Source organism: Scatophagus argus, chromosome 20 (genome assembly GCF_020382885.2).
Source record: "Scatophagus argus isolate fScaArg1 chromosome 20, fScaArg1.pri, whole genome shotgun sequence".
Lineage (NCBI taxonomy): Eukaryota > Metazoa > Chordata > Actinopteri > Scatophagidae > Scatophagus > Scatophagus argus.
In genome coordinates this window covers 4,354,374-4,421,395 of record NC_058512.1, presented here as the reverse complement: position 1 = coordinate 4,421,395, position 67,022 = coordinate 4,354,374, and the positions used below count along the sequence as shown (strand labels likewise).

Genomic DNA, 67,022 nt, shown 5'->3' with positions numbered 1-67,022 from the left:
GGAGGTAGCCTATGAGGATGGAGTTAATATTATAAATAGGTGCCTTTTTGTTTAGCAAAACATTACAAAAAGGTTTTTAGGACAAAAGAAAAAAGGGGTTCATGTTCAGTTGCTGTGTAGGCTTAATAAAAACATGATAATCATTCATATGTCCGTCCAGACGGTCTGGACTGTAGGGCCTGTAGTGGAATAAAATGGACCATAAATAAAAAACGTGAAGCTCACACATTTGTTCGCTGATTCCTTTTTTATTTGTTATGTTTGGCGGTTCGTACCTTACAGTCTCTGTTAGATTGCTGAGAGAAGTAGGTGATGTTTTATTTTGATTTTATTCTGAACGACCTTCTCGCTACCGTCCAGCTTTGACTTTAAGTGTGACTGTAAGGCCGAAATAATTTTGCTACCATTTTTTATTGCCAGGGAAAACCTCGACAAAAATTCCTCGACATTTTAACAAAATCAGTAGAAAGAAAGCAAACGCGTTTACCAAAGCATCACAACTCTAATCAAAACAATAAAGAAAAGAACAACTTCCGCAAACTTATGTGTATTTTAGGCCTCATTTTTCAGTTCCAAAAACACAGAAATTAATCCAGCCAGCTTCCAGAATTGCAGTTGGCTCAAAGAGACATAACGTAACCTTCTGATAAAAATCTCTACGTACGGCGGCTCGTCCTGACTGTGTGTGAAGCTGACAGATGTATTCAGGCAGTATGTGACCCCTGCAGTAACTTTTCAAAGGTTCCTTCTTGGCCAGCGCCATCTAGCGGTGAACTTGCTGCACAATTAAAACACTTTGACCCATAACAGATAAAAACTCTTGCAGCTCCGGGTGGCCTGTTACAGACAGGAATTTAGCACTAACTTCACTTGAACTAACAGTTCGTATAGCGTCAAGTTTAGTGTGAAGTGCAGTTTATCCGACTCATCCTGTCATCCCTGAATAAAGCTTCAAACTGCAGGCTACTGGCCTCCGCAAATAATGATGCATTCTCAGACATAAGAAACATCACTGGGCTATCGTAAAATTAATAAGGAACTTCTGGGAGAAAAAAATATGCTCACAATTGTGGTTTTGATTTTTAAAAACGACAGAGAAAGTTAGACACGGACTCGCTCCTCGCACTTTATATGAATTAATTAGTTTTTGATGAGCTATTTAAAATAAAGCGAATGAATCCATCCGTGTTGTTGACACGCAGCAGTAAGACTCCTTTTTAATCGAATCAGATGTCCTGGATTATTGGCCCCACCGTCTTTGAATCCCAATAATCAATAAGCAGTTTGTGTGTATTGTATCGCAACAGCAATGAAAGAAGGCTAAAACACTCGATTTATTTACTCATCAAATAAAAATCAGTGAAAAGAAGATGTGGAAAGGACATGTGCACGTTAGCCAAGTCAGCATCAAACATTTCGTTTTAAAACATCATGTTTGTCTGTGTGTGTTTTGACACGATTGAGTTAATTTAATTCTCGATTGAGTTGCTGCAGGTTACATTTAGAGAATCTGAAGAAATAGAAAATATACACAGAAATTAAGATTGTAATAAGTGAAGAATCCACAGTCAAAAAAGATGAAATTCAAACAGGAGCTCTGAGTGAAACTTAGGTGAATGCACAGACACGTTCAGATTAAAGAAACATTTAAATGAATGAAGACCGCACGACACTTACCGCAGCAGCAGCCCACGCATGTGTGGCAAACCACCTCTAAAGTGTTCCTGCGCGATCCGAGGGTCTTTCCGTGCCACGGGGTACCAAGAAAGCACTTAGCTTTTTGAACGCAATCCCCCGCCTACATGCCTGCTTCTTGCTCTGACAAAACCCCCCCGGAGTGTCACCAAAACGGCCCGTCTGAGAGGCTGTGAGGGCCATGTGATTAATGTGCATCACATGCAGTGCCAGCAAAGACACCGTGCGTGCTGCGCGCAGGAGAGAACAAACAAACAGGCGGGTATTTACGTGACCAGTGGCTATCACGTTCATCCGGATTGAATTAGGAATTTATACAAAAAAGTTTAATTAACGATTAAAATATGTTTCTATTGCTATTAAATGTCGGCGGGGAAATCAAAACGTGTACATTTGAGGGGCACAAAACGACTTTTGGTTACTTTGTGACAGTGATCTGGTCTCTTAGTGTCTCCTAAATACGGTTTGAAAAGCTTTTCGACTTGTCCAAATGTTTCCCGTCACATCTAGTGTTTAATAAAGTCCTCAATCTATCGGTAGTCGTAAACTCGTTCCTAAAATATCGACTTATTCTCAGGATACGTTTCAGTGTCTGGTCGTGGATGTTATCAGGGGCTGCAAATATTTGCTTCATATTCAAGTTTGTGATAAACATTTATTATGTTATTATTAATAATATAATTATATATGTTATTTGTTAATGTTATTTTTAATTTTTATTGTGAGCAGAATACCTGTAGGAAAACAATGCAGGCTGCGTGAACCTCATGTGTCACTTTAATTAGTCAAACAGCTGCATGTTAAGTTGTTAAGCATGTTAAGTGATAAAAGATTTTAGTGACAGTCCATCAGAATCAAAGAGAAAATGCTTCATTCTAGACCTCTCCTTCTCCTTCTCCTTCTCCTTCTCCTTCTCCTTCTCCATCTCCTCCTCCTTCTTCTTTGCTATCATGTTAAACTTCATACAGAAAGAAACCTTAACTCTGACCTGAAATAGACCAGAAAGCAACGCAGTGACGAGACAAGTTCTGAGGAGTCTAAAGAGTCCAAGTCTTGCATTTTCACAACTCAGTACCATGAAACCATGAGACTGAGAGACAGACTGGGTGGTTGAGATTTAGTGCTCACTCACTGTCTCTCTCACACAGACACATGAACTAAACGACATTAGATCATCTCAACATAACTCCCGGAGTGCACTGAAACTTCACAGAAGGCTGATCTACCAGATTAAAATTGTTGGGGGGGAAAGAGAGAAGAGTTTCCCAAGACAGTGCGCAAACTGATATCATAGCTGCATGCTGTTTAACCCTAAGGACTGCACACACTTACTTCCTTTTCACCTGAAACGTTTCACTTTCTCCATAGCAAACAGATGAGCTTAGGCTGAATGATAAGAGAGCGAGAGACAAGTTTTGACGCCTTTGTCATCATGAAACATCATATAGGATGAAGTTACTGTCATGAAACAAGTTGAAGAGCTATTTGGAGAGAGAGGATACATAAAAGACATCTCATTTTTTCATATTAAAGGTCAGGAAGAAGTGATGAATATACAACTCATCATGAGACACTGTTGCTGTTGTTATTAATGTGACAAGCAACACGTTGTCGCTGCACTGTAAAATGCAAATTTACCTTGTGCCAAGCTGTGCCCTTTCAGGACCCTTTCAGAGTACTGGTCTGTGGTGAAATGTCTTGTGCTGTGTCCACAGGTGCCCGTCCTCTGCCGTGCTATCAGTGCAGAGGACTCACCTACTTCTACCAAGCAACACAAAGAAAGAAGGTATAGCAGAAACATTTCTGAGTAGCTAGACTTTAAATTGCCCTCTCTTTGAGGCCAGATCCGAGGGAAGTTAAACAAAAACAGGTGGGGTTTATTTCAGAAAAGGTTTTTATACCAGATTTAATAGCATTATCAGATTATAATCAAAAGATTCTAGATAAAACGGCGATCCTCTGATAACCACCCCACCAGCTGACTTGCGACCCACTTTGAGGTATTTCTCCTTAAAAACCCCTCCTGTTTGAGATTGTACAGCTGGCAATTAATCTTAATAAGAGAAGTGGGGCTCTTGTTGATCTAAATTCCTCATCTCTGTCTGTTTATTGCAATGACTTAACAAAAGAGTAGCCTACTGATTATACCTGAATACAAGACTTACATGACTTGACTTACTTAGCTCAACAAGCCATCAGTTCACTGTCCAGGCTAAAATGTCCTTGCACATCAGGCATCCGCCTTTGGTTCCTAGTAAGAGCCACCCGCTCTTGGAGAATCGGACAAAGGCAACGTCTTGAATAAGAGGGTATCATTGGAAGTGCAGCAGCTGAATGAAAATGACATTAACAGTATACAAGCGTGTCTGAAGAAGCCAGATAGGCTTGGTGCTTGGTAAATGTCAAATCAGTTTGATTGACACCTTTTGGCATAAAAAAGATCCATAATGGCGATTTTTAAAAATATGTATGTTCTTCAAATGTTGCATATCTTCCCAGCCTAATACAGCCAAAACAATAAGCTATCCTAACTCTGAACCATTACATTTCATTCATAAATCCTGTTTAGATTAGTAAAAGTGCTTCCTGCGAAGCTAAACTCAGGACACTAAAAACCCACAATGAAATTGCGCTTTTGGTCGTACGTCACTTCCTCCCTCCTCTCTCGCTTCCATCTTGCTCCCCGCATGTGTCTGCTGTTAGTTTACAGGTCAGTGAGGAGCTTTAAATACCTTCTTCCCTGCACTGTTTTCCCCCGATCCGACGGCAAGAGGTAAACGAAAGCCTTTTCTGACTAGGTGGCTGAAATCTGCCCGGGTTTGACGCTAACGTTACTGACGGTTACGTGTGGCTGTGTGAGAGGCTGAGTGACAGGCCGTCCACGGCTAGCTAAGAAGCTAACCAAAGTTAGCCGAGCTACAGGTTCTCACACTAATGCTAAACCACACCTTGTTTCAGTAGAGTGGTTGGCTGAATTAGCACTAAGCGTTAGCTTAAGTTTACCTGGCGTTACCTGTGGAGCGCTTGGCTTATTTTGCATGACTCATAATAGTCTCTTATTATTTGTCTGTTGTTCCCTGTTGTCCACAGTACATGTAGCAGCTGAACCTCTGGGTTTCGGTAGCTAATTAGCCGAACTGCTCTGGTAGTGACAGCTTCTTACTCTTCTATAAAAGTATTCTTATCGTCCTCCAAACGGTCTTATCGTCGACCACCACACCCACAACAAAGTGTCTGCTCCCCGCTAGGGTGTGTTTACATGTGTGTATCGATGAAGTAGCGTTTTTCTACCTCAACACTTACACCATTTACATAATTAGAATGCATTGTTGCCCGTTTTCACGGTACACAGTAAGCTCAAATGAGTTATTAGCCAAGACTAGAATTACAAGGGAAATGATGCCCATGTGCAGGAGAAGTAAAACATTTCAAAGGGGAAGGTAACATTTCTATGTAGTGAAGGAGTGATGAAGAGAGCACCACAGGCTGTCCTGATGGCATTTAATTATTTAAATACCCAAGTAGCTGGCTGCTGAGTTTGTGATTAGTCACATAGGCAGGGCAATGAAGAATCTATAGGAGTTCACAATTACACAATTGTCAGCATGTCACATTGCAGGAATGCCAAGTGTGTTTGTGTTCCCAACATTCGTGTTGTAGAAGGGGTGAGGTCAAATACACAGCCCTTCAGTCGTGATAAAGCCCCTGGTGTCTGTCACCGTGCCGCCATCCCTTTTCTCTTTTTGTTATCCTCCATACTGCGTAAGTGTTTGTCTTGTGGGTCAGATTTTCCAACAACAGATTGTGATTGCAGTGTTCAGTAAGATCAGAGCCTCCAGCCAGCACCTGGATGAACCAGATGAACCAAGTCATTTATTGCTCTATCCTCAAGTGAGGCGAGTACTTATGAGTTTATTTGTAAACAGCAGGTTACTGAAGAAGCTGCAAAGGTATCAGACACTATTGGACATAACATTAGTTTCCGTGTTCAGCTGCTGAACTAGTTTCTGGTAGGTCTACACTGTCTTGGTAGAGTTGATCACACTGACTGTGGATAAATGTCCAAAAAACACAAGATATAATCATAGAACTCTGAGACTTCATCACGTTCATCCAGAATGTCAAGACAAAATAATGTGACTGATTAGTAATGTAACAATAATAATGTTGAATTGAATTAGTGTAAGGAAAGAAACACAAGCTTTTCTTTAGTTTCTTCTGTACTGAAGTTCTCTCTTTGCATGGTATGTTTTATGGCTTTTTTCCTGCTTCATGCTGCATTTTTAGCAACCTGTTACAGCAAGACATTTTGTAAACTACCCCTAACATGTTTTCCTGTCTTGACTGTGTAATTTTTTAATCCATGTTGTCACAAGTCTGCAACATGTGAGATATACAATATTGGTGCATTACATTTGTTAATTGATATACGGCCAAAAAAGATTATTTATCCTTGAGGTTGTTTTTATAAAGATCAGCTGTGCTGGTGACACTAACAAAATCTTATGTAGTGTACTTTCTTTTTTCAGATGAAAGAAACAATTATGAATCAAGAAAAACTTGCTAAACTGCAGGCACAAGTCCGCATCGGCGGAAAGGTAAGAGACAAAATAAATGCATTATTACAGGGTACATGAAATGTTTTTTCTGCAAAGTACTTATCCTTCCCTGCTACTTCTTATTGTGTCATTACAAGCTTAGTTTTCAAGGTTTGGCACCAGGTTGTCTAAGCTATTACAGATGGGGCCGTTTCAACTGCCCTGGCAAATGAAGTGAAACTGGTTGCTACATGATTTACTTCATAGAGAAAAGAAATGCTGAATGACAAGAGAATACTTGATACTGTTTGGCTAGATGATATTTAGATTTAGAGCAGCCACACACATCTTGAGCTCTGTACACATTTTTAAAGGTAGTTGCTATGACAACGACAATTTCACCTGAAAGTAAACTATAAATAAACAGACAAAAAAACAACAAACAACATCAGCTTTTGGGCCAACACAGCCCCACACATATCCTGCAAATTCAGCTGGATAGAGATGAAATGTTTGTCTGAATGTCCCCACAGGGCAGTGCTCGCAGAAAGAAGAAGGTTGTACACAGAACGGCAACCGCAGATGATAAGAAGCTCCAGTTCTCCTTAAAGAAACTTGGTGTCAACAATATCTCTGGTATCGAAGAGGTAGGCGTAACCTTTCATCTCAGTTTTGTGTCACTGTGATTTATGGTGAAGACAGTCAGTGCTGTCTGTTATTTTGTTGTTCACAGTGTACAACTTTGGTTTGTTTCAGGTTAATATGTTTACAAATCAAGGAACAGTCATCCATTTCAACAACCCCAAAGTGCAGGCCTCACTCGCAGCCAACACCTTCACCATCACTGGCCACGCTGAGACCAAGCAGCTCACCGAGATGCTCCCAGGCATCCTGAACCAGCTGGGAGCCGACAGCCTGACGAGCCTCAGGAGACTTGCAGAGGCTCTGCCCAAACAGGGTCGGTAACCTATAGAACTAAAAACTGTTGAAAAAAATCATAGTATAGCATATATCACTCTGATGTATAGATTCAGAAAATATATACAGATTCATAGCTGTATTTGTATAAGCTTCTCATGGATCTTTTCTGTTCTCACAGCTGCAGATGGAAAAGCGCCCATTGCAACAGTAGATGAAGAAGATGACGATGTTCCAGGTGAGCGCTTGAATGTCTCATTTTACTGTAAACTCAACCGCCCGTTCGCAGTAGTCTGTCCCACCGTTCAGAATACTTTAACATGTCTTAAGTAAAATGTATTCATCTTGGCGTCAAACTCCTTTGTAGTCTTATTTGGAAGTTGTTCATTATCTTTTTTTTCTTTCTTTCTCTTAGTTCAGTAATCATGGCAGATTTGTTTTCTTTTGGCTTGTGAAAGGGGTCATGTGAAGGGGATTCATCAATGACTTAACATGATGGTGCAATGCAGAGTTTTGTGTTTGGGTCTTGTGTTCATTGTTTATAAGATCTTAAGGTTTTAGTTTGCTTTTCTTTGCAAGCAAAATGGACCAAACACATGAGGTTGCCATTACAACAATCTCAGCTTTTCCCAGGACTTCTCTCCCTTAGTTCTCACTAATGTAACAAACGATTCACACATGGACCCAGCCATAGGAGCAGTTGAAGCCCAATGGCACAGGGTTAACAGCCACTGCCATCATGTTGTTATTGGAGTTAAGTTTCCTTTTTGTTCTCCCACTGAAGGAACATGTTTATTCAGACCTTTTGGATTGTCTCCAATTTAACCCTCGACCCCTGGAGCCAAAAATTTGGAAAGGCAGATTTCTCACATTTCGTGCAGTAATTGATGCCAACTTTTTGATGCTTTACGCCATAATTTTTACAGCTGCCTTCAGTAGTTGTGAGGGCCTCATATGTCGAGCACATTGCAGTCTGTACAGGAGTGGGGGGGCAAAGAATCGGCGTTGTGTTACACCTGTTATCATGTTTCAGATAAACACACTTTTCCTCAATTGTGCTCTGGCACCTCTGAGAGTCATTTGCACAGATGGATATGCCTTTCCCACTCAGAGTACATTGGTTTACCGGCGAATCTTTTGTTGTTTCAGATCTGGTGGAGAATTTTGATGAAGCATCAAAGGATGAGGCTAACTAGAGGAAAAGGGACTCCATGGAGCGTCAGAACTTCACAGGACCATGTGGGGCACAAGTTGTTTTTCTGTCTGTTTCGAGAGGTGAAAGTTAATAGTTTGAGTACCTGAGAATATGGATAATCTGTAAACTTTTGGCTGTGAGCATTCTGTGAAGTGTGCAACACCTGAACAAAGTACTTGCATACTCTTTAAGTGAATTATTTTTGAGTAATTTTCTAGAATAGTACTCTTAAGTATTAAGAACCAGAGAGTAGCAGTATTTAAGCGTAAGGTATTTTTAGTACTCATTCCACCTCTTCTTTTCCACCAAATGTTTGTTGTGCTCTGTGGTCTTTATGTCCAGTTAGCGTGAGATTGTGTATAAAATGTGGCGTTTAAGGCTCCTGCTGTACATCCGTTTCCTCCATGTTACCGAACCTTAATTCATTATGGCCTCGCTCGAACCACAATATCTGGAATAAACCTTTGCTACTGTCAATAAATGGCCAGGTTTTCTGTTTGTTTCTCAAGTACTATTTAAACAGCTGCAACATAGCTGTAGTTGCCCTTCTTTAACTAAAATTTGGCACAGATATGAGAGAGGGAGAGCTGTGGCTTAACTTTGGTGATCATCTGACCATTAATCTGTCATCATCTAGTCTAAAATTCAGTTTGACCAATACTTCTGTTTATAGCCAAATAACTGCAAAATGTGGCAAATGTTTGCATGTTAATGAAGATGATGAACATGAGAAATATCACACTGCAGGATTGAATATGTGCATAATGACCAAAAATTTTAAAAATATTTCTGTCCTGCTCTACAGTACTCAACAGCTACTTAATTATAGATTTTCACCATAACTATGACTCTGTTCAATGCAGTTTGAAAAGATCTTTTAATTAAATAACGTCATTTGCATGTCTATAAACAGTGGTTTGACCTTTGTGATCTGCAATCGGATAAATATTTGTACAGAATGATGTCTGATACTGCGGTCAATCCAGGTTATTTCTTTATACACAGCTTTACAGTGTGACTGGTGTAACACATGAGCACCTTCATACAGTGGCAAACAGCACCACAACAACTGCTGTGGGACATTAAAATTAGGTGTGAGGTCACAACACATAACAATCCAGGGAAATGAAACAGACTTACATCAACATGAGAATTTTATCACATTACAGCACAAAATATTCAAATAAATAAAATCAGTACAACCAACACAAAAAATCATCAGGATCAACAAACAGCTTGGCAGCTTCATAAAGCACACAGGCTGTACTGCGTGCATCCCAATCTGTAACAACAGATTTTCAATCCACTCACTGTGGTTTTCGAAAAAAGCCTCAGAAATGACCTAATTATCGAGACCAGAGAGTATAAACACTTTCAACATATCAACAATTCAACATATTACATCAATATTTTTAAACTCTTAAAACTGTATTATTATGATTTAAAAAACACTTGCCATGACGAGGGAAAGTTGGAACAGTAAATGATGGCATTTTATAATTTACAATATTAAAAACACTTCAAACAAAACCTCTATGTCTGAAACAAAATCAGCCCTGTACTGCACTGCACATTTGGCAGCATCTTACAGAGGGAGAGCAGTGCATGCTGGGTTGAAGTGAAGAACTCAGCTTTATATTTCTCTTCTTTAAAAGTCAGTGTGTCTAGGTCAGGTTTGCCACTCCACATTCAATGTGAAGAGTAAAACAGTTAACAGAACAGGGTTAAAATTGATAATTCACACAGCATCTTGCCAACAAAATAATGCTGACACGATGTGTCACTTCACTTGATAGAATAAAGTATTCCCATTGGCCAATAGCCTGGGCGTGTTACATGATTGTCCAGAGCCTGGCGTTTATTTGTTTTTCCTCAAGTGTCACAGTTCATTCTCTGATTCCCATCAGTAACTTCAGTAAGTGTGCCTCCATCACCTGTTGAACTAAACAGAGAAATATACAGCATTTTATTAAAAGTGAACACTAATCAAAACATTTACTTTCCCAGGTGGTCATCCTTCACTCCCCCCAAGGGATACAAACGGGGATTTGTCAGGGGAAGTGACTGTTGGTCTGAGTGGACTCTTTTGGAAGGAGCAGCTTTGTCAACAGTTCATTTCCTGCCCAGATCAAATTAATTGTGACAGGACAAATTCTGTACATTTAGAGGAAATCCAATTTGCTTCCTCCAGCGGTCACTTCTGGGTTCATTAGTAGGATGAAGGGTCTTTTTGGGCAGGACTAGGAAATTATTGAGAAGAAAATAAAATGCATGCTATACTTTCCCAATTTCAATAATGTCTTATATTACTTTGTTTCTATGATACAGTGATGATAGGATTATACAAGTCACCACTCTCCACTTCTACCTATAGTGGGATGAGTGTCATACGCCAACATGACTTTGTTTCAAGGGATCATGAGACAGTCTGATGACCTTCATGATTTTTAGTTGGCTCAAGTGTGTGTTTGATTTACACGTACCATTCCGGTGTCCCATAGCCACAGCCATGTCCATTGCATTGAATCCAGAATCTGACTCAATGGTAGGATCGGCACCACTCTCTGGAAGTCATACAAACTTTTATTATTGCGTAGGTTTATGACAGACACAGCCAATGTGCAATGACTTCTGAATCCACAGTTTGATTCAACTCTCCCTTTTCTTGTTTGTTTTGTTTGGAAGGATGGGGGTGAATAAAATATTTTTGACCACAGGTGTTTCTTTTAGTAAAAGGTTTGTTCTCACCTAACAAGATTTCCACACAGCGCACATGGTTCCCGTGAACAGCGTACAGCAGAGGGGCTCCTCCATTCTGAAACCCACAGAAGGAACATCACAACAGGCCACACAGACTGACGCATCCCAGTGGCTTCATTTGACAGCAACAACATCATTAACTCCCCTCCTTAAGATTTCCCTTAAATAATTTTTTGTCCGTGTTTGTTGTGTTAAAATCTCAGGAGTCTCACCCAATCATATTCATTGACATCAACACCACAGTCAATGAGCATCTTCACAATATCAGTGTATCCTTTACTGCATGCCAAGGACAATGCACTTTCCCTCCCTTTGGCCAGGAGGTTGGGGTCAGCACCCTACAGTGAAGAATAATACAGAATGACAACCGGTGAGTAAAATAACAGGTCAAGCTCTAATATAGAGATGAATAATACATCCGGTTCATTTTTCCATACGTTTTGGAGCAGAAACTCGACGACAGCGATTTGTCCATGTGCAGCCGCCCACATCAGGGGGGTAAAGCCTTCCTCATCTTGGAGATTGATCACAGTCTCTATTAAAATGATACAGAAAAAATGTAAGCAACGGCAGGCTAATCTATGATAAAAATAAATGGAAGTTACCGGTCTAATGTCACCGCTGCCCGACTGAGATGAATTCTACCCCTTTGACGATCCAGATGGGTTGCCTACCTTGTTCGATCCTGCTGGCCAGAAACACCATTTCACCTTGGGCCGCAAGTTGATGAATGGACAAAGCTGAGAGGAAAAACATGTACGTATTAATATTTCCGCTTGATTCTTGTTAGAATCATTTAAAAAATGACTTAAAAACAACTGTGGTACTTGCATTAACTTACAGTGCACCAAAAGGGGCGTGGAAGAAACCTCATTGCCACGGTGTTTATTGGTGAGTGTGGTGGACTGTTTGATGGGGGAAAAGTGTTTGGTGGTGGACGGCGTGTAAACATGGCGCACTTGTATACCCGGGGAAGGTGAGGTCTGGATATTGCACTCAGCTGAGAGAGAAGGAAAACATTTAGTGTCGAGTAGGCTCCCATTTGTTACGCTGTCACAACGTAACTGAATTAAAATATGAGCACCATATCAAATTACAGTGAATACTCATAAACATTGTTTTTACCTTTGAATAGAACGGAAGCCACCTCCAGATCAGAGTTGACCTGGTCCTGGATGTTCTTGCTGTCCTCCTCGTTAAGCGACTTGACAAATCTTGAGCAAACATTCATGTCAAAGCGGTTGGGCAGGATGAACTTGATGCCCATGGCCACATTTTGGGTGCTCGGATCATCTGCCGTCGATTGCTCGGTCTTGATGGCACCCAAATCCGGCATTACACAGATCCCCTCCATGTCGTCAGAAACCAGAGGACATTCTGATATCCCCTCTGAAGCTGACACGGTAACGTTGTCCATCTTCTACTCACACACTAAACTGTCACACTGAGATTAAACTGAAGTCACTGCACGCCTGGAATACAGAGACAGTTTGTGTTGACACCAACCTAAACTGCGGTAACGTCACTTTGCTTTAGCTGACGAAAGTAATCTAAATGTTAAATACCCAGCAACTGTCTGTTAGCACTCGGTTAGCATGCTAACTATTGTTGTCGTAACCTTCCGGTACTCACACTCACCAACTGTGGTAAATACATTTGAACACGGGAACACACTAAGCGTAGACATCAAATGGCCATTTAAGAAATAAACACATTTCTTACTTTATAGGACATTGTTTTACTTGAATATCCTCAAACGGTCACCACTCTTCTGTCGGTGTTTTGATAGATGTACGCATGCGCAACTTGCGTCAACATCGGTGTGCATCCACAATTAACCTCCGTCCTCTTCGCCGGAACCTTTAGGAAAACAGATGTATTTGCTTTATTAACTTTGATGAAATACAAATGCCTCATTCACCCAGTTGCCAAATACATAATCTCGGTTGTACTGTAGGTTTGTACACACACAGAAAACACAGCGAGTGGCAGCAACTCAGTTGGTGCTGCCAGGACACTGCAGTTTACACCATATTCACCTAGAACACAGCTGAAATATCAGAAATATAACCTTGTTAATACAGTGGGATAGCACCTTTTAGCCTATATGAGGTTTTACGAGTTTAATTTACAAGCTTTTGATTCCACAGAGGGCAAGCTAATATGAAGAAAAACCTGCCAAATGACGCAGTAAAATAGCTGTCATCTGAACTGATTACCAGGGAAATCTGATCCAGTAGCCTGAGATTTTATGGCAATAAGCTATCTGATTGTTGAATCAAAAGTCATTTTCTTATGGCACAGTTTAGCTCCCTACATTCATATTCAATCGATTGGTTTTCCCTGAATCTTCAAGTCAAATATGCAATCAGTTTATGTTTATATGGACACTTCTTCAGGGTAAAGACACTTATTTCTTTATCTAACAAGAGAATGAATAAATTATGCTTATTCTTAACTTAGCTTTTGTGTCTGAGAACACAACTCCTGTAGCCAACCTGAATGCTGTATGTGAAATAGCAGATGTTGCTTAAAGTTGACAAGGACTAAACAGACACAAATGACAGGGAATAGATACATTAACGAAATAAAGTTTCAAGCAGAACTAATTTGGAAATTTCAACAAGTATTTCATAAAGTCACTGATATCATTAGCTTACTTCATTACGGCATCTAATTTTTGACTCTTCTCTGGCATATCCCGCTGCTTAATGGCTCTGTAAACATGATTACTGACCTGACATCACTCATGAGCAGATGTTCCAAATAATGATAATGTCTTATCTTTGAGAAAGAACTTTAATGTAAATAAGAAAAGTTCAACAAGGCAGAAAGATTTTGAACCTGTTTAATATTCTTTTAGATCACTTTACCACGGTAATGACAGAGAATTACCAATTCGTTCCAGCAGTAGTTATTATCTTTGCTCAAAGTTCCAACACTTTAATCTGATTTAAAGGTTAGGGCAAGTATTTCCTCAGACTCTGTCAAATCCCTACACTGAAAGGCCTAAACATAGCATTAGTCGTCTTTTTTTATTGCTGTGAATTCAGAGGTGAGGAGGTGAGTGTTTAACTTGTGCTCTCTACAGTAATAATGAGACTCATAGGGCCTGAAAAGCTGACAGTAATGGCAAAACACCAAAGTTAGTTTAGATTTTAAAAAAGACATAAGGAAAAGAAAGAAAAAAGAAAACAAAATAAATAAAAGCAATATGCCCACAGACCTAACTAAATAGATACAAAGAAATCATTAAGTTGTAAACAACGAAGAAATGTAGCAACGTATAATAAATCAGTTGTTAGGTCAGTGAAGAACAAGGAGAATTTCAAACATTGCTTTGACTGTGAGGTGTGTGTTGCAAACTTCAAATCCTTTAATCTCAATTTGAGGACTGAATATTTATGATTAGGTTGAGAGGTCAAGAGGAGCTTTCGAGGCTCTGTTTGTTCAAGTAAAACTTACCACATACTGACTCATAAGCTGTTATTCTTGGACTCTGTGTGAAATGTCTTTTCAGCACGAGCAGTTGATTAAAACAGTCTTATGGTGGTTGTGCAACAAGAGACAAAGATGTTTGTCCTGAGGCCTGTTTGTTTGCCGTCATTGGTGCTGTTTACTCGTTTGTTTGAGTCTCAGATGCTAGGTAGATAGATAGACAGACAGATACTTCATTGATCCTGAGGGAAATTCAGTAGAATTGGGAAGATTAGGGATGATAGCCCACCCATGCGATGACACCAGGGATTAAGAAGCTTCATCTGTACTGAGGTAAGATTAAATTCACATGTAACTCTGGTTTTGGTTGCCTCATGAGTCTCAGTGTGGCTGTTGATCTCCACGGTGTGCTGCTCCCGCCATCTGCTGGAAGCCTGGATCACACGCCATGTTATACCTGATACTTTGCTGGTGTGGATGGATTAAAAACAAAGAAAGAAAGAAAAAGTGTGAGATTAAAGGGCCATGTGTGTGACATGTTATCTGGGAAACCTCCACATGATGGCAGTATCATTAAGTTCATTCACCACTTACTGATAAATCTTTACCAACAGATGGCTCCACAGTCTCATAGGTCACAAGTTGCAGGGCTGCAAATCTATTCATCTCCGAAATGGTCCATAATCTTCTCATCTCCCAAGTTAAGTGAGACAACGCTGCATGAGGGAAACTGAAAATTAACTCAGCCTGTGGACTGTGTTAAAAGTAAGGCTGCATTGTTACAGACTGTCAGCTGTGGCCTCATTTCAGACTTTTAATCTGTGGCTCATTATCAGTTGGTGGAATAAATGTGGGAGCAGGAAGGGTGGGAAAGTCTTCCTCTCGCTTCCTGTTACTGACATACGTCTGTGTCTTTTGTGCGTGTTTATGGTTACAATCCAAATGAGATATTAGGAGGAATTTTATGCAAATTGAAGTGACCCCCTCAATGCACCAGCCATTTGTACCTGATTGACTTCTTTGCTTGGATTAAAAACTGTCACCTGGAACTTACTTAGAGAGTAAACAGACACAAAATATAATATATATAATTTAACAAGTATACTATACTTATATAACACTTATAATTCAGTCATGATAACTAATGTCTTGAGAGTTACCTTTATGGAAGTGCAGTGCTAAATTGCTGGAGTACCCCTTTGGCACATAAACACCTCTGACACAAGCAGATATTACTATCCTGTAGCAGTAGTAGTATCTGTTTAAGGTGACAAATACACAGGATAACTACACATGATAATAACAGCTACATAATTATATAGTAGTACATAACTCAGAATGTACATAAAACTCGCTTCTGCAGTTGACTACGTTTCATACTATTATTATCCCTGAGTCAGACGATTCCTCTGCCACGAATGGCGGAAAAACTGCTCACTTAAGTAAAAGTAGTTACATCACAGTCCTGCATTTTGTGTGTTAGCTCGTAACAAAAACTGTAAAATAAATGTAGCAGAGAAAAAAGTAGGCCTACAATAATTCTGGACAAATCATATTAAACGGTATAAAATGTAAGCCCTTGCACTTTGGAACAGCACTTGAGTGAATGTAGGTACTGTGCCTGGTGTGCAAGCAGAGCCAACGTACAGTAAAACTTAATGTAAGTGAAAGTGACATCACTGCAACTCGCCTCTGATTGGACGAAAAGGAAATTCTAACTGACCCCCTGTCTATACAACACCGCCACAGTAAACAAAACGCCTGCAAAGCATCATATAAAGCATGAAAAATCACTTAAAAATCCCTCTCCCCGGGTGACAGATATCAAACTCATTTGGATAATTCAAGCTTTATTTTTATTTATTTTTTTTTGAAAAATGCTCCTGAATGCCCCGTGAGGTTTCAGGTTGCAGCCCGGTGCGTGCAGATGGGGGGCTGGACCAGAGCAGCAGACTACTGCAGACAGGAGAAACCGCTCCGGCGACACCTGCACACAAACCGACGATCTGCGCCGGGACGAGCACGCGGATGAAGAAACCGAAGCTCGGACAAAACCCGGTAATGCGGAACAAGAGTCCGAAACGAGTTACTGCTCACTGAGCGGCGACGCAAGCAGCAGAGAAACTTTTTTTTGTTTTGTTTTTTCATGTGACGAGTCGTGCGATTTGCATCGGCGACAGATCGCAGCGAGTGCGGAGCGGAGAGAGACGACAGCAGGTAAAGGCAAGCTGCTTCATCTTCAGCTGAGCAAAACCTGAAAGTAAGAAAACAACCCTGTGCAGTGATATCACCGCGATTGTGTTCACTTGTACTTTTCTTTAGGTTTCATGTCGTTTTGTTGAATAAAACAGACTATAAATGCTGATGCGTTCACAGGTAAACCGTAAAACAACGCGGCGAGTTCGGTTGTTACTGATTCAAACTCTTGTCATGCTTTATGCCACCTTTACGGTCTTCTTGCTCCGATTTACTGATTGTGTTTGATGGTAGGAGTTTCGCTGTAACGAGGTCATTTATTGTTCCCGGATCATAGGTTTGAGTTTTGATGGTGTCCATAATAATTTTAATCCTGTTTTCACTTCTTTGTGTATCAACCAGTCCATCCAGTGGCTTAGCGGCGATAGTTTCCATTTTATTGTGTCCTGCTTGTAAAGGGCATAGAAAAGGTGACTGTGGGTGATTATTTACACCCTGAGTTCGTGACATACTTTAGTTTTATACAATATTTCTATACTTGGATTAGCATCATTGTAATCAGCAGTCTGAAATAAAATGTTTACACCTTTTTATCACATTGAGTCACAGTCACAATTTCCAAATTTATCTCAATTTATGAACAGATAACCACATTAAATTACAATAACCAAAGAGGTGGAAAGTAGGAAAGGGTGGCCTTGTCGTTCAGCCTGAACTGACTGCAGCCTGTCTTGTGAGAAGAATTTGATCGTTCAATCATGCATCACCTTCAAAAATGTTCAGGACAACAGGATCAACTTGCTCGCGTCTGAAAATATTTACATCACCTAGTGTGCACACAGATGTCAACCTGACTTTCCCAAATGTTTTTTGACAGCATGCATTCTCTTCTTATGTGTAATCCCTTTTCTCACGCTCTGTTCTTTGGGTGCGTGGCCACCAGCCAGGTCAGGTTTCCCATTCACACTGAACATGTCAGAGGCTGAAGTCAGACTGAGGACCGTGACTGGTGAAATCCTGTGCAGACTACATTAACTGGACTCTGATTTAAATCCATCCCTTTAAGTGCTCATTCGTCTCATTCAGGTTGTCCTGAGTATTTTTGCTCATAGACGAGACAAAAGTTGTTTCTGACCTTTTGATCTCGAGACGGATCTTGATCCTTTCTACGTGTGGGTTCAGATTATGTCTTTAAACCTTGTGTAAACACAAACATACCAGAATATTAACGTTTGTTGTTGTAATAGGGCGCAACCTGTCAGTCTGAGATGATGTTTACTCTACAATGTGACACCTGAATCTACTCCAGTTTCACTTTACAATAGTCTTGCTCCATTGATATGAGTAATGTTCGAAACAGAGACGGACGCCCAGGCCTGTGGCATTTCACTCCTCTGTTAATAAGATGTCCTTTGGACACAATATTACAGTATTACAGTATTACAGCACGCAAACACGATAGTGATATTATTGTTAAAACACCCAAAGTGCACCTGTTAGTGTATTACAGTGTGATGTGACTGAACCTGCTGCACTGACGCTTGATCCTGGCCTTAGTGCTGATCAACTGTGTCACTTCTCTTGTTTAATTTTCATGAAATGACGTCAAGTTGGCCTAATCTTGGGTTTAACCCAGATTCAGAGGATACAGCGTACACGATTTAAAAGTCACTGACTTTACATGAATATTAAGTTTACGGTTAAGTGTCAACATTAAAGCCACTGGATGTTTTCTCTTGTTTGTAGAAAAACTGGTTACACTGACATTGTTGCAGTTGGAGCTGAATGATTAGTTGATTAAACAAATGGGTACAAGTATTTTCTTCAGGCAGAAAGGCCAAACATTCTCTGATTCTCCAGCTTTTTCAGTTCAAGCAGAGATGAGCTTTTTCTGCTTTTCTCTCCGGAAGATCATTTTGATTGTAACATACTTTGGGTTGTACACTGTTGATAAAAAACACGTTTTGCTTTACGCCGAAAGAATTTGTGATGAGCACCAAATGATTAATCAATCAATAGAGAAAACTCGTCAGATTATCTGACATTCAAACAGCTTGTCATTTGGGACCTAAATGGGACCTGAAAGCGGAAAGACAGGCTGCCTCCCTCGCCACAGAATGAAGAGTTCCAGCTCATCTGGGTGGCTCCAGCTCATGCAAATACATGTCTAGACACAAGAGCAGCCTGCAGAGCTGACACCGCTGTGCAGCTTTGAAGTCATGCACTATTCACAGCTGAGAGTGAAGTCACAGCGGATCAGGTGTGTGCTGATGATACAGTTACTGTTTCCTCCGCTGCTGCATCCTGCCTGAAGCGTCGGAAGCTGCGCTGTAGTTATCGCAGCTTTGTTCATACAGGTGGTTGTCTCATGTCACCTAAAAGGATGCGAGCAGAGCAACATACAGGAGTGTTTACATCTTATTTCACCCTAAAATAACCTCAGGTTACTCAATTATCACTCGAGCATCTCAGTTGACTGGCTGCAGCATAAGTTCATTTGTTTCTGGTTACGGGAACCAACAGTCTTTTTCATACCAAACTGCTCTAGACTTTAAGTATCAAAGAAATCAGATAAAGGTTGAAAGGTTTCGGTTGTTATCATCCTGACATTGTAGTAACGTGACTGTTTCTTCCCCAGGCGTCTGGCTGGTGGATGGAGAGAAAATGGAGGTGAACAGAAGAGAGGTGCCTCTATATGTAAGTGCCTATAAGTCTTTCTCCAGGCTGTGAATGTGGATTTGTTGGTGGTCGAGCAGAAGGGTCTGCTTGGATTTTATTTTTTTTTGGGGAGGTTGCGGTCTGGCGAATACATGAAATCTGAGGAGCGATTTCCCACTTTTTGACCCAATTCAGTTTTTTCCCCTCACCAGAATTCGAGCACTCTTTCTCATCTTTCCCTCCAGACATCCCTTTGCTCTCTTTCTCTCTCTCTCTGTGGAGTGGCTGACTGGCAAGCCTTGTGTTGCAGGTGAAACCCAAGCCTGCAGGGTTTCAGTCTCTGGGGAAGCCAGGCCTTACACAGCCTGCTCACTGAATGACAAGGCCCTGTGAAAGCATAGCTTCCATAGAGAACATGTGAACCAGAGTGAGAGAACATACACATTTGTTTCTCATACTGCATGAAAGCACATCAGAATAAAAATACATTTTTCATGTTTGAGCATGTTTGAGTGCAGGGTGTGCAGGTGTGTCTGAGTTATAGTTTTGCTTTTTTTTTGACATAGTAGAACTTCATTTCTTCCATCTGTGTTCCTTTCCCTCCCTTTCATTCCTCCATATCCGCCATATCTCTCTCACTCTCTGTCTTTCTTTCACTCCTATTCTCCCGTGTGTGTGGAAGTCTGGGTGGGCCAGTCACTGAAGCGTTGCCAGATTTCTGGTAAGCAGAGTGTCTGCTTGTTTTGCTGTGTCACCAGTTTCAGAGTTGAGTGGGGGCGGGGGGGATCCAGAACCTTTGCCTCCGTTCACAGAGGCTGATTGAGGCCCGGTCTGAAACCCAGGCATGTGTGCTAATTATGGGCTCTACCACTTACACACACACACACACACACACTTCTCCATTAAGCGGAAGTGGCGTCTCCACCCTCTAAGGTCACAGCTCAACAGGGGCAACTCTCGCTGCTGAATGAGATCCAGATTTCAATGCTGGGCTTTGTGTGGGCAAGCCAAGGCACACTGCTGTCACATAAAGGCTGTTATTGTAACACCGTCAGGAAGGTGTTACAGTGCACCTCCACACATACAACATAGTGTCAGGCCTTTTACAGGTAGGGTTCAGGCCAGATCAATGGACAAATGGTGGCATTGAATTGCGGGCAGAAAGTGTGGAAGTTCCTGTGTTTGAGGAGGTTTTATTGAGCTCCGGTGCAGGACTTCACAGCAAAGTGATCTTGTTCAGCCAGGTGCGTATGCGTGAGTAAAACTGATCCTCCTGCAAAGACACCATGTGTACATGTTGGGAGCTGAAATGTGAGACTTCCAAATCTGCTGCAAGAGGGAAATATAGAAAAAGCAAACATGTTTCTCAGTTTTTAAGCCATCCCTGGTGGCAGTGTTCTTGTGATGGCCTTGTTGGCCTGTCAGCCTCTTACTCAGTCCTCCACTTTGGTTCAGACTGGAATTATGGATATATGATTTTGACTTTAGACTTTCTCCTCGACTTTCTCCTTTAGAGCTGCCAAAAGATTTAAATTTTCAGTTGTTAGCAAAAACCTCAGCAACTATTGAATGGTTGGACATTTCGTCCAAAAATTTAGGATCATTTGATTTAGAGTCATCAGCAGGACAACATTTGCTTTCATACCAAAAGAAAATGTTGATGGAAAGACATGAAATTTTGTACAGACATGCAAGTTGATGAATTGCAGTACCTTTGCTGATTGCCTGAGTTTTCATCTGGCACCATCATCAGGTCTAAAGTTTGCCCCCACCTAGCTGGACTCCACTGTACAGCTGTTTAGTGCTAAATAGCAAATGTAAGCATGCTAAACAGGTGATGATCATTTTAAAAATTACACCTGCGTGTTAACATGACTTTAGCACTTCACCTCAGTCACCACAGTGTCTCAAAGCAGTCTTATGGATCGTGGCTGTAGACTCTTACCCTTGTTTCTTTATGGCAGCTATTACCTCAACACAGCACAACATCATGTTCACGAATGGAGATAGACTGGCTATATCCTGGTTGTAGCATGTTTGTTCTTTTGCCTGTACAGTGTGATAGTGACGGTTATCACAGTGCTTTTCGAGCTATGAGGTATCTCTGTGTTATAGTTTACGATTTTTTTTCCTTTTTAAGTGCTGTGGCGATTGTGTTTGCCATCACTTTCACATGTCAGACCAACAGAAAGTCTCACCCTGCCAGTCATTTATTGACATTTGATAAGCCAGTCATAAAAGAAGAAAAGGCCTTTTGGTCGAACAAATAGTCATGTCCCCTTATTACAATGACTTTGTCAAATATTGCATAGCCACAACACATATTTTAGTCTTAATAGTGATTCATTTCAGTAAACATTTTTGCAGGCACTTCTTGATATTATTAAGTAACAATGTGTCTATGCTTGGCAACCCAGGCCTTTGAAATGCGATGTTTTGGCACCTTTCCGGCTTTACTGACAGCATTTTCTGACATGCAGACCAGTTATTAGTATTTCATTTGCACAGCAGATTAAATCAGAGGTATGTGTCTCAACTGGGTATGAGAAAAGGGCCTACAGCGCAGTTCCAGCCGTCAACCACAAGACTCCAGTGAGATTCTGCTCCACTGCGTTTCTTTTAGCGTTGATATACGTGCCGTAAGAGTCAGTGAGGCGCTGTTTGACTTAGAAATATTCAAAGTATTCACACCTTGAAATATTGTTTGAAAAGGGCTTTTCGTGATGTATTACCTCGTTTAAATGTTTATGAAATCGATTGAGCATGCGGAAGGTGGAATAATGATCCAAGCATGTGCCTTTTCTCAGTGCTCTGCTGGTTTCTGATCAAAGCCAGAGCATCAATGTACGATTTATAGTGACAATAACAGATGTCTTTGTTTTGTAATTTTATATGAGCATTTCAACATGCTTCAGTAACTTTTCTTAGTGAGACAATATGCCATTTGTTTCTTAATATTTAAAACAAAAAATATTCTGTCCCTGCTGACGTCAGGTTGTATTTTCACTGAGGGAACTGACTGTTATTGGAGCTGTTTTTGTTGTTGCAGTGGCGATGATCTTACTCCCCTGACGTCACCCATGTGTTGCACTCAGGAGATCATAGCAAAGAGCTCTAAAGCTGATGACTGCTGGTTTCCTGGAGACCACATGCACCAGATCTGATGTTGTTTTTCCTTTCTGAATGGACAACAACATGAGGAGATTATAAAATCATGTCGCTGGTGTGATTTTGTGTCTTAATGAAAGCAAATATTAATACCCACCGGCTATTAAGTCCCGTTAAGGTAACCGACACAGCACTGCTGCCTTTTGTAGATTTGTACCGAGCTCCTGCTGCATATGCGACAATCCTCTTTATGCTTATGTTCCATCATTAACATATGATGCCTGACCTGAAACCTGCCCATATGGGAGGCATGAGCTAAAACCACACAGTGTTGAATATTTTATTGTTACTGGATCGGGTTGTGTCATGATAAAGCTCTGGAGGAAAGGCCACAGATCACGTCGGTCTGATGTCTTATCTCCTGCCAGCCTTCTCCTTCCTCTTCCCTAAGGCTCGAGAGACACAGTTAGGATCGAGAAAAATTCTGTCTGATCAAATTGTACCTGTGTAAACCAATATCATCTGAGGTTGGGACAATTAAGTGGGAAGCACAGCCTCCTTGGAGGAGAGAAAACAGAATCAGAAGATATTAAAAAATGAGCGCTCACGTCTGTTTCTGTATTTTTAAAAGACATTTAAATCTAATAGTTGAGGGACAATCTCAAAAGAATGAAACATCAAAGACAAGGAAAAGGTAAAGCTCCATGAACAATGGATTTGATCTGAAAACTTAGTCAGTAAGTGAAAATAACTGTTGATGTTGTGTGTTCAGCTAGCTGGGTAGGAAATCAGGAAGGCTGCACAAACCACAGGCTGACAGCATATCTTTTTGTTAGGTGGAAAAACAATCAGTGATAACATTAATGGTGTTAAGTGTGCACTAAGTGGTGCTGCAGTCGCCACTTAGTGTACACAGCCCTAAAGCTGAGAAACTGCAGCCTGAGTCAGACCTCTGTTATCAGTCCGAGCCAACTGCCAGCTAACACAAGAGGTCAGTTGCATTTCTACCTCTGAACTATTGTGGACTTGACTCAAGTAGCAACTTTTGAAAGATAATAGAGTCTAGGAGCAAAGCAGACAAAAGGGAGACCGATGGTGATTTAGTCAGGTTGTGGATTTTATTCTGGCTCCGTTGATTTGTTAGCCAAAGGCATGCAAGAGGGTCTCTCAGTCTCTCTTCTATAGAGAAATCTTTCACCTGAAACCACATTAACAGAGTGCATTTTCACAGTAACATCATGTAGCTCTTATCCGTGCCCTTTTGCAAGCAACTGGTTATCTCACTGCACCCCTAAATGTGCTTCAGGGGCCAAATTGCCAATTTTAATTTGTCCAATTTAGTTTATGGTCAAGTACCTCAAAAACTAATGACATTCCCATCAACCCCAGCTTTACTTTATGTGTAACATGTGTAGTGCTGATGAGCAAATCCGAATGTGACAAACATTATACTTGCTAAAAATCAGCGTGGGAACATTGTCATTGTGAACTTTTCATCATGCTTCCATTAGCTTTTAGCTGAAAGCACTGCTGTGCCTAAGTGCTTCCTCACAGCTTCTGGTGTGGATGTAGACTCTTAGTCTTGTTTAGAGATAATGATGCAGATTTTATTTAATCCATACACAGCCTAACATGTAATTATAAACTGTGTATGCTTCAGTTCCTGGTATTTGGCTGCTCTCCTGCTAAAATGTGATTAAGACTTACTAGTGTGTTGAGAAGCCACAAAATGTGGTATTGAGAAAAAGTGACTACATTCTTCATATGTTAAGTTTAACTGGTGCTGGCACTAAAAACATATTTTAGCATGATGGACGCCTTAGCCTCAAGTATTGGCAATGAGGATAAATTAAGGATGACCCAGTAAGTCACAAGATAAAAACCTAAGCGGAGCACATGAAAACAGAAGATAAGGATATTGCACAAGCATGGAACTCCAAGTATGTGATCCATCTTGAACATGAAAGATACACTTTGAGCTAACCCTCTTGTAAAGGTCAGTCTGTGGAGGAAAATAATTCTGGGTAGGGGAAGTAAATCTTGTGGTTGCTGTGTTTGGTAATCTATATTGACAATAAGGAGAAAAACATTTACTTTGTTCTGTCAGTGGCTTAGAGGCACTGCTTCCACTCTTCCAGCTTGTTGTATTGGTAACCGAATGCTTTGACATGCCTCGCATCAACGGTTTCATTCTGCAGAGACGTGTTGGACGCAGTGAATTGCAGTTAGAGTTTGTGTACACACAACATGAGCTTTTGCTCAATGAAATCTTTCTGATTCTCTTGGCCTCGAAGTCTTCAGTTAGGGTCAACACTCATGAGAGGTGAGGATAACTTTGGGGTGATGCAGGAACAAGCAAAGTTTAGATCAGGTTGAGCAAAAAATAAATAAAAACAATAAACAAGGTCAGTGATATAACAGAAATAATGAATGTGATTATTAAGGTAGATCATGAAGTAGATACTCAGCAGGGTGCAGCTCACTCCCATTGTGAGAAAAGGCCTGGCGTATTTCCTCTTTTTTCCCTGCTGCCCCCATTTTTTGAACGTGTCAGCAGGGTGATAGGAAAAGACATTTTCCTTTCAGAGAAAACTGTATACTCAAGGCCTTTGAATTAATGTTCACTTTACATTGGAGCTATTATGTAATAATTCAGGGCATGATAATGTGTATTATACACTGGTTGTGATTAACTTTATACTTTCTCATGTTGTAGATGCAGTTAAATGGATGGATTTTCTTCTTATTTCAGGGTCAGGTGGAGGCCCACGTGAGGTTACAAGCTAACGTTCCTGAAGACGCAGAGTTTTATGTTCTTGTTCAAGGCTCTGGACTTACACATGTGACTGCAGCAAAAAGAGGAGATGATGGGCTTAGCCTCAGCTTCACAGTTCCTGGTATGTCAACCTCTAACAACAGCCAGATTTCCCTCTTAGCCTGTCACTGTCTCACTTCCTGATATAATGATTTGTTTTATCTCTCACAGGCCATGCCCTTGTGGAAAGTGTCACTGTCACATCCTACTTTTACTCAGAGGACCAAGTCAAGCCTTGTGAAGGTGAGGCCTCTCTTGAATACCTCAGGGATGTTGCCCAGGAGGCTGCGGAGTACCTGAGTGCAAACAGGGACCAGCTTGGCCCGCAGAGCTACCTAGAAGTCCTGAAGAGGTTTTCCATGCGGTTGTGGACAGCTGATGAGGAGCTCTCTGTAGGGGAGGTAGACTGCAGTGAGGAGGATGTGCGGCTCAGACAGAGTTCAAGTAATGAAGCTGGTCTCAGGCAGCTGGATGAGAAGATCACCCAGGCTATGGCCAACATGGATTATCCTCAGCAGTGGAAAAATACTGACAGTCAGCCCAGAGAAGGTAATGAAAAAGGAAGTGAGAGTGTAACTCACCACAGTGGTCTTGTAGGTTTTTTATTTACCTGAGGTAATTTTAAGCCACTTCATCCCTTGCCTGCTCCTAAAGCACACTCACTGCCTGTTTGTCCTCTGCTACTTCCTTGATCGCAGGGAAATCATACAAGTCAAATATCAAGGATTCCTCTCTTCTCAGCAGATATGAGGAAAACTCATGGAGCAGCTCTGGTGTCACACATTTGGTTTAAATTGCTCACATTCTGAGATACCCATCTTGTTTTATAATGATTATTTCTTCAGTAGAAATGTGCTAACTAATTGTATTGAGTCCTGCAGATTATCCAGCTTAAAGGGGACAGCGTTTCTGTCAATTAGTGATACTAGTTTTTCAGAGGTAAAAAAACAAAAACAGACAAAAATGCAACTACTGTATACTGCATAGGAAATCTCATGGCTTTGGATATCTCAACAGCTGGGCCAATTAAATGCAAAATTCATAGCCTGACAGCAGTAGATTTTTTGTAATTGATCCTTTAAAGGTCCAGTGTATAGGATTTACTGGCATCTAGCCACGAGGTTGCAGATTGCAACCAACTGAACACCCCTCGTCTCACATGGAGAAACAAGAAAGGCCCTCACTATAGAAAGTTATTTGTCCATTGTGGGTTTCTGTAGAAACATGACAGTACAACATGGTGGAGTCTGTGGAAGAGAACCCACTTCCTCTGTAGACATAAAAGGCTCATTCTAAGTTAACAAAAACACAGCATTTCTTAGTTTCAGCTGAACTAGTGAAAACATAATTCTGAATATTATATTCCATTTCTGCCCCCAAATCCCACACAGTGGACCCTTAACAAACACAAAATATTAGTCCTTGGAGGCAAATATCAGTGCAGCGGTGTTTGGTGCTCAGTTGCTTTCAAACCCGACATGAGATCTGACTTCACAGCCCAACTCTTTCATCACATGATGTGCAGGACCAGCCAGCCAGTCGGGCAGAGGCCGGTGTGCTAAAAAGAAAGAGCAATTACTGCCATTATTCCTCCTCAGTCAGATTAGAGTTGTCTTGCAGACCTCGGTGTCTATTAAATCAACTCCCACAATCCTCCTCTGCGCTGCTCTCGCAGTCCTTCACACCACAGCTGTGTCAGAATTGTTTCTGGCATCTGGCCTCAGATTTTGTTATTTATGATGTTTCATTATTTCAAAGCAGTGAAGTCTCTCCTTATTATTAAGAATTGAGGGTGAACTACTCACAGCATGCCAAGGTATTACTGTGTATTGAAAAAAGTAAATTTTCAGTGAGATTTAAAAGATTAAATGCCCGAGTATGGGAGTGTACTGAGCTAAGAGTTGGTGCGGATAGTTTTTGCCTCCTTATAGCTGCACACTGTTTTTTTATTTAGCATGAGAAGATAAAAGAATGAGACCAAAGATGGATGATGTCCCACAACAAATCCACGGGTCCTGTTCAGCCCTCTGCTGATTCAGCCATAGACGGCAGTGCAGTGTATGCACATGCCAATGCAAAACAAGGGTGAGGTTCAAATGCAAAGTAGCCGTCAGCCCCTGGTCCCTCAGTGTACCATGTGCTTGTTTATTTGACAATGACATTTTTGTTTGCTGAACTTTGCTTGACGAGCGGGTTTGGTATTCACTCCCCTCAGTCAGTCGAAACTGGGTCACAATTAACGGCGCCATTGTAGGGGTGACTGGGCGTTTCAGTTCATCTCAGGACTCCAGTGACAAATTGGAGGGAAAGGAGAAAATAAAGAGTTGAATTCTTCCGCACATTGTTTCTGGGTTTAAAAGATGGCACCATGGCAACCTTCAGCTCTCACCCACACTTACAGAGAAGGCCCAGAGATAAAGCACCTCTGGTCCTCTTTAAAACAGTCTTTCATCCTGTCTTTCAACAAGGGTTTATATGGAGCTTTTGTGACAAGCTGTTGCCACTCTGTGCTGCTGCATGATATTAGCCTGGAGCGTGCATGTTAAAGCATTATTCAGAGTCACAGAGAATTGGGATTGCTTGTATGCACACGAGGTGAAAGGTAGCAGCTGTTTTACGTCAGGTGTAGGCCTGGTGAAACATCCAGTTTTTCTAGGTAATAATATTTTTATATGTTGCAGCCCTTACATAACACAGAGCCCTTCATTGCTTCAGCTGTGCTCCTTCCTACTGTCTTACATTCCATGCATATGCGGCAGATGATCTGTACACATGCACAGATCTGAGAGAGAGTGTGTGTAGAACACCAGCACTTTTGAGGCTGAGGGAAAGGTTTACTTTACATTAGTAAAGTAGTGCAGTATAACTTGAAAAATAACTGGAGTTTTGATGCTGATAATGATATACCAATCAATAGAAATGGCATATAAGAAGTTACATACCAAGGAGACTATTTCACAGTTAAAAAACTGTTTTGTCAACATTTTGTGTGTAATGAGGACGGTGTTTCTTTTCAGTCCGGTTTTTTTTCTTACCTATTGACATGTTTCTGGAGAGACACGTTGATCATGATTTTGTTTAGATTCACAGGTCATTCAGACTTCCACAGGTGGGACAAAAATGGCCCTGTATTAGAATCAGTGAATGTGTTTTTGATAAAAATATAGCTAGATTTTTTTGCTCAAATTATGTGAATTCCTCATCATCAAATTATCTAATGCATCCTAATATATTCCAAATATATGTCGGCACTTCTGAGCTGTAATTTCTTGTCACTTATTGATATTGATAAAGTACACAAACTGTATTTCGGCTTGGCCGATTTGTTAGTCAAGCTCTAAGGTACAGTTTTGTCCACTGTAGACCTCTAGGTATGGTCCTAATATGAACTTGCTACTTAGAAAAATGGTCGCAACTGTTAAGATGATCTTATATTTTAGTTCAGGTATGTGTGACAAGATACTGAACCCCCATCCTGCTGAAAATCATTGCAAAGTAATTTACGATGACTCTTCTGCAAACCACAGTGCACAGTATGTCTCTGCCTGCAGGTCATTCCTTCTACATTCTTTCCCCCTGTAGCTGCTGATCTTCAGCCCAAAGAAACCCTCCTTCACCTCGCAGTGCGTTTGGGTTTGGTCCATCTTTCCCGTTTCTTAATTCAGCAACCGAGAGGCCAGAGAGCGTTGACCTTACCCAATCAGGAGGGAGACACGCCCCTCCAGCTGGCCCAGAAGGACGGACGGCACGCCATGTTCAGCGTGTTGGCAGCGTAAGGCTACAATCCCATCTATTGTCTCACTTTTTATATGAGAAGAACACACATAAGATATTATGCCCTCCCCTTCAGTTTCCCAGACAACCATCTTAAACAACTCCCAGGTGCCTTTTTATAAGGAGTTTCTTGAAGTATTAAAGGGGCTTAAAGGCTTTCTGGAACGTCCTTTTAATCGCTAGTGAATCTCATGTTATTAGCTCCTTATTATATTAAAAAGCTGCTTGAAGCAACACACGATCCAAGACCATGTTAGTCATAACTCAAATATTATTATCAGCTCGGGGACCACACATGTACACAACCTTGTCCACAGGTAAACTGGCACATAGTAGAAAAAAATCTATTCAGTAAACAAAGGAAAACAGACTGAGACTCACATCTAAACCCATCTTTGTTTTAAAGACAACGACAGAAATCTTCTCAGGCCAGAGAAGGAAATGGCAAAGTTTATGGACTGCACGGCAGAGTTACTATATGGGTGTAATGACATGTTATATTTCAAAGTGTGACAGCTGTCATTAGAGAGCAACAGGAGCTGTGTGTAAAAAGTTTAATACAAACGAAAACAAAGTGTACCTTGTAACATATATCATGAGAACAACTGATGACTATTGATAAAGACTTCTGACAAGGCTCATTCATGGGGAGGCTCCTTCCTCATGAAATCCACTCTGTTTTCCTCACTTCTTATAACCTTTTTCCTAATTGTCAGTGCTTCTTCCTCTCCTCTCCTCAGTCCTCCAGGTCCTGTTCCAGGTGTGTGGTGTGTGTGGTCCGACAGCTGCCACATGCTGAGGTTTTGTCCCTGGACGGACTCCCTGACCCTGACGGTGCGGCAGACGCCCGGCAGCCGCCCCCAGGATGGCATCATCCTCCTCCGAGACAAACTGGCAGACAGCAACATCATCAAACTGGTGAGAGCAAACCACTTTTATTTAAAATCCTTAGTGTTATCACATCTGCTACATAATAATGTTTTTGTGCCTGATGTAATGCGTCTTTGCTGCCGAGATAAGGCCGTTTGCCCAGGTTTTGTTCAGGCTTGTGTAAACAGCAGTAAACCGTTGATTCTCACAGACTTTAACTCGCAGTCAGACACTTTGATAAGAGCTGAGCACGAAACAGTCAACACAACACAGCACAGCTTGTAAATCAGAGTCCATGGGGGGAAGGGGTTAACATGAAAAGGTGATGATCATGATGATGCTGCAGGATGATTTTGGTAGTATAATAATGGCAGCGACCATAAAACTGCATGCTTTCACAATCTTTTGTCTTTTTATTTGGTGATTTCTTTGTTGTGTTGCCTTAAGGTCTGTTTTTGTTCCAGATTAATGTGCTCAAAGCTGATCATGAGGTTGACAACAGAGGCAAACATGGATTGCTTCCTTCAGATGAAGGTAAGGTGACATCTAAAATTGAATTCCTCATTACAGTTGTTTACAAAAGTCAAGTTTGGTTATCAGTGACTCAGAGATGCATAACAGCAAACTTTTCACATTCTGCCTGCATGAGAGAGTAGTTCTCAGCAATGCTATCACGAGTTAATTATTAGTTTTACTCAATTGCAACCAAGTGTGTTTACCCATAATATTCCTGCGTTCTCCCTCCCGTCCCACATGCTCGCTGTCACATGGATGTACCAGCTGTGCAACATGAGCTGCAAAAAACAAAACAAACACGCAGAGCCAGACACACACACACACGCACACACCTGCACACACAGTGACATAAGCTCATAAAGACAGATGAATCCATTTGTGCCGATGAACTGACAGAACAAAATGTAAAAAAAATTCAGAAATTAATTTATGACTCAGCTTCTCAATGATAATTTTGTCTGTTTTACGGTGGACCAAATTAAATAAATTGTGGTTTGTTTTTGCTACTTTTTTCTTGGACATAATGATGAACAGATTATTAGTAATGGAAGTAATGAGCCCTGGTATTGCTCTCTGCATGCACAAACAGCTTTTATTTGCTGCCTGTCTGTGAACACTTTACTGAAGAGTGGTGGAGAACGAAGCACCACACATCCACCTGAGGAAACATTCATTCCGTCGGACATCCATCACTTAGAACCTACAGAGACTAAGAAAACACTTCCAACAGGCACCATAAAAGGAAACTGTCCTTTATACATGTGCTCCGTCTTTCATTGAGAGTACAGAGAAAACTTTAAGGAGCAGATTGTGTGTTTTTTTATTTTGCCCTGATGTGGTCAGGCGCGGGCTGCCTCCTACTTCAACCTGTGGCCACTGTTTGGTAACCATAGAGATGGCAGATGGCAGTATCGACTCATGAAGGGAAGCAGGAAGTGTACCTCAGTATTGACCTTAACCCTGTCCTGACTTCAGCAGCCGTCCATTAATCCTCTCGAAATAACAACCACACAGTAGGGAGCATGTGCTCTTCCTCTGGACCTGCTGCTTTGCAAGAGCACAACATCTCATTGGCCAGTTTTCCATTCCTGGATAGTAGAGTCATATCCAAAAGACTTGGCTCTTCTTGGGAGGAGGAGGAGGAGGAGGAGGAGGAGAGTATGTCATCCATCAACCTCTGGTTAAATATTTTTATTTTGCACAGGCATTAGCACGGAGCTCCGAGTGGAAGAGCACGCACTGGTGGACAATGTGAGTATTAAACAACAAATTTACGTATGGTACAATATGGGACAGAATTTGTTGTGTGTCTCTTTATAGATTGGACTCTTAAGTTGATTTCTGGATTTTTCATGCAACTTGTGTATCTGTTTTGTTTTGAAGTAAACAATGCTCGACTTTCGCTCCAGAGCCATGCTTCCCTCGTGTGTGTTTTCTTTTGGTTTTTTTGAAGGTTTTTGAGGAACAGCTTGTTCTGTCCTTGGATGACGACGATGACGATGTGGAACAGCATCCATCCTCATTATCTGGTAAGTCTTCACTTCTCTTGCGCAATTTGTCAACGTCAGTGTGTCAATCTACAGCTACATAAAGGATTTTGGAGAAACGAATGATTTGCTTACTCGACATTTTGGCTCGGCAAGCACAATAGCTGCTCATCCAGACCGAATCATTTCCATTTCCATAACACTCTGGCATCTGGCTTCCATTGGTGGATATTAGAGTCGTATTCAGAGGACCGTATTGTGCTATCAGCACTTCTCGCTAAAAGGAGGAGGAAGGTGTTAGTATATTGTCCGTCAACTTCTGGTTAAAGATTTTTGTTTTGCACAAGCATTAGCAAGGAGATCCATGTGGCTTAAATGATGAGGCACTGATCCATGAAAAAACACAACAAAATACTTGTGGCTGTACTGAACAGCAGGGTGTGGGAACAACGCATAATAAGCTGGTTTAGAAGCCCTGACTGGAATCCTTTCTCTTGTGGCACTGGCACCATATGCAGACTTCTGTTTTGAATCACATCATAGGAAATCAATACACTTACTGCTTCACAAGCACAGAGAGGGATTCGCTCCTGTCTGAGGCTGATGAGCAGTTTTCTTTGATTAAACAGATGTGTCATCCTCCTGGTTTATGTCTTCAAAGCGGGTCAGGATGGGGTCTTTACTCGTTATCTTCCACTATGACTCAGTCTGAGAGTCCAGGAATCTGCCCTGTCACTGAGACAAAGACAGGAATGGGGTCAGGCTTGTCCCACTCAAACTCTGTCTGAGCTGGCCTGTCAGCATGCCATCCCCTCCCCCCTCCCCTGACCCCCCCCAGGACAGTAGAGCTCTGTGCTAGAACTGAGAGGGGCAGCATTCACAAGCTCAAATGTCGTAGGTTTACAAAAGCTGACATTTTACTTGAGCTGTGTTTTAACCTTGAATTCTCTTTAAGCACACTCATGCACACAGGAGTGTATAAGCTGAGCTAGCACAAACGCACACCGGCTTGTTAAAACTTTGAGGAGGATGCTCAACTGTTTCAGGTGTTGCCACAGTTACTGCAAATGCTAATTTCCTGTGTGTTGTTGTGGAAGAATGAGAGTTTGTTGTGAACTGTGGTGCTGCTAAACAGAGCCCATAAACTTGGTGACTGTAATCTGAGAACGTGTCCAGTGAGTGACAACACGGGGACATTGATCTAACTGTTTACCGCTTCAGCACACTGCAGATTCTTCTGTCTTGCTCAAGTCGTCAAACTCGGTGCCGAGCTGAATATTTTTGCTGTGATGAGAGCGCCTCGAGGCTGCCGTGGTACACGGTTGTCACTCAGTTTTGTTGTTTTTTCCAGATCTGTTAAAATGATTGTCAGGGTTTCAGGACTCAGCATGTGTCAGTTATGGTTGGAGCTGTTCTACTTAACATTAAGTCTACCATCTGAGTCAGGGGGTTTAAATCTGTCGCCATTTGTTAAATTAGAGTGCAGATTTTTGTATCCGTGTGTAAAGCTGCATACACACTTAACAGTTTGATTTTTTTTTTATTATCATTATTGCTCTATTGCAGTTTTTTTAGATCATATTAATCCCTTATTTCATTCATCCTGCCAGATCTGTGGATTTTTGCTATGGACAGAACTCAAAAATCGAAAGAGAGTTAGAAATGAAAGAAAATGAGTTTGATAGGAACAAATAAAATAAAAGCAGGCAGACAGAGACATACAGACAACGCAGCTGAATGTACATTAGCAGTCTGCCTCGTGTGTTGCGTTAATGACCTCTCTGTGTGAGAGCAGCAGAGAGGAAATGCCTCTGTGATGCCCAGGATTTCCCTTACATTAGTGCAGGCATGGCTGGTCCAGACTTCAAAGTCTGGGCGGAACGTGCACACAGAGCTATGAAAATGGCTTCTCATCAAGAGAGGTAATTTTCCACATTGTTATAGTAGAAATACCATTCAGCACCCTTGTAGATATGCAGCACTGTATCTACTTTACTCAGGTGCTATACTGAAGTCAATATAACTTTAACTTTATGCCCCGTTTTACTGCTTTTGAAAGACGATATATTGTCACAAATAATGCAGAAATAACTGCGATATGCAAAATGGAATAAATAAAGCATAAATGAAATGGAAAGAAACACAGCCAAACAGCAAATGAAATATACTCTGAGGAGCTGTGCCTGCCTTTGCTCCTAACAATAAAGAAGATTCTGGACTGAGGAGTTTTCACTCATAATGAAATACGCTGTAGACTTTAAAGAGTTAAAATCTAACGCCTTTATTAATATCACAAAGGGAGGGTGTAAATAAATATCATTAAGCAAGTCAACACAAGCCAATAGGACACTTCTTTTCCAGGAAATTGACAGCTTGCTGCTGACAAAGACAAACCTTAAAAGGTCAAACACGGAATGGGTGTCACATCACATTTTCCTTTCTTTACTCTAAGCCTTGACATTTGGCAATAACATCTCAATGAATTATAGCACAATAACTAGATTAAAGGAGTCCAGAAGGCTTCTCAAAACTGGCTAAATTTGATTTAACAGTCCATTATGACATGTTTATTTTCTCTTTCTAGCCTACCTGCTCAGTTTTTTCTCGTTTAAATGATCCTGATGTGTTTTTGCTGCCAGGTTAAGTTGTCATTAAGGTATCTGGCTGATCTTGGAATCAATAATAAAAAGTGGCCTGTCATCGTGTGTGTTTGTCACAGTAAATGGGCATCCCATCCAGTCCGGTGGAGTCCAGAACCAGTTCGGCCAGCGTGCTGAGGACCCTCTCCTCTCCATGATCAACAGCAGCAATCAGACAATCACACAGCATACGCCGGTCAGCCACCAGCCTCTCTTTAACTGCACAGTAATCATTTAATCTTTTCTGTTTTGCTACTTTTTTAACGTATTACGTCTAGTCTGTGTACTTTTTTTCTCCTGCTTTGTGGTTTTATCCTCAGGTGGAAGATGCTGATATCAATAATAGCATCAGTGGAGTGACCAGGGACAGCACAGGGACGGACAGCGGGTTATGGGAAACGGAGGACTCAGAAGATCTCCTGCCGGCCGCTGACACTCCTCCACCTTGTTCAGAAGATTTCTGCCCCTCCTCCGTACCCTGCTCTCCTCCACTCTCACCTGCTGACCAGGCGCTCGCCAGGCTGAACCGCCTCGCCTCCTCTGAGCCGACCAATCAGCGAAAAAGTCCGCCCATGGACACCTGTGACCTCAGGTATTGAATGTCTTTCAATCATACGGTCGTGCCGATGTGTTTCTGTGTTGCACTGATCATTTCTCGGTCCAGTCCCAGTCTAGTGGCTCTGGAAGTGGACAGTGAAGAGGACAGCACTGAGCCAAAGTCTCCGCTTTCCCCGCTCTCGTCCGAAAGTGAAGACAAAAGGGAAAACTTTCGTCCCTCCCCTGACCTGACTTGCACTCGCAGCCAATCTGCCTCCTCAGCATGTGAACCCTCCGCAAAAGTAAAACACCTCCTCAGGCGCTCACGCACTTTTATCACACTCTTGTATTGTTTGAAAGCTTATGTTTTTGTTTTTCATTTTTTCTTTCTTGTCCAGGACTTGGGTGACCAGGGGATTCGACTGCGTTCGTATTCCTACTCTTCCTCCAAAATCAGTTTTCGTCCTGCTCGTTTTGGCCGGGACAGTCACACTTCGGATATCAGCCCTGGTCAGTAACGCAGAGACTGAGAACCCCATCATCTGGTTGGAAATTTAGTCTAACTCAAAACTAACATTATTTGCTTGAATTAACTTCACCTGTTTGGTGTGTCACTAATGGGGCAGTTTCACAAGATTTGGTTGGTCTAAGAACTGACTTCTTACGTTCTGTTCCATACTAATATTAAGTGCAGTCAACTCCTAATAAATGTGCTGAAAGTGTCGGTTTGTCATTTTGAGAAAAATGCCGAATCACTTTGCTGCCTGTAGTTAAATGAGAAGATTGACGACTCTACACTCTTGTTTGTTTGTTAGATGTGAAGCTATAAGGTTGGTTTGCATAAAGGCTGGAAACGGGGAGGAAAGAGCAACAGTTTGTTCAGAAGTAACAAAATCCACCTACCAGCTGCTCTCAAGCTTTCTGATTAACACTTTATATTTTACTTGTTTAAATTGAACAAAAAACTTTTGGCAAAATTTTTGGCCAGGAGCAGTGGTTTTTTTTATCTGCATCGTGACATCGTAACACCAATAAAAAAACACAGCAGCAGACAGACGCAAATAAGCACATGAGCATATTTCTCAAAATGTCAAACTGTTCCTTTAGCAGTTTTCTTCAAATGGAAAACGGATGATAGGTTTTCCTCTCGGCCCTTAGTTGGCTGTACGTGGTGATAGTTTGCCCCCTCTGTAGCTGATGTGTGAGCAGCCCTCTGTCCACTGTGCCCTGTAGATGCCGTCCTCCACAGTGTCAGCCACAGCCGATCTCTCCTTCAGGCCCTCTCTCTGTCTAAATCTCTGTCTCTGCTCCACCCTGGTAGTAAGTACTGGACACCTGCAGCCGTCACACCGCGCTAAGGCCCAGCATGGCCCGCACGCTGCTGTCAGTTTCAGTGCTTGTGTGCGTGTATGCCTGTCTGTGTGTGTGCAGAGTCAAGGTTATTGTAAACTGATTCATCTGCTGAAAGTGGAAACTTTAAAACATCTTGATTCCAAGATGAAAAAATGAATTTATAAGCAACCTTTTTCTATTAACAGTGGATCACATGAATCATACATAACCAGCAGAGAGAATTAACGCCTGGCGCTGCAGTTTTAGCTTGTCGTTTGGTTTTACGGCCCCCTCGATTTTATTCTTTTGGTTCACTCTCACCACTCTCATCAGCATCTTTTCCAGATGCAGGCACATGTTTTTACCAGCTGGCTGCCCTGATAAGCCCACTGCACGTCTGCCCGGGAACAAACAGCACACACGTAAAGTTATCAACTATCTGGGGAACATTGTGGAGCATTTAGCAGCTAAAAGCCAGATGTTTTATTCAGGAGCTGGTGGAGACCAAAACAGAGTTAAATGAGGCCAAAAAACACGAATCCAATGAATGCTAATGTTGTGTAACAGCTGAATGTTGCCTGGTTCAAATATAAGTAATGTTAGTAGAACGTGCTTCTGAAGTTTTGTTTTGTGTTCAGAGAGAGCAGGACTCTATCATTACTGCCAGTCAGATCCCAAAATCTGCAGCATTTACCCAACATTATTTGAAAACACAAATGATGTTCCTCGCAGAACATGAAGCGATAATTCAACACCAAGTCCTGTTTTTCCTTCATAATCATTTGAAATGGAAATTAGAAATGATCACGAAACGGCAATAACCTCGACATGTGTTTGCATGTGTGTGTGTGTGTGTGTATGAGTTCTGTGTAGTGGCACCGTCTTATTGTGATCAGAGTAGCAGTGACAGTGCGGTGATGAAATGAAAAGATGTGATATGAGGTTTCTGTGAGGGGTCGGCGCTTTGTGTCTGTCTCTGCTGCAGCTTTCATATGCATTGTTCTGTCTTGCTTACGTTCATGTGGGTCATCTCTGTTACTTTGCATATCAATTGCAGATGTATTCAGATGCTTTCATGGGGGCCGGTTGAGACAGCTCCTCTGGCATGTAAATGAAACCTGACAGGCTTTTTTCATATATTATATGAAATATATGTGGATACATAATACCGCTATTCACTCTGAAACAATCTGGAGTTAAGAATGAAGCTTACTTCCAATATTGTTCAGTCTTACTGAATGTTATCTGTTCTGCTGCCTGACTTTATCTCAGAAGGGGGTCATCGATTCAATTTTATGGATATTTTATTGCAGGTTGTTGAATAATTAGCAACTTCTCCTCATTCTTTGTGTTCACAGAGCAAAGAGCCTGCAGCATATCAGAGCAATCACATGAAAAAAGGTATTTGTGCTTTATTTTCTATTGTCTGTAGTCTCATTTGGATTACATTTTTATTCCAGATGCCTTCTCCTGCCTTTTCGAGTCTCACTGTTTCTCTGCTCTAATGAGAAATGACTCAGCCTTTCTCATTAGTCTTGAGAAATAATTGCTCTTAATTATTGTGACAGTGCATTTCATCAGATATGTATTCCCCCATGCCAGGAGCAACACATGTGGGTAACCATGATGACTGGGTTGCTTGGTGACGGCGGGAACTCTGTGAAGTTTGCTGCCGTCTTTTATGAAGCTGTTTTTTTTTTTTTTTGTCCTCGTGAAGCAAGGCTGGTTTTATGTGCGTTCCTGGTTTTTTGATCCTCTCTCTTTTATTTTTTTCCGTGATAACAGAAGTGTTGACGTGCGGGTATCAGTGTGACCCTGAGCTGCTTCCAGCCCTGTTTTTGCAAAACCTTTTGCTCTGCTTTTCATCCTTAGCTTACAGTGTCATCTTATCCCCGTGAAACTTACTTTCAGATATCCCCATCTGCATCACATGCGAAATAGTCACAAGAGTTCACAGTGTTGCTTTATATGGCCCCCCTAAGAGGGCTGGTACTGATCAGCCTATTTTCACCGCAGGTTGCCAACCGATGCAGCTCCTTTTCTCCCTCTTTATGCATAAATACCCTAATTGAACTGCCACGATTTAGTAGCTCCTCCTAGTGGAAGAGGCCCAACAGAATCTGAGATAAAAGCCTCTAAGTGCAAGCATTATTTCTTATCATATCCCACTGATTGAACTCACAGCTGTGTTCCTGTTTGGTTGTGTGTTAAGTGAACAGTGGCGTGTCTCCATGTTCTCTACAGGGAGATTAAGTTCCGTAAGCGAGCCCAGTCAGCTGATGATGAGGGCAGCATGGAGCTGGCAGAGTCGCTCCAACATCTCACCCTGTCTGAGTTCCTCAAAGAGTATGTGGTGGGGTGTTGGTGTCTTATCGTTAACTGCCCACTTCACACAGACTAACCATAACCAGAACTTAAAGCATGTTCACCACCTGACACCAAACCTCTAAAAGCAGAACAATAAAATTACTATCGTCTTTTAACAAAATGCACCAAATGTCATTGTAATTCTGCATGTATCCAGCCCCTAACAGTTCTAATAATTTTAACTTGCTTTCACAGCAAAGACTTGCAGAGTAAGAACTTTTTTTCCATATTTTAGTGACTAACAAACAAGTTTTCTGTCATCGGATTTTAATTTCAGTTGCTTTCCGTAACATTTATTTCACCAGAAACTGTGCACCATGAGATGAACTTGTACTTTTGGATGAACTAACCACAGCCCTGGTCATGAATCAGTTAAATGTACCAATTCAAAAATATACATCTGTACGTTAAACTGTCTGCCTGAACTTAACATGAGTCCCTCACACTTGCTGTTGTTATCCTGTAGACTCGGCAAGAAGAAAATCAGGATGCCGGGACCAACTAACACATGCCTGCAAATTAGCAATGTTTTTTTTTTTTCTTGGAAGTCATGAAACAAAACTTCAAGGCAACAGATTGCACTGACAATGTTGCAATTTTTCTGTAGAATTGAAGAGGAGGAGTTGGATAAGTACAACATCCCAACAAAGGTGGAGTCAGAGAAGTACAAAGTCATTCGCACCTTCAGTTTTCTCAAGAGCAGGATGTCCAGTACGCGCAACAAGACCAAGGTAAAACACTAACAGACCATGACACTGCTGTGATACCCGTTAAAACATAATCTAAATGGAAAATAGAAGAAAAGGCATAACTGAACAAACCCTTGGCGGATGTACATGCGTGTATGTGCTGGCTGATTAATTTTACTCTTTATGTTTTTCTGGGGTTGGGCTCACTTCCAGTGAATGGAAATCAATGCTGTGCCTCCAACTCTGTGGCAACAGTTTGGGGAAGGCCCTTTTCTATTCCACCATGACTGTGCCCCAGTGCGCAGCTGCAAAGCATGCAGTGTCATTAACGTCCCTGTTGGTGTCATGGTCAGTCCGTGTCCCAATACTTTTGGCCATATAGCGTACGTGTCTTTCTGCTTGCTGGGAGACACAACCAGGAAACGTTTCTGGGAATGATTCAAGGTCAGAGTGACAGACCAAACACAGTGTCCAGCCTCTTTCCTTTTAATGATTAATCCTCTGTTGTGAAGTCAGCACAGCAAAGCCCTCCCCGTCCTGCTTCTGCAGTTTGGGCCATGCTCCATTTCCTTGTCAGTGGTCTGTCTTACAGTTGGGAAAGTGCGAGGATTCCTCCCAGGCTCCTATATTGACCCACATGTGGGAGAGTTTTCACAGCGACTTGGCAAAGATCTTCACCTTGTTTTACAGGAATATGAATTAAGGCCTGCTTTGCTCAGAGGTCTTAGTGCTGTAGTTTCGTCTCTGTTCATATGGCTTCGTTGTTTACACCTATGTCTCTGGCATGGTTTTCCAAGGGGAAGGGGAAGGACAGAGAGGCCAAGGAAAGGCATCTGAATGGACATCGGTTTAACACAGGCTCCTGTTTAGGCCCCACCGTGTGTGTGGTGTGCGACAAAGCAGCTTCTGGAAAGGACCTTCTGCACTGCCCCAGTAAGTAAAGACATGTTGCCAGTGTAACTAAGTACATTTACCCAAGTACTGTGCTGTACACAGTTGACAAACCCAAACATTTCTACAATAAAATGTCTAAAACTGACTAGACCTTTATTATCTGTTTCGTTGATTTATGTTCATACCTTGGCCAAAACCAGCATTGTGAAGGTTTCGCTTTGGGCCCTGGGTGATTGTGACCGCGTTTCTAACCGATGTTTAGAACTTTTACAAACCGCACAAACAGTTAATGGAGAGAATAATCAGCAGTAAAAAATTTTGCTGTTACGTCAGTGCGTGAGTCAGAATAATCTAATGATATGTTATAACATATACTCAAGTAATGACAAGACATTACAGTGTGGTGTTACTACTAAAGATAAGATTAGATAATTTATACAGTTTCTCTTCTGCATCCTTTATGTATAAAGAAGAGAAACTGAATCTTATCTAATATTATCTAATCTAGTCTTATCTTGTTATCATTCAACATTCTCTTGTTTAGAGTAAATGATGTGAACACTTGCTTCAATTCCAAAAAGTCTACCTTTACCCCCACCACAAAAATGAAAATTAAAAATATCCCTCCGTCCCAGGTTGTACTGCTATCGTCCATAAGGGCTGTAAGGAATCTGTCCCCCCGTGTTTGAAAGTGAGTATTTTCTTGAAATACTGGAATTAAAAAATGGATATAATTACTTAATCTCCACCGGAGTCTGACATTGTGTCCGTTGTTTATATGCTGTAACCAACCCCTGTCATTTGTATCACTTAGAAACTTCAGGATAAGTATGCGGTTACCATGGTGAAGAACAGGACAGCATCCCTCCCACAGAGTGAGTTTACCGCACAAGGGCCGAGGGTTTTGCCGTCAAGCAATTTTAACCACGTTGTGCATGTGTGTCACTTCCTGATTCATTGCGGTTGAGCTGAGGATGATTGTTGTTAATCGTCTTGGTTTTTCCCACAGATTTCACAGTAAGAGACAATCCTCCTCAGTGTGTCATCCCCATCTCTAGCTCTCTACCTGTCATGACCCCCAAGGACAGGAAAGACACTGCGACCCACTCGTGCCTCCCCTCTGGGAGTTTCCCAAACAGTGACAGGTAATAAAGCTCCTTCAAAATTACATAATGTGATGGGAGGTTAAAAAAAAAGAAGAAGAAAGAAAGAAAGTGAGGGTTAAACGTTGTTGTCCACGTTCATCTCTGTGTCTCAGTCGGCTCAGTGAGAGTTCAGAGACGGAGTCCGATCCCTCGAAGGTGACCAGCCGATCAGAAGAGCTCCTGCCGACTCCGGTGTCCTCCACCTCCACTGACTCATCCTTTGGGGAAGGTATGAGATAAATAAAAACAATATTCACTGTTTTTAGTTTTAACAGATTTCCACAAGAAAAAAAACTATTTTAAAATTAAAGCCATATGAATATTGAAACTAAGTACTTTGAAATTTCACATGAACGCTCATCAGCGTTTTCCAGCAACACTTCAACACAACATCCATTTGTGGAACAGAGGTTAGGGTTGTTTTATTTATCCCTCGGGGATAAAGAAGTAAATTGAGATGAGTGAAAGCCTTTTCAGTAAATGCCACAAACACTGATTAATGAAACTGAATGCTGACAGCTTTGATTAAACTTCTGTATTCCACAGACTGCGTGGACGCATACATCCACAGTGACTTGTCAGCTGATGCTGTGGATTATGAGGCTGAGTCGTGGAGTCTGACAGTAGAGCACAAGTTCTGCAAGAAGCAGGACAAACGAGCTGTCAAGAGGCAGGATGTTATCTATGGTAAGCAGATGTCAGATTTGTGAAAGAAAACCACTGGAACGTGTCACTTTCTGCCAGCGTCAGTATTTCACATATAAAATTGCTGTAACCACATACAATTACCATAAATTGCTATGACTAAGTGACAGATAAGCTATCTGGCGTGATTTAATCCATCTTCTTGTGTGACACACACGTTGAATGTATTCGTGTTTGAAACTCTCATGCAGAGCTGATGCAGACTGAGCTCCACCACCTACAGACGCTACACATCATGGCCGAGGTTTTCCGGCGTGGAATGAAGGAGGAAGTGCAGCTGGACGCGGAGGCAGTGGAGCGGGTCTTCCCCTGTCTGGATCAGCTGCTTCCCTTCCATCATGCCTTCTTTGCCGCCATGAAGGAGCGGCGACACACCTCCGCCCGCTCGCAGGGACACAGGAACTACCTCATCCAGCGAATAGGAGACGTCCTGCTCCAACAGGTGAGCCTCTTCTGGGACTACTTTTCTCTTTGGGGGTAACAGATGGAAACGAGCGAGGGTGTGAATCAGTGTGTGTGTGTGTGTGTTTCTGCAGTTTTCAGATGAGAATAAAGAGAAAATGAAGCAGGTGTACGGAGAATTCTGCAGTCGTCACAACGAAGCCGTCAGCTTTTTCAAAGAGCTGCAGCAGCACAACAAGAGATTTCAGAACTTCATTAAGGTACTTAACCTGAGAATGGGTTTAACAGATCTTTGAACCAATTCTAAAATAAAAGTCTCATAACTTTTGGTGTTACTTTTTCAAGCAAAAAGGTAATAATTCCTTGGTAAGACGGAGGGAGATCCCAGAGTGCATCTTGCTGGTCACCCAAAGGATAACAAAATACCCTGTGCTACTGGAGAGGATCCTACATTATACTCAAGGTCAGTCATCTGCTGCCCTCTGCTGGCTACATGCTCACATGGTCATAACGGCGTAATCCACAGTACAGTCTTTCAGTGGAAAATATACAAGTGAAACACAAAATCTCTTTTGGGTTTCACCTTTTTCCTCCTCCCTGACCCCTCAGAGGAAACAGAGGAGCACACCGACCTCTCGAAGGCACTGACTCAGATTCGAGAGGTGATCTCAGCCGTGGACCTGAGTGTCAGTGAATATGAGCGCCATCAGAGGCTACAGGAAGTGTGGAACCGCATGGAGAACCGCAGCACGGCCAAGCTGAAGAACGGCCACACCTTCCGCAAGCAGGACATGATGGGGCCGGGGAAAACGCTCAAACACCAGGGTCTGCTCCTGTGGAAGACAGCCACCGGCCGCCTCAAAGGTGAGACCAGCCAGCACTTTGCTGTTTCGAGTGATATGAGATAGATACATAGATAGATAGATACTTTATTGATCCTGAGGGAAATTCAAGATATGTTACTGTTGCATCCTTTTAACGCTTCCTATCCTCACTTTCACAGATATGCTGGTGCTCCTTCTCACAGACACACTCATCTTCCTGCAAGAGAAAGACCAGAAGTATACATTTGCCGCTGTGGTACGCAAAAGTAATCACGTCAGGTTGATCTCCAAGAGACAAATGCCCGGACTGTAACAGCAATCAGCTGCATCTCTGTTCTAATCTAACACTCTGTTGCCTGTTCTATTTTATATTGGACCATTATTGCTTCGTGTAATCTATTATGTACTTTTAATGTGTTTCAGGATCAGAAGCCCCCAGTCATCGCCCTGCAGAAGTTAATAGTGCGAGAGGTGGCAAATGAAGAGAGAGGGATGTTTTTGATCAGCGCATCCGCCGCCGGGCCAGAAATGTACGAGGTCCACGCATCAACCAAAGAGGAACGAAACACCTGGATGAGGCTCATTAGAGAGGCCGTGGAGAGGTGTGTACGTCTGTGCTTTATATATGAAGCTATAAGCTGAGGATAATGAACACTACATCAGATTTCATTTGCGAACAGTGTAACCTTCAGTTACCGTTTTCTCTGCTCAGCTGTCCCGAGGAAGAGGAGGAATACACAAGCGAGTCTGAAGAGGAGAAACGAGCTGCCGAGGCTCGTATTCAGAAGATCCATAAGTTCCAAGGTATTTGGAAACTTGTTATTTTTTTCTTCACATCCTTGAGTGTTTTCTACCCAGAGTTTGTGAACACTGCAAATTTGTGTATCAGAGAGTCTGATGAGCCGGGACCAGCAGTTCTGCTCCAGCCTGGAGGAGAAGCTGCAGGTCTACGCAGAGCTCTCTGCTCTGAGTGGGCGGACGGACGCTTCGCCGGTCGAACAGCGGCTGCTCGTCCAGCCGCACTCAGATGAGCTGCCCCAGGCCTCCGTGTTGCTGGCTGCAGCTCTGCAAGAAGGTGAGGCAGTTTACACACACAAACACGAACAAAGGCACGTTTTTTTTTAATGTATTTATTAAAAAAACAGGTTGTAAAAAGCAAAATTTAGTCTTAAAAATAAGGGTTTACAAGTTTTTTGCATTAACCCTAAAATTTAAAAACACAATGGTAACACGTTTAACTGTTTTTTTCTCACATACTTAAATGTGGTTGTAATCAGATTTAGACACATTTGTAGGTGTTAATTATGTACAACATTTCTTCTGCAGGTTGTTATTGTCATCATTATGTGTTCATACATCCTCCTCCACAAGAAGTGTATGTATTTATATGTAGTGGGATAATCCCCCTCGGTATATTATACTGTATATTGTTCATTTAGTTATCTTAAGGTAAAATATCAATCAATAAAGTAATAGCAATGTTATTAAAGTTCATGTGGTTTAGTTGGTAGGTTGGCGTGTGTTGTAAAGGGATACTCAGGATCTTTGTCAGGTATAACATGACAAAACAGCAGTCAACTTCTATTTCAGATTTTTTAATTACTTCTCTTGCAAAGAAATTCAAGCCCAGAAAATATGAAAATATTTCCGTTCTTCCAACAGAGCTCCCAGTCTTGATCAGCACCATAAGTTTCTCTACTGTTTTTTTCCCCAGCTGAGAATCTGAAAGCCACGCTGTCATCCAAGGCCTGTTCTCCATCGAGTCCCAGCTCGGACTCGGACACAGAGTCTGTGTTTCCTGTCAGCCCTGGTGCACTTGTTCAGCCCCCGTCAGACTCACAGAACTCACCTGAAAACCCTGAAGCCAGTGAGGGAAGCTGTGCTGAGCTCCGTGTGCTCGAGTCCCCCACTCCTCTGCACAAAACAGACACGAATGATATCGACTTCAAGGTACCACTCAGGTTCTGGTATACTAAATGTACATGGCTTGTAGCGAGTCTTGTATGACTCTCAGATATAAATAAAGATTGTAAATTAAATAGGTGTTTTTTAGTTAAATATTGATGCAGCAATATGATGTAATGTTTTTCCCATTACCTTAGCGATGGTGATGGTGGAGTTGTGGAGCAGTGGCATAGCAGAGTCATTACAGCCTCTTGCAGCTTGCATCTGCACGTCACCTCTTTCCATTTCTTCATAGATGTGTGGCTCAAGATTGCCAACAGTTGTTTTAATAATTCAGAGCAGTCTATTAGAATTACATTTCAGTCTTAATGTGATGAATCATTGATAAGCTCATAATAAAGGAAGAGGTCCATTTAGTTCCCAGTGGTATTGCGGCATTAAAAATGGATATGGAGACTTATTCCAATTACAGTGCCACAGTTGTGCCATTGTTTGCAGTTTTTGGTGACCTGTGAGGTAAATGACTCCGATAAGAGAGAATAATTTTCTCATTGACTGCAATGTGATAATTTAGCTTAAAACAGTGTGGCAGTGCCCCTTGTGGCCTCAGGGGGGCGCAGATGCTACATGAAGGCAACTTCAAATTTTGACTCTCCATTAGTTTGCTATGAGAGGAAAATGTTTTGACCTCCCTGTGAGTACACTGCAACTGCATGTTGTTAATTTACATGCTGTGTGTGATTTTGCCTTTGAACAGGTTGCTCAAAGTGTCCAAAGCCTGACTCAGTTACTCTACAGTCTGCAGGTGAGTACATCACTCAGCATTACAGCCATCCTGCTATCGAAGGATGCACAAGTCAGAAAGCAAACAAACCTCTTCTATTGTCACTGAGAACTTGTACATGGGATGTTTAATGCCACACTTTGTTAAGATAGGCAGGACCAACTCTGCACTCGGCTGTTTGAAGCCTTTCTGCTGAGAGACACACTGAGGTCTTTTGTTTCACTGTTCACACACACACACACGTTTTCTCTCTGCACAAATTTTTATATGAGCAGTGTGTGTGTGTATTTGCATGAGGGCGTGTGTGAGCACATTTTTGCCTATCTGTGAGTTTTGATCGTGATGATATTTTCATATTCAAAGTTGTCGTATACCTGAAAACCACAGTTCTACCAGTAACGGTGGGATCGTTTCACCTTGTAAAAAAATGCTGTTGCCTTAACACATCAAAAGTCCAGACACTCAGTACAGCCTGATCATAACTTCCTTTACGTTTTGCCATTCAAATCATTTGCTCTTACCGCCTGTTGTCAGGATGCACGTGTGGTTAAGATGAGCCTTTGCATTTTCATGAACTGCACCTCTCTGCCTGTCCCTTTCTATGCCAGGCCGCAGTGGCCATCCAGGACAGCTGCTATGAGGTCCAGAAGCTCCTCCTCCAAGAGAGCGAGCGCCCCTCCCCCCGCGCCCAGCGACCACACCTTTCGAGCATCCGCGGCAACACCCTGCAAGAGCAGGAGAAGCAGCGTAACCTGGAAAAGCAAAAGGAGGAAGTGGCGGCGGCTCACCGTCTCCAAGACCGACTTCGCCAAGAGAAGGAACGCTGGGAGAGGGAGTGCCAGGCCAGGGAGATCCAGCAGGGGGAGCAGGAGAACAGACTGGAGGAGAGGGAGAGGCAGTGCCACCTGGAGGCGGAGAGACTGAGGCGTGAGAGGGAAGAGCTGGATGAGCAGCTGGAGGAGTACCAGCAGGGCCTGGAGCGACTCAGAGAGGGCCAGAGGAATGTGGAGAGGGAGCGCGAACGCCTGGAGAACCAGGAAAAGCTGCTCCAAACCTGGAAGCACAGCAGGCAGAGCAGTCTGCCCACTGTGATTCCCCACATGGTCATCCCTCTAGATGGGCAGCAGGTACGGGTCTCTGGATTTCAAAATAACATCTGTCTCATCCTAGATGTTATTGAAGGACTTAGTGATGTCCCTGTCTAAATAAATAAATAGTTTTTAGAGTATTTCTAGGCTCAAGTCATTAATGAGGAGCTTTTCTTAGGCAGCCCTCAGCCTGAGTTACGTTGGTTCACTCATTTACACAGAGCAACTCAATCCCCTGTTGATGTACGACCTGCGATAATGAGAGCAATTTCTGCATCATTTGTCTTGGTGCTCCAGCAGTTCCACTCACCAATAAACATCTTAATGATTGATGATAATTAAACCGTAGCAAATAAAAGCGTCGACAAAATAATTAAAACCAGAGGCACGCAGCCCGAGAAGCCAATCAATCGTGTCTGAAAGGACTTAAGTTATTGACACTTTGCTTGAAAAACACTACAGTGAAATGTCCCCTGCAGCTGGAAGGCATGGAGGATAAAGGGTGCACTGTTCTCCCCTGTGCTGTGTATGTCGCAGTGTACCTCTCATGCACAAGCAGCAGTGGTGAAACTAATATACTCATGCATCTATGTGAGCCTCTGTTGGGTACGGCTTTGTGCCGCTCAGTTCAGCAGGTGCGACTGTTCAAAAGACGCACGCAGAGAGCACTCGAATGGACAGACAAATGAGCAGACTCATATTACAATATTCCCTCTCTCCCTCATTAATTTACACACCACCTTGGGCTTTTACAGACTAGACGTGATGAGGCTCTCCGGGCTTTCTGTGGACTTATTTATTTCCATCAATGTATTTTAGTTGGTGCGGAGGCTACATAACAGCAGCGGCCTGACAAAGGCTTGCAGAGGCAGTGGAGGTCCTAATGTTCCCATGCGAATGTTTCAGCCAAAGGCAGCAGTTCACGGGGTCAGAAACAGATCGAATGACGAATACACACACACACACACGTGGACTCTCAGGTCGTTTCTAATTAGCTGTGTTGCCTCTACTCGGCAGAGGAAAGGAGGCCATGTTGATGTGAAGATGGGACAGGAGAAAGAGGGTATTAAGAAAGGACAGGAGGAGCCTTAGGCAAGCTGCAGCAGTGACACCTTTCAGCATTAAAGGGTCATCTCACCCAAATGACTGGAGATTTTTTCCACATATCTCTAGGCATATCTCTGGCAATGCGTTTTTACATTTGTTTGTCCTGAGTTTGAGATGTGTGTGTCTGAGAGTTTAGTTTCTCCACTGATACAGTGGGTATTTGTTTGTGGCGTTCAAAGCATTGGAGAATTGCAGCAGAGTGTCCATAGCCTTTCCATTACTGAGGACAATTCCCACAACGCACTGTGAGAACTTTTCATGGGAACAGCTTTCCACCATAGAAATCATCACAAGAGAATTTCCATTCACTTCAGTATTTGGGTAAAGGCTCCACAGTCTCCATTATACTAGATACCACTAGAGGAAAGTGGGAAAATGAATTTTGGGTGAACCGCCCTTGTCAATCTGCTTAATTACGGTTTTATAGAAATTGATCTAAAGGTCACAGTCCCTTTTATTTTTTGCCCATTGAATTATAAAATGTATTTCCTGCTCCCTGATGCAAATGTGTTAGTGCATTTCAAAGGTGCATTGTTAAGGTAATGGGCATAGAAACTGTCCAATCACCAGCGTCCATTCTTGCTTTAGAAGCTCTCATCCGCTCAAGAATATCGGCTTCATCTGAATATCTGCTCACAGTGTTATTGATTTCTTCGCTCAGCAGTGTTACTGAATGTGACCGTGACATTTGCTTTCTCCCTCAGGACTTGGCACCAAGTCAGTCCAGAGACCACGCCGGCAACGGCTCTGTGTTTGTGAATGAGGCTGCATTTGCCAGCACCAGCATCAACAACCGTCACGTTCACCACAAAAGAAATGACCCCAGCGCACACAATTGTCTCAACACCCTGCTGGCAAGATCCAGCAGCAGACAGTCCACCATGGCTAAGACTCCCCACAGCCCGCACTCCCAGGACTGGGTGATGGGAACAGGATACGTCTACAGCCCCATGGGGACGCTGGGTCTGCAGCACACGACCAGCGGTAAGAATTACCACCAAGTGAATGTTTTTATCATCTGTCATAGAAGGAAAACAAAACACAAACCAGGGGCTCACATTTAATACGTTCGCTATGTGGGATGGTTTCATTCATCAGTATGTACGCAAGGGACCAGATGTAACTGTTATTTTCATTATCAGTTAATCTGCTCACTATATTCTCAAAACTGGCCATTGGGGTTTCCTGAAGCCCTCTTCCAATAACCTGTTTAGTCCAGCAATCATCTTATTTACCATCATATCAGACTGTTTGTCCCATCCCTTTTAGCTGGTGACCCATTAAAATCAACTATCATCTGTAAAGTTGGCAATTTAAGTCACTCAGTTGCTAATTTTCATCACTGGCTGCATTCAATATCATGTGTCTCATAGCTAACGGCTCGATGATACACTGCCGAAGGGCCTCTCGTATCGGAAAGCAGTGCGCGGTTATCAAATTGTCCCTGCTGCTCAACATAAATGAGAAATCTGCTACCTGCCAGAATGTAAACAAACCCTGTGTCTGCACTGGTTTCGCCCATGAATGTGAGAGCAAAATGTAAACACACACACACTCTGCTCTCAAGGCTGTATCCCTGGTGAGGCCTTGTCGGTCCTTCCTCTCAGTTAATCAGTGTCTCCTGACAAAGAAACCCGTCCTCCCCACCAGCTCCACCTGCACCAGCAGCCAGCCAGAGCCCTCGCCTGCCAAAGGAAAAGAAAATCAATGGTTCCTCTATCTATCGACTGGCAGGGCAGACAACGGCATGTGAATCACAGTTCACTGGCGATGGCTGACTTATTGGGATATCGATCTGAAAAAATCTTTATAAAACTCATTACAGCATGACTTGTCATCGCATCAGGCGAAAGGGGTGTGTGGGTGGGGTGGGGTGAGGAGGGGAACGAGAGAGACACGTATTAATCTGCTTTTCACTCTGGAGGTGTCAGCTACATTCTCATGTTTGCCCGTCCCCTTTCTTAATCCATTCATTCACGAGCGCATTCTCATATTTACGGCAGGCGGGGGAAAATTACAGGTTACATGTGTCCTGTCCCTCAGCCCTGAGCCGCAGCTGATGTAGAGTGGCTGGTGTTGTTTACCGGCTGCAGCAGCCAGTGCAATCTCTTCCTCATTGATCAGCTTATTAACCTTTCCTCGTTATTGAGCGCACACGAGCCCCGGTGAAACCTGAGTCACTTGTTAACAAGCCCGGCATCTATACTCGGCTGCAGTTTGCAAACGAGGGCCTGTGAGGACACTGAATAATTTCCCTCAATCTTCACATAATTCTGCTTGCATTTAAAGCTCTATATCGAGTCATTATATGCACAGTCTCAGATTTTAAGACCTCCTTTATGACCTCACACTGCCTGGCATGTGGAGGAACCTGGTATCTCTTTATTTGCTGTGAAAAGAAACTGAATCTCTTTGAAATGCAAATTCTCCATTGTGTCGTCAGTCACATGGATCAAAATAGGATCTCACTTCTCATCCTCACCTGAGCATGTGAAAATGTCTTCTCACGCACCTACAAATGCATACCATTTTTTTTCACTGAATGGATCTCCACAATGTGCTCCTGCACAATGTAATCTCGGGGAACCAGTTGGATGAAATTTTCTCCAGTGACGTCTTGTCTGATGAGTCTGGTCTGGTTTTTATTTTTTTTTTTTGTTGCTCACATTTTCATGTAAAGTATGAGAGGATCATGAATAGGTAGAGGAAGAGAAGAACAGAGAGATGAAACTGGTATGGAGATTATTTCACACCTTGTGTAGCATGTTACACGATGCAGTTACCTGATCTGTGACTTCTGACAAAGCACGGGGCTGCACAGTCATAGCTAAACGATACTCATAATTGTTTAATATGAGATCAAGTAGAATAAAATTAAATAAAACTTTTTTTTGTTTCTGCCAGAGGAGGAAATTTTTCTCAGATAATAAGCACAGCAAAAACTATAGACGTAAAATTAATATAATAAACATAACGGATCAGAAATAACAGGGCAGAAATATATATGTAAAAGCTGATACCATTTGATGACATTTTTTCATTATATTGATTGCACATGGCACACAGAATCCCTTTTTCTCATCCCCTGTGGCTTTGTTTACCAGAGGTTTTGTTGTTTTGACTGACACCAAAACCCAGTTCATCTCCCAATAAGAAATAATCTCTGACTGGCTTTCTTATGAATATGAGTTTGTTTGTTGTCAGTGAATGTTCCTCAATGCAAACTGTTAAAGGGGAACAGACTGCACACATTGAATTCTATTAACAGGTCTTTGGGAATGTGAATGCATATGTGAAAAAAGGTTGCATAAAGCCTCTCGTGGCTCCTGGGGGAGCTGCATTAAGTCTGATAAGTTGCTTCAAATGACTCAAAAGTGCCTTGAGTCAGCTTCAGGTGGGCCTGAAGAATACAAGCATGAAAATCAAAAAGATGTGGGGGTGTGGAGAAGCTTACTACACATTAGCAGCTACTAGCAGAACACACCTGAATCTCCAAACTGTCGCAGGCACCAAAGAATGCATGAAATAATCAACGTCTCTCCGGTGTCTGACCATTTATTTGGCTTTATTTGACTATTTGACTTTGACATTCACACCCACTTCACAGCCGATTGGCCAAGCGTGAAGTGAGTTGGGATTGAACTTTTCTCTATCTTGATATTTTTTTGCGTGATTGCGTGATGGAGAGCAACACTGAATGTCTTTCAGGGGAAACCGTGTGTTCGCTTATCTCCGTTTTTAAATGATACAGCGTTTACTTACAACGAAGTCAGACAGCACATCTTACAAACCAGTTCTGTTTGAGCCTAACTCAACCCATAGGAGTGCCATACTAAACAGGTGCAACGTTCTCTTTACAACTTCTACACTTCACAGAGCGGCGTGAAGTTGGTTCCTTTGGTTTTAAAAAAATGTGTTCTCGGGAGGTGAGACTTACACAATTCTTCCCACAGGGACTGACTAAAGCCACATGATCAGCATTTTTATACATCTTAGCATCACTCTCGTGCAGTCACAGTTCATTGTTGTTGACAGAAAATAATTAAGAATCATCAGTGTTTAGGACCAAGCAGTTTTTTACTCTTGAAATGTTCTACAGCCCCGATATTTTTTGTTTTGCTTTCATTAAACAGTGAATTTTCTGTCTGTGTTCTAACGTGTCAAAATGCTAAAGAACCTATCACTGTATGGATAAAGCTCTAAGACAGAGACTGAGTGTTTGTGTCATCTGACTGCACACTGATGTCTCATCTATCAGAGACCAGGCTAACAGAGCTACTCTAACAGACTCTTATATAATTAATCAAACAGAGACACTTTCCTACAGGGACACAATGAGGCAATTTATAGTTCACGCCATCTGTTACCATGACAGCACACCTGCCCTCATGCTAGACGGCACCCACCACGCACACAAATGTAAGAATGAAAATAAATACGTACACGCACAAACATACACATACACAATGGACACACACATTTTAAACAAGATACCACTAATCAAAACAGGTTTTCTTTCATATCTCCTTTATTTGACTAATAACGATATTGATCGTGAACACACTGCGGACAGAATATGTTGCTTAAGCAGCGTAAACCACTGAGTTTGCCAGCTCTGGGGTTTAAATCCTTGTTATGTGATTGAGAGCTGCTTTCTCTAAGATTTTTTTTGTTCATCCTTCCTTGTTTCCGGCCCCTCGTTTCCTCATCTCTTCTTGTTAGCCGTCAAGTGTGAGGAGGCAGGTGTCATCGAGTCACGACCACAACGATTGATTGTGTTGGCAAAGATAATGATAAAAGTGATGCCTCTAAGTGGAGTGGGAATGATGGATAGCCTAAAAATCTTTTTGCTTTCACTCTCAGCCTCCTTCTCGGGTGCAGGAGGGAGCAGCAGGCCGAGCCGCAGCAGCTGTGGTGGATTTACATGCAGTTAGTAGTTTAGATGAGTGAGAAACAATTAGACTAGCTCATTAAACAAGTGGCTACATGTCCAATCCTGGTGATTATTTATCAGTGGTTAGCACATGATGATGTTTCTGTAGTTTGAATTTCGTCAGTGTATCAGTAGCTGCGATTTTTCACCTCCATGGGGTGTGTTTTTTGTTGTCCCACTCAGATCGTAACAGTCCCAGCTACTTCGGGGACACCTGGTCGCCGACAGCAAGCGGAGCTGACCTGTGTCCAGCGCTCCCGTGTCCCAGTGACCCTCAGCTGGACCTCAGTGCACTGGTTTCCTTGGATACGGACAGCGGCAGGGAGGAGGGCAGTGAGGAAACCATCGTGTACCTCTGAGTGTTGATAAAGTTCAGACCTTAAGCAGCCGACCCTGCACTTGGAAAAACATTCAGGCATTCGTGAAGCATCAGGGTCGATCCAGGGTGTCTTCAGAAAGCATTTCTCTCTTTTACACTCTTTTTATATTTGAAAGATTGTTTTTGGTGTTTTTTTTTTTTTTTGTAAAGGGTAAAGTTACTGGAAACATGAAGAAAGAAACAGATAAACTAACTGAGTTTGTTTCAGACTCAGTCTCACATGTGTCATGCACCTTAGCTTGAGGCACCTCTGAGTGTTCAATGTCTCTTTATTTTCTTGTTTTTGTGTGTGTGGTCTTTATTGACTGGGTCTCTGCAGCAAAACCTTCTGCCTTCTCCCCCCTTCTAACTGTCTCTCCCTTCCTCGTCCTTTCTCAGGTCCTGCATATCTCCTCCCTCGAGCGCTCTATTTATTAAATTTACCACAAGGAGGAGAAAAAAACGTATACCCAATATCAGCAAAGCATCAGGCTGCATCTCACTTGTGGGTGATTGTCATTGAGTAAACAGCCTCTCTTTCATCAGACAGGCTCTATTTATGTACAAGCTGAGCGTAACGTGAAGCACAAAACATTAGGATTGAAAGATGAGGTGTGACAGCATCAGTCCCACGTTCTTCAGACGGCCCGTAGCCCTCATTTGTTTCTCTTTGTCTGAAGCACGCTTTTCTTGTTAAGAGAAATAAGCGCAGATGTGATTTTAAGAGAGATGCTGCAGCTGTGACAATATGTCAGTTTTATAAGAACGTTAAAGGCTGAGGAGGCGTGTTTTGAGCGCAACTCTTCCTGTAAGAGTAAAAGAAGATGGACAAAAGGAAAACATGCTGGCTCGAACCGTTTGTGATTTGTGTGTTGCTCAGTGGTGCCTTTTTCATTTGTTGCTATCATCAGGTCGAAATTTCAATTTTGTCCAGTGCTTTGGTTTGATAAGACATCCCAAAAAACAAATGACATTCTCCTCAGCCTTGGCTCGACGTTGTGCTAACAGCTAACAACAGCAGCAAACAATCCCATCTTTACTTCACTGTGAAGTGAAGTTGCATTATTGCTTACCGCTGAACTATTACACTTGAATATTCATCTAGCGTATTTACATATTATCTGTCATGGGCATGTTAACATGTGAAGAGATCACAGTGCCAATGCTATAAAAGAATGGGTATGAATTGGTTTAATTCATTTTGTAGTTTCCTAATGGACGATAAGGCAGCGGCAGTATTTTGAAGTGAGTTTAGTACCATGTACATATGTTTGTGCCTTTATTTATTTATTACAGTCTCAATGTTCAGCGTTGTACAGTGCTTTTCAAGGGTTGTACATAGATGTGTATCTGTTTGAACAGGTCCATTTTCCTTCATTTGTGTCGTGTCCTCTGACGTGGGTGTATTGATAAAATTTTACTTTTATTGAACTTGAACTGAAACCGGGCTTTGTTTTTCTTTCGGCAAAGAAATGGAGCACAGAAAGATGTCATTGCAATAAAAAGCTCACTGGTTGGAACACAAACACAATGTTCAGTTTGGGTAAAAATATCATCCCTCTTTTATGGCCCTGGTCTGGATGTGAAGCGTCTACAACGGCGTAAACAGATGTGTGAGTGAGCTGCCTGTTTGGTTGCCAGCAGCGACAGGTGGCAGACCAGGTGCATGAATGTCGATTTCCTGTCTGACTGCACCTCTGAATTGCCGTCACAAAGACCATATTGGTGTTGTATGAACTCTTTGTCACTGAACTTGTTGGTCATTTCATTCCTTAAAATTGTTTGAATGCGGTTGTGGTTATAAAGATCCCCACCAATCAAAGCTTGTGTGTCAAGTAATGGCTAAAAATAAAAGCGGAGACGTGAACTGGAACTCCCAGGCTTTTCCCTGACAGTAATAATGGATTTCATATGCTCCACCTGTGTCTCTGTTTCCTTTTTAGACATATGAGCAGATGCCTGAGACCAACAGGGTCTCTGCTCTGCACCCAATATGCACCTTATTATTTCACCAAGGTGCTGCTCACAAACGCCTCCTCTATTCTTTGTCAGTCTTTCTTTGCAGCTTATTATATTTTGTTGTACTAAATGTCATTTGCGGCAAAAACAACTCATGTTTTAACTGCCATGTAAACCTTTTGCTATGTATTCATTTTTTGATAATTTAACCTAATTCTTAATTACTCAGGCCCTCCCAATGATAGTCTAATGAATGAGGTTGGAGTGAAAGACAGCAGAGGTGGATAAGTCATTCTAATTAATTCTGATTTTCTTTTATTTATGTCACCGTGGAAACCATCCACAGGCCATCCAAACGTTGTGCCAACTTCTTTGGATAACTACAGCTTATTGCTTGACTGTCTGTACATTTTAATATTGACGATAATGCCAGAGAACTTTCTTTACACTGACTTAACATGAATCTCTTAGAGAGAACTTTGTAACACATTTGAATGAACATGAGTAAGGGGTTCATCAGGGGTCAGTATGTGGGCCTCCTCTGTTCATTCTCTGCCTGCTTTCACTACCTGAAATTAAAAAAACAAAAATCTTGTTATGTAGATGGAAACCCAATTTACATGTCTTTCAGTGATAGTTTCCCTAAACAAAAGGTGTCAGAATGTACTCCATGTCTCCAAGCCTTACGTCAAAGACTGAAACCAACAATGATTTGATCCTGCTAATAATTATTGCTGATATCTTATTTTTCGGTACTGGAGAGCTATAAAACAAAATATAACGAAACAGTCATTAGTTTCTCTGTACCACAAATCTGGACCAAACTCTTGGTAGATCTGCGGTCTGCTCTAAATCTAACCTCTAAATAAATGTTTCCTGTAAAGCACTGCTTTATTAAATTTGGGGCTATTTTTGCACTGAAACCACACTATAACTTTAATCACTTTGGGTAACCTTCTATTTTATATTACTCCATTCGATCAACTTAAGTCCAAATTTATTTTGATTTTCACTGTAGCGCTTGGTGTTGCCTTACCTGTCTGTGTCTGATTTTTGCCTTAGGGGTGTGTTGTGGTCACACCTTCGTTTGATCCCTTTTGTACTTCTGTTAGCCCTTCATGGATCAATGCTTATCATCTTTACTGTTAAAAGTAAGATCGCACTCTCTTCATCAGCTCTATCTGACCCTGTAGTGGAAGGCCTTAAATAATCTGTTTTGGCTATGCTTCAATGACTAGTAGCTTTTTTCATGATTTTATGGACCTTTTTATTTTATGCATAGCTGCATGTATAATTAAAATGTTGCTGCGTTTTATGTGCCTCTGCATCTTTGAAAGTTTTGGTGAAGTGAAACTTGTCAAAGGCACAGAACAGCTGTTTGATGTACATGCTTAACAAAGAGAGATATTATACAACTGTTCTATCACACATTATTTTTGTATGCATGTCATGGAGATGCATTTTTGTATATTCCTGTTTTGTGTTCGACAGGTGTTTTTACACAGAGACACATGCGCTGTTGCTGTTATGTACCTGTCAATCAGCCATCTGGGTATTTCCAGCTCAGCTGGGACTCTCTGATGTCATTCCCTGATAAGATTCCAGAGGCTTTTCATTTCCTGATAACTTCACAATGTTATATCAAGTTACTGATAACAATCAGTCTGTTTACAAGGAACCCAAAAGTGTAAATATCCTTAACTCAGTTTTTCTTTCAGTAAACCACTCCACAGTGCAACTGAAATAGTGTTAAATGCTTAATAGCTCTTTAGTGTTCCACTCCCACAGCTTCAATCCGTGCAGAATCAATAATCAGAAGTTGTCCCTTCCTTATTAGACAGTAGAGAAACCCCAGTGTGTGGCCTCTGTCCCTCTCCCTAGTTGTTTTTTAATGACCACTGTGGAAGGTGACCAATAACACCAAAGGAAAAACCGATAAAAGGGAAACATATTATCGCTGAGTCATCTGCCAGGGTGAAACATGCGTTGCTGAAGCTTTTCCCAAGGGGAAGTGTAATGATTTCTGTAGGCGCACAGAATAAACCTGCCCGGCCCAAATATAAATAACAGCCATTAAAGCTTATCCCAGTGAGGAATGCTTTTTATGAGAAACCTGAACAATATACAGCATATATACAGGTTATTAGATTTCTCTTGGGATGAAATATAGTGACAGGCAAGACTCAATATACAGACTGTTCACAGCCGCAGCCAGAGGAGAAGACGAAGTCGGTGAGTAACAACTTACCATATACTTGTTTGACTTTCAACTCTCCCCGATTTCCTTTTCTCTCTCTCTCTCTCTCTCTGTACAAGTATGTTTTGGTGGAAGTGAATATTTCAGTGCAAATCTAACAACGCTGAAAGCATGTCTCTGCAGTCTTGGCACCCTTTACAAGGAATGCAGTGTTACTTTTGAAGTGACATTTTAAGTAACACATCCTTTGATCTTTACTTTTGACCCTGGATTTAATTGGTCTCACTCATCACCTCTCCCGCAGCTGTGTCACAGCCAAGTGCATCGCTGTTTATCCCAAAATAAGTGTTAATTATGGTGCTCACACATTAGACAGCGTCGCTGTCACAGCCACAAGTCCGAGCCTCAAAGCAAAGGCAGGCAGGTCATAGGACACATCCTTCATCATGCCTGGGGAAATTCTAATTAATTCTTTATTAATGTGTAGGGTTATACTTCTTGCATTTACAGTTGGCCTTAAATAATGTTATCATGTTTTTATTTGCTTTTTCAGACATTTTCATATTGTATAAAGCTAAGTTGGCTATGACAGATCTTTGGGAACAACACATTCCGCAGCTGGTCAGAGTTATGACTTGGAAGTTGTTTTTATAAGCTGGAAAATGGCAAATATGTTCCTTCTGTGTGACGTGAACGCAGAATCAGTGGGCTCGCCACTATTATTATTATCATTATTGTCAGATGGCTATGCAAATTTCTAGCACCACGCGAGTCTCCAAGGACATAAAAGTTCATTAGCTACGTTATCAACTTGATGTCTTTTTCACATTTATCCCTGCCGACCACTGAACTCCAAGTAACTTCTCACATATAGTATATTCATCATCCAACTTAAAGTCTTATGGCAATGATTATCTGATACATTGACAGAAATACAGACAAGGCGCTTATTCACCACATCTGAAGTACATCTGAATCTACTTTCCCAGATTGAGGTTGGAGGCGTCACTAGAAATGAAGTTGAAAGAAGATGATGTGACTTTGTGGAGACGGACAAAACAAAAAACATGCATGTTCTCTCACTATACAAGCCTGTCACAGCAATTTATTTTATATTCTCTAGGAATAGAAACATTTTATTTTAAACATGCAATGACCCATTTGTTTGGCCCCTTAAATTGTGAACATTTAACTCATATATTATCACCTTTTAAGTTAATTTAATGAGCTTGTCAGCAAGCAGTTGTCTATTTACACATCCACAGATAGCGAAGAACATTAACATTCATTCTAAGATGTGTTTTTGTCCCCTTGAAGAATATGAAGTTCAATATTGGCTCTCTTTTTCGCTCTGTTTTTGGTCTCCATCAGCTCCTGAGGCACATATCTGCCTCATTGGCTGCTAAATGTCCAGCTATGTTCGCCAGCTTAGTCGCTAACGGTGTGTGCCTTTTCGTTTGGAGCTGGGCAGGGAGTATGCAGTGACTTTTCAAGCTTCTTTTCTGAAAAGAGCCGCCTGCTGTGGCTGAAAATAAACACAATGAGAATGGTGAGAGTAAGGCAGCACAGTAAAGCAGTGGACTGTAAGACCAAAACAATACATAGAGCTATAGAGCTAAAGGAGACTGAAGAGTCAGCAATCATTTATCTGTGGCTTCGTCTAACAGCTAGCAACCCGCGTCCGCCAAAGTCATTTGATCCATTGTTAATATAAAAAATATAGATACAAGTTGGATGTACCAGAGCTTTGGGAAAACCACATCTGTTAGTTAGGTTCGAGTCGCAACTTGGAAGTTGATTTGAAAAGCTGCAAATTTGCAAATGAGCTCCTTCCATAAGACAACACAACATTCTAACATTAGTTTAGTGGGATGTCAGCTATAGTCCCATCAATTATGATGTTGTAGCCTTATATCCATTAATGTACTAAAAGTAAACAATTTGACACATACAGTCGTCATCTACACTACATGGCAATGGTAATAATTAAAGTAATCAGAATACTGACAGGGCACATATCAGCCACATCTGGGGTGCATCTGAATCTACTTTCCCCAGACTGAGGCTGCACTCGTCACTACAGATGAAATAGGATGAAGAGGATGCAGTGGAAATGCACAGATATTTGCCATCAGTGTGAAACAATCACACGCACGACTGTTATTTGTTGTAGGTGAAGAAATTATTCATATGAATGTTATGTGTCAGGATATGTCAAAAGGGGGTGGAATCACTAATCCATGGGCTTCTAATAGCTTCCAAGCGCCCCACGCTGCCATAGGGTGAACACGAATCAATACAACAATGTTCCATATCCATCCATGTCAACACTGCATTTCTTCCTCCACTAACCTTTCCTCCCTCCTCTCTTCTGCACTTGTTATCTGCATAAACTTTGTCAACTATGACTTACCTACATTCAGTATACTTTATGAAATGTTTATGATTTGTCTTGTTTTTTTTAATTGAGTGAAGAAGTTAAAAAATCCGATGAAAATGCCTGCAGCATCTGTCATATCACCTGTTGGAGGCGTTGCTGCCATGAATGTGCCGTGTTTCGTTTTCCATGAAGTGCTCTTTGCTGTAGAAGTGTGTTCATCGCCTGCTGTTCTGTCAGCACTGCTTCATTCTTTCTTTCATCAGTAGCATCAGTTGCTCCTGTGATGTTGTTGTCACAATAGCACTGCAGGAGCATGTGTGTGTGTGTGTGTTAGCTTGTGTGTGTAGGAGCAAAAGAAGCCTATTCACTCATGTGCGTGTGATTTGGCCATGAAAACAAAAACAAAATTAGAGCATCAGCTGCCTTTCAAAAAAGTCACAAAGGTGAAGAGAGAGAATGTTTTTCTAACAGTGGCTTGGCAGAGTGCAGCCATATTTAAATGCCTCCTTTAATTGCTGTCTTAGTGTTTTGCGGTGGGGAAGGTGAATGGTCTCCCAGGCATACCGATACCTGCCAAAGGACTGTACCTGTCAGCACTTGAGGAGTGTGTGACATGCGTGTGAGGCCATTCGTGAGAGGGATGAGCTGTTCACTGTGATCCCACACCGTGACAGGAAGGTAATCCTCAACAATAGGCTCACTCATTAGTTCAACCCACCCACCTGCTTCTCAATAGGACCCTCATTTTCCTTCTTTGTCCCTCTAAATTATAGAGGACTGTCAGGCGTCCATGTGTCACGTATGTAACTAAAAGGCAGGATAAGTATTGGGTAATGGATAACGGATGGGTTGGGTGTGGTGTGGGTTCTACAGGTTAAGTTAATTAATGCGTGGCGGCTGAATAATATAGAAACAGAGCCTTAGTGTGCTTCATACTCACAGGTAGTAAGGTAAGGCTTTTCAGGTTTGAACACAATTTTGTGTAATTTTTTAGTTTTTTATGAACTATTGGATAAGAATGACTACTCGGAAAGCCTGCGTCACGCACAACGGGCAGAGCATAGATCTCACATGTATTCTGACGTTTTGCCCCTGTAGCGAGTGACTGGGGAGCCTGGCTGACATATTTCTCTCGGGAATGATGACTTTGTACTCACCATACCTGATGCTGAGAGCTGGGAACATAGTGATATCAATCAGTCAAACTATGCAAGGAGTGACTCGTTACACGACAAGATAACAGTTGTGACCAAATCATCTAATCCACGTTTTTTGTACTAAACGTGAGCACACAGAAGGCTCAGGAAAGCAATAGGTCAGTGTTATAGTCTGTAAACCATGAGGGATGTGGATGATCATCTGACTGCTAATGTTTCCTGCACTTTATCTTTGTCTCTCCATTCCCAGACCTCAGCAATGAATTTGTCAGGTGCAAGGTTATTATTACCAAGAGGCACGATAGCAAAGATTGCAAAACATAACACCAAGGTTGAAATAAACTGCAGCTATCCTTCATGTTGGCTCATCTGAATGCATGCGTGTGCGTGTACAATTTCTTCTGTCTCAATGAGTATCCCTTTCTGTTCACTGGGCCTTGAGCTCTTTAATGTCAGTCTTTCACTTCGTTTCCCTTTGATAATGTCCTACCCAACATCAGAGGTGGCAGCAGTTAAAAGACAGCATGCCAGCCCTCCTCCTGGTCATTAATATAGGTGAAAACAAGGTCAGTCCACACCTCCAGCTGCCTGTGCACAAGAGGGACCAACAATTATAGCTTTAAGGGGTCATTTGTTGTTAGTCACAGCCACAGCACCTCTGCCTTGTGATCAGCTGAAGTTAGTGATGCTCTATACATCGACTATTTAAGCAGAGGCAGATTAGACAGGTAAAACACCCGTGGCCAAAAATGGGACATCATGCATTTCCTTCTACCCACCGGTTAGATGAAGAAACACATCCGCAGTTAGACTCTGAGGAAATAAGGAGGAAATAATGGATGTCACATCAGAGTTATGTGTCATTATTATAGCAGCACACAGTGATCATGTTGTTTGTATCTCTCATATGGTACTGTACATATTATATAACCTGCGAGTTAACACCTATGCATACTCACAAGCAAAACTCAAGAATTATGCACTTTATTTGCAATGCAGTGTGTTTAATCAGCCAAACAATAACGACTATAAACAGGAGAGCAGGGTGAACAGATGCTTCTGTCTTCCCAGGCATCAATGTTAAGTTAAAGCAAGCTAAATCCCTACCTGATTCAGATGTGCAGCAACATGATAATGCCACTTCAGGTTAGGCAGCTAATGCTAAACAGATAGCTTGCATACTGTATGTATTGCAAAGTCAGTGGAATGATGAAATGCCCCACGTCGAGACATTCTGGTCGTGATTACAATGCGACCAGTGCTTAGTGTTATGAGCAACTCCCCTCAGCAAAAGGTAAAACACATTTCCTGTTATGCAGAGGCACTTCTTTGCAAACCCGGCGTACATCATTGGCACTGGTGTGTATGCAGTCACATTAGGTGCTAACTGTTGCCCATTCAGTAATTTTGGAGGTTTTCCCTGAGGATAAATGACTTATTTTCAAGTTTATGGCACTCAGTCCACCATTGCAGCAGTTAAATTGCCTGTTATTAATGAAGATTACTGGCCAGGAAACTCAAGTGTGAATTTAAAACTCATTTATTTTTTATATCCTGGTCATCGTGTTGCCATGGATTTACTTTTCAGTCTAGTGCTATTACTTAATAAAAGCTCAAAGTCTGTCAGGTGCAATTTATTGGACACAAGACTTTTTTTCGTTTACAGTTCAGCCGCAGTTCAGGTTTAATAAACTTTAATATTTGGGTTATGCCAGCCATGGTTCACAGACTCCGGTTGGACTTGTGAGATGATACTCATTCGGCCTGATACTGATGCTCCATGTGTTTCGGTCTTTTGATGTCTTTGATGTGATTTCTCCTCCAGAGGAAACTGCTGCTCTTCCCTTTCCATGCTGACAGAAGGAGAAAACGCTCTGAGCTCGCCTATACACACAAATACACACACACACACACACACACACACACTCTCAGGCTGGCAAACACATACATAGTTATATCCATAACTCTGGCAGTTAGGGCATGAGTTAAAAGGATTTGGTCTCATTAAAAGATTTTCAGGGATATAGAGGCAGAGGGATCAGACTTTATTTGATAGCCTGAGGCTGGGGAGTACTTCAATCAAAGAACAATTGTTTTAAAATCACAGCCTCTCTCTGTTTTAGCTTTCCCTTCCCCTCAGCTGAACTGCTGAGGCTTCATGTGCTTTTGTTGTTCACACTGCTATTTATGATCGATGTAGCAGTGTTGTGCTGCGAGGCAATAATCAAATGTTATTTCTCTTAAATTAAAAACACATTTCAAAGCTTTGTAGGATGGAAACTGATATTTTGATTGCGTTTAGACTCAACTCGCAGCACTTGTTCAGATGCACTCAACAACAATGATGGACATCATCAGTCATTTGGTTGTGTAATCTGGGGTTAGAATACTTCATTTTGCAGATCTTTGTGGATTTCAGTTTATTTGTGTTTTTATAATCTTAACACAGGGTTATTGAAATGGTTTACTAGCTTTCATTGACATGTTTGTTTGGTTTTGTTTTATCCCTCAGATTAGTGATCATTGAAACGTACACAATTTCAAAAATGGGTACAAAATGATCCACATTAGAATCGATGTGGTGTGTTAATAAAAATGCATATGCAAGCAGGAATTATTATATCAAAAGTATATAATCAAATGATCAGTTTTGAGTGAAGACTGGTTTGCTGAACGCTGTGAAGGTACTTGTGCAATAAGTAGACCTCACAGTGAATGTTTTAGTTCAGTGGATTAATGATCTTGGGTGACTTCCGTTGTTAAAAACACACAAGCAAACAATGTTCCTTTTCTTTTCCATTTCATACATGCCTGCCACAATTTGATCAAAACCTTTGTCTTTAATCAAAACAAAATGTTGTTTTACAGGCCTGTGAATGAGACTCAGAATGCTGACCCGGCAATAGTAAAGGAAAGAAAGAAAGAAAGAATGTACAATGCTTGACTTTATTTCCAAACACTTTGGATGGCAAAATCAACAGTGAACCTGAGAGGCTGGCCTCAGATGTAGATATTAGAACGACCCACGGTCTGTGAGACTCCTTCTCAGGGTCCTTGTAGACAAACAGTGGGTGTCTCTCTGAGAAATTAGCCAGTAGTCATCAGCAGCTTCTCTGAAACCTAAAGAGAAGGATGGAGTGATGTTGGTGTTGAATGTATCTTGAATAATCTGATATGAAAAATCTCCTGGTCATAGTGTAAACTGAGATTAGGGCAAAACTGCCAGCCTCTGCAGGGTCCTGTCAGCTGTGATATGTTAAGCTGTTTATATGTTCTGTTTTGGAAGAATTACAAAACCTAAAGGAGGTAAGTGGAGAACTTTGTGATGGGATACAGTGCTCGACATGTCAGATGTTTTATTTGTTTTCGTATTCTTCTCCTGTTTCATTCCAAGATTTCTCGTTACATCATATTTCCAGTTGTTAGTGGAAAGCTACACTTTTCATTGTTTCACCGGCAGGGAAAATGTACTGTTCAATGAAACCAAGTCCTAATACCACAACAACATAACAGATAATACCTCAGCCTATTCTATGGCTGCTTGGTAGAAACAGAGATTTTGGTTGATCTATCGCCTTAAGAGGTAAGCATGAGTCATTTTGAGAAGTTTCAACAGCTGACCAATGCTGTTCCTGGAAACAGTCACTATTTGCTCAAAAGGTCGTCTTTCGGGAAAGTGTAAACGCTGGTCACTTTAACGCATTTGAACAAAAGAACAGTGTTGCTATTTTTCTGGAAACTGTGAAAGCATGTTTAGGAGAGTTATCCATTAATGGTGAGGTTGGTGATGCCCTTGAACAAGACACTGAATTCTAAATTGCTTCTGACAGCCAGCCATGTTCTTTGCATGGCAGTTCTGCTACCATTGATTTATGAAGGATAAATGAGAGCTGCACTGCTACAGTTCAAGACAGTATAAGTGCAGTTGAACCTGTACAGCTCCAAAGTATTGTGAGAAGTGAACACTGACATGGGAATTGACCAACATACGAGTTTTTGAAGGAGGAGGGGAAAATGGAGCACGCGGAGGAGATCCAAGCAAGCATATGGAGAAGATGCACACAGAAAGGCCAGGCCGGAAATCAATCCCAGGACCACTGAGATTTATTATCTGCTTGTGTAACACATAAACTCACTATCAGTTATTAATGAGAGTGAGAAAACTGAGAGGAGGTGAACTAAAAGCTACATAGTTTTCTACAGACATATGTAAAGAGGGGTAGTGGGAGAAAACCACACACTCTTCTCCCAACATACTCACTCATATGGACCCATTACTCACTACTAACCTCCGAACCCCATATGAATTTTAATCACTAACGGGTAAAGCAGTGAAGTGCAAATTCAGACACAATGCCTCAATTACCAGGCTGGAGGCAGTTTCAGGGGCCCAATTAGTAGCAGAAAGAGCAGCGATAGAGTCCCCAGCTACGCCTTGTTTTTGCTGACAAGAGGTGCGTGACAAAGGTCAAAGAGCTTGCAATATACTCTCTTTGGTTAATTAATCTTACTGTTTAAAATGTGTGATGCAGTAAAATGTTTTTCTCCACTGGTAGCTGCTGCTTACATGTATATAATAAGAATACAAGGAATGAATTTTAATGACAATGAGCTAAGACTCTAAATACACGTATTTGCCACGACAAGGCCTGAAACGAGTTAGCTACCACATGATGGAAACCCTCCCAGCATGACTCATATATAAGCTTAACTTAGTGACATTTAATGAGGGAAAAGCATTTAACACTCACTGGTAGCTCTTAAAATACCATAAAAGTAACTTTGATGTGCAAAGTTGTTGGCTGTAATAGCTTTCCTACATGAGGATTCTCATTTAATAGAAAATGGACACCCTGTTGGTCATGGGTGGCTTATTTATAGCTATTTGGGCTACTTTTTAAAAGACCACTTTATCCTGTCGCTGAAGCAACCAATTAAACTGAAGAGAATAAGGTGAAAGTAACTTTCTCAGATCCATGCAACGTGTTATCATTAGTCACAACGCAACACATGGATCTTATCATGTGTTGCTGAACAGGGCATCTGCATTTCATTATACCAAAGAGGATGATAATTTTATACCAATATATCAATAGATAACACTTGTGTTGATTTTCTGCTTATTGCCTCATATTCTTGATGTTCCCGCTGCTGATGTTTGTGTGGGATGTCCTTTTGGCCTAGTGATTTGCTGACTGTGTAATTGAAATGTTCTTGGTTCCTGTTAGGGATGTTTGTTTCGTGTGACCAAGACAGCCCTCCAACCCACCCCTGTCAACCTTTTACCTTTACCTTCACCTTTAACTACATCTAATAAGGTGATAAAAATGCACAAAAACACCAAGACCAAGAAACTACAGCCATACTAGCAGTTCTGTGGGGCTGCGGTTTGCTTTGACCTAAATGCTAACAGCATACTGTTTTATATGTTTAGTATGTTTGCCATGTTCACATCTTTAGCATGCTGATATTTGCTAAATAGCACAAAACACACCTGAATCACAAGGTGTCATTAGAACACCACAGTCATTAGGTTTTATTTTGTAGGCACTTTGGGTATCTGTACAAAAGTTCATGGCAATCAATCAAACAGTTGTTGAGCTATTTGAGTCTGGACCAAAGTATTATACCAAAGCCATATCCTGCTACTTG

At 41.8% G+C, this 67,022-nt stretch overlaps 3 protein-coding genes across 8 annotated transcripts; 2 read left to right on the top strand and 1 right to left on the bottom strand.

Moving 5' to 3' along the window:
- Positions 1 to 4,315: 4,315 nt before the first annotated feature.
- btf3 (basic transcription factor 3) lies at positions 4,316 to 8,827 on the top strand. 2 transcript variants are annotated; one of them, XM_046374200.1, is made up of 6 exons: positions 4,316 to 4,405; positions 6,225 to 6,293; positions 6,767 to 6,880; positions 6,990 to 7,191; positions 7,333 to 7,389; positions 8,301 to 8,827. In XM_046374200.1, the coding sequence occupies exons 2-6, from the start codon at positions 6,225 to 6,227 to the stop codon at positions 8,345 to 8,347; spliced, it is 489 nt and encodes a 162-aa protein (XP_046230156.1). In that variant the 5' UTR covers positions 4,316 to 4,405; the 3' UTR covers positions 8,348 to 8,827. The 2 variants fall into 2 exon arrangements, with proteins under 2 accessions (XP_046230156.1, XP_046230157.1); XM_046374201.1 differs by having other exon boundaries at positions 4,341 to 4,468.
- Positions 8,659 to 12,962, bottom strand: ankra2 (ankyrin repeat, family A (RFXANK-like), 2). The gene is made up of 9 exons (XM_046374199.1): positions 12,829 to 12,962; positions 12,232 to 12,578; positions 11,948 to 12,106; positions 11,781 to 11,846; positions 11,544 to 11,641; positions 11,319 to 11,444; positions 11,095 to 11,161; positions 10,830 to 10,910; positions 8,659 to 10,288 (listed from the first exon to the last, which is right to left on the bottom strand). The coding sequence occupies exons 2-9, from the start codon at positions 12,521 to 12,523 to the stop codon at positions 10,233 to 10,235; spliced, it is 945 nt and encodes a 314-aa protein (XP_046230155.1). The 5' UTR covers positions 12,524 to 12,578; positions 12,829 to 12,962; the 3' UTR covers positions 8,659 to 10,232.
- Positions 12,963 to 16,416: 3,454 nt separating this feature from the next.
- Positions 16,417 to 55,596, top strand: arhgef28a (Rho guanine nucleotide exchange factor (GEF) 28a). Of its 5 annotated transcripts, XM_046374194.1 has the most exons (37): positions 16,417 to 16,602; positions 16,701 to 16,761; positions 19,379 to 19,437; positions 25,259 to 25,403; positions 25,493 to 25,870; positions 28,904 to 29,093; positions 29,836 to 30,013; positions 30,430 to 30,499; positions 31,686 to 31,732; positions 31,935 to 32,010; positions 34,688 to 34,803; positions 34,928 to 35,199; positions 35,272 to 35,446; positions 35,543 to 35,654; positions 36,378 to 36,464; positions 37,835 to 37,877; positions 38,721 to 38,822; positions 39,451 to 39,574; positions 40,330 to 40,465; positions 41,062 to 41,117; positions 41,241 to 41,301; positions 41,436 to 41,571; positions 41,685 to 41,800; positions 42,118 to 42,258; positions 42,468 to 42,718; positions 42,813 to 42,938; positions 43,024 to 43,141; positions 43,288 to 43,542; positions 43,682 to 43,758; positions 43,926 to 44,104; positions 44,215 to 44,306; positions 44,392 to 44,577; positions 45,217 to 45,452; positions 46,165 to 46,212; positions 46,800 to 47,318; positions 49,091 to 49,370; positions 53,503 to 55,596. In XM_046374194.1, the coding sequence occupies exons 1-37, from the start codon at positions 16,432 to 16,434 to the stop codon at positions 53,676 to 53,678; spliced, it is 5,595 nt and encodes a 1,864-aa protein (XP_046230150.1). In that variant the 5' UTR covers positions 16,417 to 16,431; the 3' UTR covers positions 53,679 to 55,596. The 5 variants fall into 5 exon arrangements, with proteins under 5 accessions (XP_046230150.1, XP_046230151.1, XP_046230152.1 ...); XM_046374195.1 differs by lacking the exon at positions 36,378 to 36,464; XM_046374196.1 differs by lacking the exon at positions 38,721 to 38,822.
- Positions 55,597 to 67,022: the final 11,426 nt, after the last annotated feature.

Bases quoted from the DNA above. Each gene is read 5' to 3' on its own strand.
- ankra2 (XM_046374199.1), bottom strand. From the start codon at position 12,523: ATGGACAACGTTACCGTGTCAGCTTCAGAGGGGATATCAGAATGTCCT. The intron at 11,847-11,947 runs GTAAGTTAATGC...TTTTCCTCTCAG, and splicing joins CACGCCCCTTTTGGTGCACT to CTTTGTCCATTCATCAACTT. The intron at 10,289-10,829 runs GTACGTGTAAAT...TTCTCTGTTTAG, and splicing joins GGCTATGGGACACCGGAATG to TTCAACAGGTGATGGAGGCA.
- btf3 (XM_046374200.1), top strand. From the start codon at position 6,225: ATGAAAGAAACAATTATGAATCAAGAAAAACTTGCTAAACTGCAGGCA. The intron at 6,881-6,989 runs GTAGGCGTAACC...GGTTTGTTTCAG, and splicing joins ATATCTCTGGTATCGAAGAG to GTTAATATGTTTACAAATCA. The intron at 7,192-7,332 runs GTCGGTAACCTA...CTGTTCTCACAG, and splicing joins AGAGGCTCTGCCCAAACAGG to CTGCAGATGGAAAAGCGCCC.
- arhgef28a (XM_046374194.1), top strand. From the start codon at position 16,432: ATGCCCCGTGAGGTTTCAGGTTGCAGCCCGGTGCGTGCAGATGGGGGG. The intron at 34,804-34,927 runs GTCAGCCACCAG...TTTTATCCTCAG, and splicing joins CAATCACACAGCATACGCCG to GTGGAAGATGCTGATATCAA. The intron at 43,759-43,925 runs GTACGCAAAAGT...AATGTGTTTCAG, and splicing joins AGTATACATTTGCCGCTGTG to GATCAGAAGCCCCCAGTCAT.